The sequence below is a fragment of the Globicephala melas genome, chromosome 19 (genome assembly GCF_963455315.2).
Source record: "Globicephala melas chromosome 19, mGloMel1.2, whole genome shotgun sequence".
Lineage (NCBI taxonomy): Eukaryota > Metazoa > Chordata > Mammalia > Artiodactyla > Delphinidae > Globicephala > Globicephala melas.
Window position 1 is genome coordinate 59617367 of NC_083332.1, and position 70392 is coordinate 59687758.

General features: G+C 52.7%; 1 protein-coding gene across 4 annotated transcripts; it reads left to right on the forward strand.

Moving 5' to 3' along the window:
* Window positions 1-17586: 17586 nt before the first annotated feature.
* On the forward strand, window positions 17587-39629 carry IRF8 (interferon regulatory factor 8). Of its 4 annotated transcripts, none has more exons than XM_030863134.2 (9): window positions 17587-17666; window positions 21221-21395; window positions 27165-27348; window positions 29795-29883; window positions 31240-31345; window positions 32435-32485; window positions 36947-37333; window positions 37926-38041; window positions 38583-39629. In XM_030863134.2, exons 2-9 carry the CDS (start codon window positions 21222-21224, stop codon window positions 38757-38759), a joined length of 1284 nt encoding a protein of 427 aa, XP_030718994.1. In that variant the 5' UTR covers window positions 17587-17666; window position 21221; the 3' UTR covers window positions 38760-39629. The 4 variants fall into 4 exon arrangements, with proteins under 4 accessions (XP_030718994.1, XP_069900393.1, XP_060145305.1 ...); XM_070044292.1 differs by having other exon boundaries at window positions 32438-32485; XM_060289322.1 differs by having other exon boundaries at window positions 17653-17751.
* Window positions 39630-70392: the final 30763 nt, after the last annotated feature.

Sequence of the window (70392 nt, forward strand, 5' to 3'; positions counted from 1 at the left end):
GGTCAATTCCACCCAAGTTGTCCAATTTCTCATAGAGTTGTTTATAATATTACTTTGTTCTTTGTTTAATATCTCTGAGATGTGTATGATAGTCCTTATTTTGGTAGTTTTTGTCTTTTTTTTTTTCTTGGTCAGTCTGGCTAGAGGTTTATCAATTTTCTTGATCTTTTCAAAGAAAGAGCTTTTGGTTTTATTGATTTTACCTACTGTTTTTCTGTTTTTAATTTAATTCACACTTGTTCCTGTCTTTATTTTTTCTTTCATTTTGCTTGCTTTGGGTTTAATTTGCCCTTTTTTTTGTTTTCCTAATTCCTTAAGGTAAAGTCATAGATTACTTATTTGAAAACTATCTTCTTTTCTAACCTAAGCATCTGATGTCTCTAAACTTCCCTCTAAGCAGTGCTTTACTGGCACCCCACAAATTTTGATATTTTGTATTTTCATTTTCATTCCATTCAGAATATTTTATAATTTCCCTTGTGACTTACTTTTTGACCCAGGAATTATTTAGACATGAGTTTAATTCCCAAATATTTTTTTTGTGGGGGGGGGTTCTAAGTATCTTTTTTGTCATTAATTTGTAGTTTAATTCTGCTGTGGTCAGAGAACCTACTTTGTATGATTTCAATTATTTTAAATTTGCTAAGGTTTGTTATGTGGCTGAGGATACGGTCCGTCTTGAAGACTGTCCTGTTGTTGGCTGGCTGTTCTGTAAGTGTTAATTGGGTCAAGTTGGTTGCTGTGTTGTTCAGGTCTTCTGTATTCTTGGTGATTTTCTGTCTACTTATTTGATCAGTTTCTGAGAGTGTTTATGTCATTATGTATAATTTTTATTTTTATTTTTTGCCATGCTCCATGGCTTGCGGGATCTTAGTTTCCTGACCAGGGATCGAACCCTGGCCCCGGCAGTGACAGCCCCAAGTCCTAACCACTGGACCACCAGGGAATTCCCCAAAGTATAATTTTAGACTTTGGTCTTCTCTCCTTTCATTTCTATTGTTATTTATTCACGTATTTTGAGTCTCTGTTTTTAGGTGCATCCACATTTAGGATTGTTACGTCTTCTGGATGAATTCTTTTATCATCATATATTCTGAAGATATATATATCCCTTAACATGGAATGATCTATACAATGTTTTGCTGAGTAAAAAAAGGGAAACTATAATGATTGTATTTGTGTAAATTTAATCTAGCTATCTCTCCATCATCTGTCCATTCATTATCTACCTATCTATCCATCAGTCATTTATCTATCCTTCTAATCTATCCATCCATCCATCAGTCATTTATCTATCCTTCTAATCTGTCTATCCACGCATCAGTCATTTATCCTTCTAATCTATCTAGCCATCCATCAGTCATTTATCTATCCTTCTAATCTATCTATCTATCCACCCATCAATCATTTATCTATCCAGCTAATCTAATCTGTCCAGCTAATCTACCTACCTCCAACCATTAGAATAGCAAGGGGTTTGCAAAGGTGTTATCCAAATGTTGATGGTATTTATATTGAGTGATTTAATTTCAGGGAATTAAATTTTTTTTCCTTATGCTTTTCTACAGCGTGGAAATTTCCTACAAGTATCTTTTATCTTTATAAAGCGTAAAACCAGTTTGAGTGGGGAGCTGCCCTAAATTAAATCCATAGTGAACATCAGGGAAACAAAGGAATCAGTAAAGTGTCCACAAGCAGTTACAGCCTCACATGGAAAGTGATCTTTATATTTTCTCTCAACTCCTCAAAAATGTTTTACACATATTTTAAAATATATTTTTACATTCAAAATCTATATATTAACATCCAGTTTTTTTCTACGCATGTTCAAGGAAATAGCAATTTGATTTTTTCCCCCATCCTACATTCCTTGGTTAGCTGTTGATTCAACATTTCAGAATTGGAAGGTTTTCATTGTCATAAGCTTAATATTTATCATTCAAAGAGTGCATCTCATTCATCTTTTCCTGTTGCCGAAAGTGTTAAAATTTTTTTATTGTGGTAAAATATACATAACATAAAACGTACCATTTAAAGTACTTTTAAGTGTACAGTTCAGTGGCATTAAGGACATTCACGCTGTTGTGCAACCATCACCCACCATCCGTCTCCAGAACTTTTCCATCTTCTCCAGCTGAAACTCTGCCCCCATTAAACCCTGACTCACCCTTCCACCTCCCCCAGCCCCTGGAAAGCACTATTTTGTTTTCTGTCCTTACGAATTTGCCTATCGTTTATGCCTCATATAAGTGAAATCAGACCGTGTGTGTCCTTCTGTGTCTGGTTTCTTTCATTTAGCATAATGTACTTATGGTTCAGCCACGATGTAGTGTGTCAGAATTTCCTTCCTTTTTAAGGCTGAAAAATATTTAGTTATATGCGCAGACCACATTTGTTTATCCCTTTGTCCGTCGATGAACAATTTGGCTTGTTTCTGCCTTTTGGTTATTATGAATTGTGCTGCTATGAACGTGTGTGTACACGTCAGATAATCAATTTTTAAAAGGCAGCACACGGGGGAGGTGGGGGGAGGAGTGGGTCTAGGGAATTCAAGCGCCTTGCTTCTAATCTTAAGCAGAGGATGGACTCAGGCTAACGCACCTAAAGTTAGCCATTCGAGATGCTGGCAGGTAAAAACCCTTGATAAAAATTAAAATACACAGAGGCTCAAAGGCAGAGCCATAACTTTTAAAACAAAGGATTTCAGTTCATCTCCAGTGTAAGAAAAATGATAATCTGCTCGTCAAGCTCTTGGGACTTGAGTGGGGTGTTTGTCTTTCCCGACCCACAGTCACCCCAGTTTGGTCTTGTGACTCAGAAGGAAGCACATTCCCCCCAGGTCACGCTCCGCCTATCCCGGGATGAGCAGGAAGGACCCTAGTTCCTTGCTGGGGCCACAGTCCATGTTAGCGAGGTCAGCATCTTTGGAGCAAGATTTTTTGAGAAGTAACAGTGAGTGTCACATGTCAATAGCAAAAACAAGTCTAGAATGGATTTCAAAACATGATCCTGGAGATCCCCCTACCAACACCATCCCGCCTCCCCTGACCTCCACCCCAGGAACAATCCCAGGAGGCCTTCTGGGAGGTGGTGTGTTTGGCAGATCTTTGCATCCTTGATGATAGGCATGGCAATTACAATAACAGCCTTTCCAAGGGAGGAATTTGGAGCTCAGCATCCTTGACACAATAAACACTGAATTGTAAATGGATCAACATTTGCTAAGGAGGAGTGCAAGTTGAACATAAATTGAAACGGGACACTAGAAGTGTGAAACACGACAAGTGTCTTGGGATCAGTAGATAGAGTGGAAACGGATGAACAGTGGGTGATTATGAGGGACTGGGCCACATCCTTAAATCACCACTTCCTGAAGTAACCCTCAGTTTCTCCTGGTGTCAAGGGTGACCCCTGGCCCCCGATCCCTCGAGGGACTGGCCTTTAGGGAGATGGAAGGACTGCATCCTGCTGGTTTTCTATATGTTGCTGGGACACAGGCCACCACGTCCCTTTCTTTTTTGTGTGTGTGTGTGTGTGTGTGTTTTGTTTTGTTTTTTGCGGTACACGGGCCTCTCACTGTTGTGGCCTCTCCCGTTGCAGAGCACAGGCTCCGGACGCACAGGCTCAGCGGCCATGGCTCACGGGCCCAGCCGCTCCGCGGCATGTGGGATCTTCCCGGACCGGGGCACGAACCCGTGTCCCCTGCATCGGCAGGCAGACTCTCAACCACTGCGCCACCAGAGAAGCCCCACCACTTCCCTTTCTGTTCCTAGACTGTATCCATAATGCGACGAAGAGGCAGCATATGCCCCTGACGGGCAGGCTTCTCTGCAATTTTGTTTTGGGCGATTGGAAGGATATTGGGTAGAACTTACATCAAGATAACTGGCATGGGCTTCCCTGGTTGGCACAGTGGTTAAGAATCTGCCTACCAGTGCAGGGGACATGGGTTCGAGCCCTGGTCTGGGAAGATCCCACATGCCGCGGAGCAACTAAGCCCATGTACCACAACTGCTGAGCCTGAGCTCCAGAACCCGCGAGCCACAACTCCTGAAGCCCGGGCACCTAGAACCTGTGCTCCGCAACAAGAGAAGCCACCGCAATGAGGAGCCTGTGCACCGCACCGAAGAGTAGTCCCCGCTCACCACAACTAGAGAAAGCCCACGTGCAGCAACGAAGACCCAACGCAGCCAAAAATAAATAAATTAAAAAGAAAAAGATAACTGGTACATTTAACTTCTTTATTTGTAGTTCAAATGCTAAGGCTTATAAAAGGCATTTATAAAAATGGATCATGTTGTATGGATCATACCTTTTCTTTCTTTTTTTTAAATTGAAGTGTAGCTGATTTACAGTGTTGTGTTAATCTCTGCTGTACAGCAAAGTGATTCAGTTATATATATATATTCTCTTTCATATTCTTCCATTATGGTTTATCATAAGATATTGAATATAGTTTCCTGTGCTCTAAAGAAGGACCTTGTTGTTTATCCATCCTATATATAATAGTTTGCATCTACTAATCCCAAACTGCTACTCCATCCCTCCCCCACCCCTCCCCCTTGGCAACCACAACTCTCTTCTCTTTGTTGGTGAGCCTGTTTCATAGATAGATTCATTTGTGTCATATTGTAGATTCCAAATATAAGTGGTATCATATGATATTTGTCTTTCTCTTTCTGTCTTACTTCACTTAGTATGATAAGCTCTAGTTGCATCCACGTTGCTGCAAATGGCATTATTTCGTTCTTTTTTATGGCTGAGTAGTATTCCATTGTATATATGTACCACATCTTCTTTATCCATTCATCTGTCGATGGACATTTAACAACATTTCTTTTCTTTCTTTTTTTTTTAATTAAAAAAAATTTTTTTGGTTACACCATGTGGCTTGTGGGATCTTAGTTCTCTGACCAGGGGTCGAACCCACAACCTTGGCAGTGAAAGTGCAGAGTCCTAACCACTGGGCTACCAGGAAATTCCCTAACCTTTTTTTTTTCTTATAACATGTCCTTGGATATCATGGAGAAGGAGACCAAGAACCCCTAAATTTCCCTAATGACTGCTTCATCACTCATTTCAAAGATCCAGTTCCCTGGGCTTATCAGAGTCCGTTCCTAGAGTATAATCTGAATGGTGGTGAAAGCTCTCCCTCCACCCTAAAGTACTTCCCTAAATAGATCGGCTTATGGTTTTGTCCACATCTGTAGCCACTTGTTTGGTTTAAGACATTAGTGGCCCCTGCTGAAAATGCAGACTTTTGTTGTTGTTTGAGAGAGTAGCCCACCTAGCTGTGGGAGAATGGGCTTTGGGCTCTGATAACCCCGGTTCTCCTCCCTGGTTCACTCCCTCACCCTCTGAGATTGAACAATTTATTCTGCAAAGTCTCAGTTTTTTCCTCTGAATCACGGCGTAGCACCCACCTCACAGGGGAGCTGGGAGGATTACAGGAGATAATACCTAGATCAGCACCGTCCAGTGGAAATACAATGTGATTCCTAGGCCTAATTTAAAATTTTCTCGAAGTCACATTTAAAAACTAAAAAGAAAAAAAAAAAAACCCCAAACTAAAAAGAAACAGGTGAAATCAATGTTAATAATATAGTTCATTTATCCCAATAGATTCCTAATATTATCAATTCAACATGCAATCAATATAAAAAGTATTAAAGAAATAGTTTACATTCTTTTTTTCATGTACTGAATCTCCAAAATCTAGTGTGTTGTATTTTTTATTTATTTATTTTTTTTGCGGTACGCGGGCCTCTCACCGCTGTGGCCTCTCCCGTTGCGGAGCACAGGCTCCGGACGCGCAGGTTCAGTGGCCATGGCTCATGGGCCCAGCCGCTCCGCGGCACGTGGGATCCTCCCGGACCGGGGCACGAACCCGTGTCCCCTGCATCGGCAGGCGGACTCTCAACCACTGCGCCACCAGGGAAGCCCTAGCGTGTTTTACATCTCAGTTCATACCAGCCACATTTCAAACGCGCAGTGTCCATATGTAGCTAGTGGCTGCCCTATTGGGCAAAATGGGAGTGGACAGGGCCTGGCGGTAACTGGTGCTGTGTGGACTCTTTGCTGCTCCCTTGCCGTGTGAATTTACCAGTTCCAGCTGGCCAAGCAGCTAGCACACTTGATGGAATGTTACTTGTGTCAGTCTCCTACTGCTGGATAACAAGTTGCCAGAAAGTTAGTGACTTTCAACAACACCCATTTGTCATCTTGGTTCTGTAGGTCAGAAGTCCACATGGACCCAACTGGGTTCTCTGCTCAGGGTGTCACGGGCTGCAGTCAGGGTGTCAGCGAGGCTGCGTTCTCATCTGGAGGCTCGACTAGGGAAAGCTGTGCTTCTAAGCTCGCGCAGGCTGTTGGCTGACTTTGGGTCCTTGCGGCTGTAGGACTGAGGGCCCCCGTTTCCTTGCTGGATGTCAGCCGGGACCAGTCTTTGCTCCCAGATACCACCCACATCCCTTCTTATGCTTTCCGTGTGGCCCCCTCCTGCTTTGACCCTTTGACTTCCCCTTCTGCTACCAGCTGGAGAAAACGCTCTGCTTTTTAAGGGCTCGTGTGATTAGATTAGACTCACCCAGATAATCTCCCTTTCGATTCACTCAAGGTCAACCGATTTCCTTAATTACACCTGTAAAATTCCTTCTGCCATGTAACATAACGTAATCAGGGTGTGAGATCTCATCACCTTCATAGCTCCAGGGATTAGGGTGGGAAACATTGGGGGCCATTCTTGGGTTCTGTCCACCCCATTACTGCAAGTGAGCCTCACTCCGTATGTGGCAGGCTCTCCTGCCCACCTGGTCTGGATGTCACAGGAAGGGTTATGGGGGGCCTTGAGGCTGTGGCTCTCTGGAGGTGAGGAGGGGAAAGTGCTGAAGGGGATGAGGCTTCTGGAGTTTGATTTTGTGCTGACTCTGGTGATTGTTTCTGGACATTCTCTCTTTTTCTCTGAACTAACGATCTTCCCAAGTGTTTGACCAAGGTCAACGGGCGACCAGTCCTCCTGCTAAGTATGCAGACCAGGGGACACTGTGATTTGATGGTAACACTTTTAGTCCTTTTGGGTTTCTGAATGCAGTGGTGATTTTAGGGCCACTTGAATATTTATCTTGAATATTATCTTGACTATTTTGGAAGCAAAACAGTATTTGTTGAGAGACAGGTCATCACAATGCTTTCCCCCCCCCCCCCCCCCCCGATTATGAGGATTGGATCCCATTGCGTGGCGAGGAGTGCGGACCCACAGCAGGCTGTATAGATTCACTGTAGGCACAGTTAGGACTTGAGCGGATCCTGGGTTGGAGGCCACCTGGGCCCCTTGAAGAGCCAGCTTTGTACCCATTCCCTGAAATAAAGGTGGCGCAGTGCTCTAGTGTCTTTTACCAGGAAGTTAAATAGAAGATGTTTAACAGAAATGTTTTGTATTTCTTTAGCCCTATTAGAAGTCATTGTTCAGGGTTTCACATTCCACCTTAGTCACTTGGCACTGAAGTTTGGAATTACATTTTAGTCTGAGTGTCCTGGGGAGGAAGCCTCAGGACCCCACTGTTTCCATGGCGGAATGCGTACATGGCTGCCAGTGACAGGTGGCCCCTCGCCGGGCCAGTGGCTCTTCTTAAGGAATTCTGATACATGGAACTTGTCTAGTTATCCGGGTTCCTGGGGTGTCTTCAGTTACCAGAGAGAGAGACGCAGAGGTCAGTACAACTGTTTTTTTTTTTTTCCCCAATCCTGTGCATTTCATTATATACGCATTTCAGAAACGTTCTTGATCGCTAGGGAATCTGTATCAGTTTCCTGTGGACGCTTAATGAATCACCAAAAAGTGGGGGGCTTAAAACAACAGAAATGTATTCGCTCACAGCTCTGGAGGCCGCAAGTCTGAAGTCAGGGTGTCGCAGGCTCTGGAGGGGAATTGATTCTGTGCTTTCTCTCTGGTGGCTGCCTCACCCCTGGGTGGTCCTTGGCTTGGGGCTGCTGTCACTCCCATCTCTGCTTCCCTCTGCAGTGGTGAGTCCTCTCTTCTTAGAAGGACACTCTAAATCCAGGGTTGTCTCGCCTTGAGATCCTTAGCTTAATTACATCTACAAAGACCCCTTTTCCAAATAAGATCACGTTCCCAGGTCCTGGGGCTTAGCCCGGGGCCATATCTCTTTGGCGGGATCACCATTCAACTCACTAGGGAGCCCACAGCACACTGGAAAGGGTAAGAACCCTTGTGACCTTCCTAGAGGATTACTGAGCTTTCCTGTCCAAATCTCACTTTCTCATGGTTTTTGCTGCTGTAACTTGCTTGTATTCTTGGCTTGCAAATTGAAAATAACGCCTCCCCCCACCCCCGCCCCCAAAAGAGCTTCTGAACAGGATTAAGTTATGGTGAGGACTGACCTTTTTTTTTTTTTTTTACTCTCAAACATTATCTAATCGGGAAAGCACTGAGTGGACATGAGTCAAAAATCTCTCCCACATACATCCTACAGCGTGAAACGTACTAAAGGCTTTTTTGGCAGGAGGAAACTCCCGCAGTGCTTGGGACAGCGCATCTCGGCTCCAGGCTCGTCTACTTCATGTAGCTGTCTCAAGTTCAACACCCACACTCCCTGCCACTTCTCCCGAGACACTGGAAGCCTCTGCTGGGTCGGAGCTGGCTGGAAGTCTTGTAGTTTCCAAATACCTTTCACCCACCTGACTTCAGCCTCCGGGACGCCCGACTTCTCTGCTCTCAGGTCCCAACTTAAATGTCACCTCCTCGAGGCTGTCTGCCCACCCTCTCTGTCCCGAGGTCCCTCGCGTTTTCTCTTCTCTTTTTTCTTCGTCATCCTCTCCTGATGATATCTACGTGGTGGGCAGACAGGCAACTTCAATGCCTAGGGATGACATAATTTTTAAATTTCCTCCAGTCAAAACCAGAAGAGAGAAGTGGAAAACCTTGGGTGAAAACCATGTCATTCAACAACTTAGGCAAAGTAAAATTTTGGTGATTTTAGTTTGAACATTATAATTTTTCTGAAATAGCACAGTAGCTAGAAATCGACCATACTGAGTTTGAAACGCTTCCATTCCCAGGCCCACTACTTTATGTTGGTTTTTCTTCATTTCTTTTTATTTTTTTTAATTTAATATTATTTTTTTTAATCTTTTTTTTTAATAAATTCGTTTTATTTATTTAGTTATTTATTTGGCTGCGTTGGGTCTTCGTTTCTGTGCGAGGGCTTTCTCTGGTTGCGGCGAGCAGGGGCCCCTCTTCATCGCGGTGCGCGGGCCTCTCACTGTCGCGGCCTCTCCTGTTGCGGAGCACAGGCGCCAGACGCGCAGGCTCAGTAGTTGTGGCTCATGGGCCCAGTTGCTCCGCGGCATGTGGGATCTCCCCAGACCAGGGCTCGAACCCGTGTCCCCTGCATTGGCAGGCAGACTCGCGACCACTGGGCCGCCAGGGAAGCCCATTTCTTTTTATTGAGTTAGAATGCACACACCGTAAAAATGCACCGTTTTCAAGTGTGCCCTGCAGTGGATTTTAGCACTTTCACAAGGTTGACCCAGGTGGCATTTGGGATGCTTGGCTACTGCAGAGGCAAAGCGTTTTAAATTTTTTCTGCTGTGGAATTTGTGTAGTGTTTATTAAGGGGCACAGAATTAAAATCACATTTAAAAAAATTGAGGATATGAAAGATTATTGTTTGCTGCACAGAGTCTGTTGTGTTTGGGAGACCTGCCATGGCGGGAGGAAGGGCGACCAGGAAGGGGAGCTGCCACCCTGGAGACCCCCAGGGCTATGGCCAGGGAGACCCACTGCCCATGAAACGTTTTCTCAGTGACACTGTGTGTCCTTCTGTACTGTCGACAGCCCGCCACGAAGGTGTCGCAGAGGCTCCCTGTGATCGAGCCTGGGGACCTTCCCAAGGGACGCCTCGTCTGTGTCCCAGCCCCGCTCAGGAGCCCGCCCAGCACGCCCCCTCCCCCCAGCTCGTCCCTTACTCTCCTAGCTCGAAGGTGGACACCGCCCGTGGGGACACGCCTGTCCCCTGGCATGCTCAGTGTGTTCGTGGTGACACTGCTCTTCTACGCAGGAGGCACCTTCGGTTCCAAGAAGGACATGAGGCTTTCCACGCCCCGCCCGCCCACATGGCCCACGGGTCCCTGGCACGAGTCTTTCTCCTGCTTTGGTCTTTTCTTCCTCCACCTGTGAAAAGCCTTTCTCAACCGTTAAGACCCATTGCAAATGCTGCTTCCCCCACGAAGCCTTTCTTGCATGTTCCGGCGGGTTGGGGGTGGAGGGTTGGTGGTGGTGAGTTCCATGCAGGGGGTAAGCCCCCGCTTCCTTCACACCGGAGAACCTGCGTCTCCTCCTCCTCGGCTCCCGTTGCCTCGCTGCATCTTAGTTTCTGTGTTTGTTTGGCGGGGTGGAATGCTGCTGGCCAGCCGCCCGCCCTGCCTGATGGTCTGGAAGCACCAGGGAGGAGCTTCGTGGACAATGTTGCCGAAATTCGGCCTCTGTGCACCGGTGCTGGAGCAAATCTACGAGACAGAGTTTGGGTGAAGTAGAAATTTGCCAGGCAAAGGGGGGCCCCGCAGCGGGCCAGCACTCTCAAGACTGTGTCCCGCCCTGGAGCGGGTAGTGAGGAGTCAAGGAGGAGGGCGTGGTCAGCTCGCGGACCTTCTTCTGATTGGCTGGTGGTGAGGTCATCGGGAGTCAGCCTCCTCAACCTGCTGGTTGCAACCGGTCTGGGGTCCACGTGCTCGTGGGCGGCACACAGTTAACTTCTTCCACTTGGTGGAGGTTTCAGTACCTGCCAAACAGCTCCCAGGACATGGCGCAGAGTATCATCTCTAGTCCTCGAGGAGGAGCTAAAGGTCCTTGACTTTGTTTAATGGCTAAAGTATTGTTATTTTCTCTTGCTTGACTGTTTTCCGTTCTTTCTACGCTTTCTCACTTCTCTGATTAAATGTATCCTTTGACTGAAGTTTTCTACAGACCAAAGGCAGGTGGAGGACATGGTGGGGTCTATTCTGGGACGGCCTCCGAGGGTCCTGCTCGGTTACAGTGCTCTCCAAGCGCACTGCGTCTGTGTGTCCTTCTCTGTCCCTCTGGATTCCCGCCTCGCTGGCCCCACGCAGAGCCTTCTAACCACAAGTATATTTTGCTTTGAATTATCGTGATTTGTGCATCTGTCCCATCTTCCCCACTCAGTGGCCCCAGGCTTCCTCAGAGAGGACATACGGTTCCTCTTCTCCATCCCTCCTGATTACTCAGCATACCCTGCATGCGTACGTTTTCTAAACAGTGAGGTTAAAAAGTTAGTCTTGGGTGAAGGACCGAGGAAGAATTTTCTCCACATCCTCGATGTGCTCTGTGTTTTGGTGTGAGCGCATGGATTCCTGCTGCCTCCTTCTTTTCTTTTCTTTTTTTAAAAAACTTTTATTTATTTATGGCTGCATTGGGTCTTTGTTGCTGCGTGTGGGCTTTCTCTAGTTGTGTCAGCGGGGGCTACTCTTCATTGCGGGGGCGCGGGCTTCTCATTGCAGTGGCTTCTCTTGCCGTGGAGCACAGGCTCTAGGCGCGCAGGCTTCAGTAGTTGTGGCACGTGGGCTCAGTAGTTGTGGCTCACGAGTTCTAGAGCACAGGCTCAGTAGATGTGGTGCAAGGGCTTAGTCGCTCTGCGGCATGTGGGATCTCCGCGGACCAGGGATTGAACCCGTGTCCCCTGCATTGGCAGGTGGATTCTTAACCACTGCGCCATCAGGGAAGTCCTTCATCATCTTTTCATGTGCTTCTTGGCTATTTGGTTAGTGCAGTGGCTGTTCAGTCTTCCTATTTTCTTTTTTAATTCAAGTATCACAATATTTATTGATGGACACGAGTATATAAAATCAGGGCAAGGGCATAACTTCGTAAGTTCAGCAGACTTGATTGCAAACTCTTATAAGAGGGACCAATTCAAATTTACCATTTGTTTTGCACCCACAAAAATGACTTCAAGGACATTAATGATCTCTCAAAACTGATCGGCTCTAGGGGCTTCCCTGGTGGTGCAGTGGTTAAGAATCCGCCTGCCAATGCTGGGGACACGGGTTCGAGTCCTGGTCCGGGAGGATCCCACATGCCGCGGAGCAACTAAGCCCGTGTGCCACAACTACTGAGCCTGAGCTCTAGAGCCTGCAAGCCACAACTACTGAGCCCATGTACCACAACTACTGAAGCCTGTGCGCCTAGAGCCCGTGCTCCGCAGCAAGAGAAGCCACCTCAGTGAGAAGCCCGTGCACCGCAACGAAGAGCAGCACCCGCTCACCACAACTAGAGGAAGCCCGCACACAGCAACGAAGACCCAACACAGCCAAAAATAAATAAATAAAATAAATTAAAAACACAAAAAACTGGTCAGCTTCGTGCAGTTCGATTACGTTTCTTTTAAACAGCCTAAAGCAGTTGCCCAGGCTCAAGGCTATGAAAACTTGGCACATAAAAACCCACTGGAGACAGAAGTGTACGGGCAATACACTATTACAGCAACAACCCCCAGTTACAGCTGAGAATTCTCCCATAACAGCCAAGCGGATAATTAAACATCGCCACGACTCGAATATGAGCAAAGTGCATTCCTGTAGTAGCCACAGTTCCTGTTGCGCTAACTTAAAATATCTGCAAAGACCCATGCAATAAACTACCTCTGCCTGAGAATTGAGGATGGAATCCTTTTTCTTATTGAGTCATAGGATTTCTTTTTATGTCTGGGTGTAAGTCTTTTCCTTGGAAACGTGTGTTGGCATTATCTCCTCCCGGTTTTCGCTTGCCTCTGCACTCTGCATGCTGTCTTTGAATGAACGCAAGCTCTGAATTTAATGAAGTCCAGTCTGTCTAGCTTTTCTGGTTAGTAATTTCTCTGTCCTGTTTAAGGAACAGTTGCCTACCTCACTGCCATCCCCAACCCTGTTACCTTCTTGACTGTGAGCTTACTTCTTCGCAGATGTCCTGTTTCATCTGCTCTGAATTTCTGACTTACCGGCTGCCCTGACCCCATTGCAGTGATATTCTTCAAAGCCTCTCTTACCTGTGCAGATCGGTGATCTGCTGACAGATAGACCTCTCATTACTCCCTGTCTCTCGGGCCTCTGTCTCTGGTTCTCTGAGTTGTGCCTGGTCACAGCTGCAGCGTCAGTGCCACGTCGTGCAGTTAATGACCGCCTCAGTAGTCTCGTCTCGCCGCGCCGGCGCCGTCTTAAGCGGAAACTTCAATTTAGAGTCAACACGACATGTCGAAGGGGCTCGATTCCATTAGGGTCGTCCTTTATTAGCCTCCTGTGGAAGTACGCAATCTGCAGGAATTTCCACAATTTGCGTTTCCTACGAGTTGTACTTGGAGGACACTGGGTCAGACTGGGGGAGAGGGGAAAACCAGAGGCCTCTTGAGATCCACGTGGCTGACAGAGGCGGGAGCCAGCAGGCACTGCGGAGCACGGTGGCCAATCCAGAGAGCAGATGAAATTGGGAACGTTAAAGCCCAAAAGAGGAAAAAGAGCTTCCACTCCTGCATGTTTGGTATCTGACGAAGTGAGCCTGCGTGCTGGGGCTGGGAGGACAAGGAGTTCCCAGGGGGAGAGAGACCCCTCCCTGGAAGACTCGGCACCCCACCTGATCCGGATTTACTCCCACCGTCCTCCAAAAGCTGGCCTGCAGCGGCTCCTTTGTCCTTAATTATGAGCCCCCAGCCTAGCGAAGCGCAAGAAAACTCAGCCCACCCTAGTTAATGGCAGGTAAATGCACCTGATGAATACAGCCACGGTCTCCTTTGCAACGAGTGTCGCAGGTTTTGCATGTCAAAAGCCCCCTCAGAATTAGGAACACGTGCAGAGGAGTTAACACAGCAGGCTCGAGACTGGGGTCCCCAGAAGGGCCGCCTTCCAGGGTCGGCCCTCAGCCAGTGTCTGGGAAGGTGGATTTGGGGAGGGTCCCCCCCTCCCAGGACTGATGAGCGGCTCCCTGTGCCTAGGCCGTGTGTACAGACGGGGGTGTTGGTGCCGGACTCCTGCTGTCCTCCTGCGAGTCTGGGGTTTGGGTGCGCGTCAGGCAGAGGGTGCTCGTGTGAATGGCCCCCCGAATAAAGACCCCGCGCGCTGAAGCTCTAACGCATCCCTGATGGACGACGCTGCACACGTGCTGTCACAGCTCGTGGCTGGGGGAATTTAGCGCGTCCTGTGCGACCCCACTAGAGAGGATGCTGGAGCCTGGTTCCCCCGGACTTCACCCCCCAACCCCTACCCAGCCTCTGAGCTGATCGTGCTCTGCATGCTCTCACTGTAATAGATCAGCTGTGATGACAGCGCTGTGCTGCGTCCCCGAGTCCTCCTAGCGACCCACTGAACTTGGACGTGTTCTTGGAGACCCCACCTCAGACCCCCAACTCATATATTGGAGCACAGAGATGAACAGCTGTGCTTCCAGCCCCTCTTCTGTTGCTCCGCCTGAGATCTTGCAGTGAAGTTACCCTTGTTATGTAAGGCACCCCTAATTCAGTGCTGTGCTAAGTAGGGGTACTGAACCAGAATAAGATTTTACCCTTCATCTAAAGAAGCGTTCAGTGAAATAGTTCACAAAGGCTACATTAAGTCCCAAATTATGTTGGAAAGATTTCAGTGTGGCTGGAGTCTGGTGTTTTGAAAATGAGGGTCAGTGAAGGCGGGAGTAGGAAAGATGACTTGAGGTGGATGTTAAGGGTGTGGCAGGCAGGACAGTGGCCCCTAAAGACACCCACAGCCTAACCTGCGGGCCCCGGGAATATGTTACCTTACAGGGGCAAAGGGGAACACGGTTGCTGATGGAGTTAAGGTTGCCGATGGAGTTAAGGTTGCCGATGGAGTTAAGGCCAGCCGACCTTAAGGTGGGGAGCGTGTCCTGGCTTGTCCGGGTGGGATGTGTACAGTATATGTGCCTAAGGTGATCTCAGGGTGCTTGAATGTGGAGGAGGGCACACGGGCACACGGGTTCTTGGTACCACCACCAAGCGCCTCCGTTGTCCTGTAGATTTCCAGGGCAGGAGTCGGAGCCCTGCTGTCGGTGACTTTGGTTTTCTCAGGAGAGCTGACACCTGTCCTCTCAGCAGACACGCTGCAGAGCTCTCCTGAACCCCCCTTGCTGTGCTTGGGCTTGGAAAGTGTGAAGGGAGAGGTGGGGACTCAAAAATGGAAACACTGTCTCCTAGGAAAGCTTTTCACCAGTTCCCTTCCCTAGTCGCCAACCTGCCCCAACCCACAGAGCTCACTCAGTCCCCACTAATCCTAAGAGGCAGGAACGATTAGGTTGACCCGTAGGGAACTGTCCTTTCTGTAGATGGAAAAACAGTTGAATATTGGCGATTTCATACCGTTTAACATATTATCATCATCAACGCCATTAGATGGATGAGGAAACTGAGGCTTAGGAAGGTTAAGTCATTTGCTCAAGGTCACACATTTAGTGAGCCAGGGCACGTAGACTTGAACAGGGGCCTGACTCCAGAACGTGCTGTTCTAAGTGTGGTGATGGGCTGCTGTCTCCAGAAGGGGCTCCTGCTGGACGATGGGGAGAGAGAAGGCTGGGAGAGCACGGTTTTCAGACGCCAGGACGAGCACCTGGACCTGCCGTGGCAGCCACGGGGAAACCAGTGTACGACGGAGAGGCTCAGGCTGGGGGGGCGAAGAGTAGGATAAACAGGGACGTGAGGTGGAGGCAGGAAGGGGAGTGAGTCGGCTGCTGCGGAAATCACGATGAACTCTCCCACGAGTGGGAGATGCTGGAGGTAACTGAAGAGGAAGGCGTGATCAGGGATAATTTGTTGTTTGCGTTTCCTGTCCTTGGCACCGCCTCTAGCGCACAGTAGTGGCTCGATAAGTGCTCATTGCATAAGGGCAGAGCTAAGCGGATAAGGTCAGCAGTTGTTCCTAGCAGCGAGGAATTACCCCGTTGAAAATACAGGGTTTCAGGAGCAGCTCTAATGCAAGCCAGGGTGCTGTGAACAGTTCCTGTCATGTATATAGTGACACCTACTGCCAATAATATATGCTGGGACCCTTCCACCAACTTCTCTATACTTGTTGCTCTTATCTTTTTACTTAAGTGGCGCGTTGAGCGGAAATTTGATCACACATCATTGTGCAGTGGACAGCGTTTATAGGTTAGTAAATCTGGGTAGGCTTAAGGGGCACATAGGTGGAAAGAGATGCGGATAAACGTACATACAGGCTGTTGTAAGAACTTCTGAGGTCCCAGGCGTGAGTTTAGGATGCTTATCCCCCATCATAACAAACATATCAAAATACTCCCACATTGTCTAAATACTCTTAAAGAATTTAAGCTTTAAAAAAATAGTTTTCACTAGAAATTATTTGGCAATGGGGTACTCATTTAATTTATGATTGCCTTGACTGCCTGGGAATCGTGGTATTAGGAAATTCTTACCAAGTGATTTCTAACTCACACATGGTTTTCAAATATAATGACATGTTTATCAATAAATTACAGTTACGAAGTTGACATGTTATATTTCAGGGATCTTTCTTTGAATATTTATTCACTTCAGATTTGCAGTGTATTTTTTTGCATTTGGGGCCTAATAAAATTTCTTTCTCAGTCCCACACCTTTTCATAGGTCCTTGAAAAGCCTAATGAAAAAAATGGCCCGATGAACACTGCTGCTTGTGTATGATTCACCAACTAGGCATAAAAGTCAATGAAGAATCTCGCTTTTCTCTATTCTAAGGCTACCCCAGAACAGAACATGGGAAAACAAGTCTTCTTTTCATTTCCAGGACTTTGTTTCTCATTTCTGTTCCCCCACTCCACTCCCATGTTTGCAGTAAGTGCCCGCTGACATGCAGGAGAGGCTGGACGCTGACACAGATACACAGGGGACCCTTCTCAACACAACCCATGTTTTCTGGGGAAAAGAATTTATGATGAAAATTTCCCTAGTTGGACATTCTAGCCTTAACAGCTAGACGCTGCCGCTTTTATTTCCCATGTTCAGAGGGCAGTGGTTTCAGACACGTCTTCAGCTGGCCCACAGCAGCTCCAGGAACTTCGGCCACACTAGCAGAGATGGTGGTGGCGCGGGAGCCACACTGCGGGGACCGCTGGCCGTGTGCAGCACCGACCTCGGGGCCCCTACCATCCCAGCCTTGACCTGCGCTGTCAGACCTCCACCTCGGCCCCGACCTCGGCCAGCTGACACCCACCATCCACCGCACAGCCCTGACCTCCGCCATCTGACCCCCTGCCTCAGCCCCAACTGGCCTGACTTACGCCATCTGGTACCCACCATCCGCCCTAACCTTGACCTGGGCCGACGGACGGCCCCCGCGGCCCTCGGGAATTCCTGCGGACACTCCCGGGACCCCCGGAACGAACCCCGGAAGACTCGCGGACCGTTCGGCCGCCGACGCCTCCGAGCAAAGTGATTTCTCGGAAAGCCGAACGCTTCGAAGAAGGCGGGCCAGGCGCGCCGCTCCCATTGGGCGGCCCCTCCCGCCCTTCCGCGCCTATTGGCCGGCACGGCCGTCGCTCTGCGCGCCGGGCCCGCCCCCGGCCTTAAATTAGCGCGGGCGCCCGGGGCCGCGGCGCATCTCCGGAGCTCGGCGGCGGGCGTGGGAACGCGGGCGGCGGCAGACGGTTGGCGGCGGCGCAGGTGGGCGGCGGGCTGGAGCACCAGGGCCGCGGACAGCGGGCTGGGGGTCCTGGGCCGGGGGCGCAGACGGCGGGCGGCGGCGCAGGTGGGCCTGGGGCGCGGGCGGCGGCGGGCGGCGCAGGTGGGCCCGGGGCCTGGGGCGCGGACGGCGGGAGGCGGCGCAGGTAGGCGGTGGGCTGGGAGCTCGGGCCGGGGGCGCGGACGTCGGCTGGCGCGGAGGCAGCGGCCGTGCAGTCTTGGTCTGTTTTCTCTCTCCTCGTTTTCTCCTGAATCCGAACCGAGCATCCAGGTGCGGCTGCTCCCAGAGATTGGCTGATGCTTTAAATAATCTCGTTTTTCTTAAAATCTGGTTTGCACGGAAAATTTTAGAATGGCTCGTACAAAGCGGGGAAATATTGACCCCCTTGTTATAAGACCTGCTCCTTTCCCGCTCAAATCCTGCTCTTGGAACCGGGCTGGAGTCATAACTGTGAAACTGCCTCTTGTCCAGCCGCGCTGGTGGGGTTAGATTGTGAAGCGGGGCGGGCTGGATTTTTAAATTCTCATCGATGACAAGTAAGATTTCTGAGTGCGGGTGGAGGTCCTTTGCTTCCGTAATAGCCCGGTCGTTCCTGGCAAGAAAGTCTCCTTAGGGCTCACAGCTAAAAGAGCATTTTGGTGTAACATGAGCCCCAGGGCAAAGGGCAGACTTTTCTAAGGTGAGGTGTGCTCCTTACCCAGAGCGGTGAAGTGCTTTGTGAATGGAAACTAGAGACTGGATTTTCCAGAGTTTAAACTACCCCCCAGCGTACGAGGGATGTGACCCACCTTTTCTGAAAGCCAAGTTAGGAGCCAGCCCTTGAATGACAGTCCTTTTAGATTATGCAGTTTCCTCTCGAGAGAATTGGGAGAGGTTTAGGTATTTCAGCAAGATGGGGACCAGAAGGAGAAATGGCTTTTGTGCTTTGGGTCTTATGGGTGTCCGGGGCAAATGACCAGGCGCCCTGAGAGACGTGGGGAAGGTGAGTCCTGCACCTGCACCACCTCTCAGGCCCTTCCTGGAATCCGGGTTGGGTGGGACCAGGGCAGCCTCTTATCACCTCCTGCCTGGGAAGCCTGATCGCCGGCCGATTTATAGCTAATGCAGATTAGCTCCAGATAGGACTTGGCCATAAAGAGAATTATTACCTAAAAATCAAGGAAGAGGAAGTTTTAAACATGTGACTGGGCTTATAAACGTTTCCTGGCTCTGTATTTGGTGGGATTTTGTTAGTGTTCAGTAAATCGTTATGGATCACACTGTAAGAGAATCTTAGGCTTTTAACGCCACTTAGAATCTTGGAGGGGGGGTTCGGTGACAATTCAGGTGAGCTGTCCATGTGCTGAGATCCTCTCACTTAACCGTGGCTTTTCTCTGCAGGGTGAGTAAAACGAGATCCTGCTGGGGGCCTTGGGGGTTGGGATGTCTCTCTGGGCCTCAGAATTTTGTCTTTTGAATGAAGCGGGGGCTGGATTAGATGATTTCTAGAGTATTTTCATGTTCTCTGACTCACTCTTCCTCTCAATGCCATTCTCTTACCTTTTTTTTTTCTTTTTATAAATCACCACGAGATTCGTCCTTAACGGTTTGGGGGTTATGAATCCGTTAGAAATCCTGATGAGAAGGTGTTGACCTGCTTTCTAGAAAAATGCCTGTACAAACGAAACTTTGCTTTTTATTTCAGGAGGCTCCTGGAGCACGGACTCCAGTTTATGGACTTTGTACTAAGGGGGTGAGCAAAGTGCTAACGAGTGGGGACATTTCATTTAATCGACAGATGCACAGACACCAGCCTTCTTTTGTGTTCTGACCCGTTTCGCCCTCCTCCACACAGCTCCTTCCTCAAGTGAGGGGAGATGCTCCATCTTTCCTCCAGGAAAGCCCAGTGGGAATCTCTGCCCTGCCAAGTTATTTTCTGGGGTGCGTGGCGGTGTTGTTTCATCTCTCTCACCAGGTGTCCCTCCCACATCTGTCCCTTCCAGTTTATAAACACGAGGGACTGTTTTCTAATTCTGGGACTTCTGAGATCCATGCACTTTGCCGATGAGGAGAGCCTCAGAGAGATGGTCAGGTGACTTTCCCAAGGGCTAGTTAGAGAAAAGCCTTCGCTGGGGTCTACAGTTTCCAAATCGAAGTCTAGTTCCCATTTCACGCGCTTCACTCCTTTTGAATCCACAAACGGGCAGCTGGAGTTAATTGGATGAAAAAGTTACAGGTGGCGCTCATGGGCCCTCACCTCCTCTCCTGCTACCTGGGACCTGGACCCCTTCACCGACCGCACAGCCATCTGTGGGGTGGCTGGAGTGTCCAAAACACACACACGCTTCTTGCTTTACGGACCAGGATGGCTCTGGATGTGACCATGTTCTTAGGGATGTTATGTCTTGTCACTGGTGATTGTTTCAAATTTGTTGGCCCGAAGCGGTCACATTTTAATCGGAAGAACTGAAATGCTGATTTTTTTGGGGTGGGCGTCTGTCCAACCGCCTAGGGGATTTCCACCCTGTTCTTGTAAACGTGGGCTGTGAGTCGATACGGCACGGTCGCGCTCTCTTTCTCTGTGCTGTTGGGAAAGCTGTCTGCTCTGGCTAGAATGTTCTTCCCAAGGGTGTCTTTGGGCGCCCGGGGTGTTGAGGCCCCCAGATTCTCGTGCATTCTGGGAGAGGCTAGCTTTGCTCTGTTCTGTCACTGCAGTTTTTTTCCTCACTCTTGTCCTCTATCTCCCAGTTTGTCATAAGAGTTCCTGAGGAGGAAAGTTGGGACAGTAGTAACGTGTTGTTTAAAGAGAATCTTCTCAGGTCCAGGCACTGTGTGAGGTGCTCTGTATGTGTCGTCTGAGTCCTCACCATGACAACGCCCGGTATCTGCACTTATCCTGGTGTGTCAGCCAGCGTAGCTGACACTCCGAGGTTAAATGACGATCCAGGCTCACCCAGCTGAGAGATGGTGAGACTTGAATGGGACCCCAGCTTGGTCCCATTCCCAAACCAGCTGTGAAGGGGCAATCTAGAAGGGATAGCCTTGAGGATTTCTTGTTTCTCGGAGAGCACAAATGTCATGTTTGCTCACGCATGCTGGTCCAGTGGGGCATTAAGTCATGGAATTGGCTCTCAGAGCGATGGACTGCTTATTGAGGGCACCTGAAAAGGTGAAAGTGATTTCCCCCATCTCCTGCTAAAAATGGAACGATGAGTGATGCTCTCAGATGCGGCTGTGTTTGCGTGAAACAGAACAGGGGGTGAAAGCTGGAAAGAGCACAGCCAGAGCCTTAGTCGGGGCCACATCTGTGAGGCACAGCTGCAGATTTCCCAGCGAGCTTTCAGTTTCCATTCGGGGTTGGAGGCCCTGGAAGCCGGCATTGTCTTCTCACAGCAGGTGGCCCGGAGTTCCTGGATCCGTGGGTTTCCCCCAAGCTGGCACCTGTGTCATGATCCTCTGATTTTCCTGTTAGCAGTGCTTGGCTGTTGAGTACCTGGGGTGCTGTGAGTGATTAGACGGCTATGTAATTTCACAGGCTGTGTTTTCTCTTTCCAAGGATGTGTGACCGCAACGGCGGCCGGCGGCTGCGGCAGTGGCTGATTGAGCAGATCGACAGTACCATGTACCCAGGGCTGATCTGGGAGAACGACGAGAAGAGCATGTTCCGGATCCCTTGGAAACACGCTGGCAAACAGGATTACAACCAGGAAGTGGACGCCTCCATCTTCAAGGTAGTGGCTTGGCCTCCCTGCCACATCGTGAGCTCCTGGTGCAGCTGTTGAGTGATTGATGTCTTGCTTATTTGCTTGAAAGTTAATCCAGTTTTTTTTTTTTAAAACAAATGAGTGCCGAATGTGTCTCAAAAAATATAGTAGGTGATTGTACACCTGTCATACGATTTCACCACTTTCCCGGTACGTTGTATGTTGTTGGCATTTTCCGATGAGGAAGACGGAGCACCTTCTTCCCTTGCGCTACCATTTCTTTTGCATGAGGACTGGCAAACACAGAGAGAAAAGACTTCTTTTACACTGAGACCTTTTCCCCCGGGCTGCCCCCTAAATTCCATTTAGAATTCTAGGAAAGGTTTAATTCTTCATTCTTTCGGAGGTGCTACTTCTGCTTGGCATTGTAGGGTCAGCTCAGATGAGAGAGACACCATCTGTCATCACTTCTGGGACCAGGTCATGTGGGTGTCCTGAACCTGCAGCTGGTGTCTAAAACTGGTCCACTTCCCTCGAGAATCATCAGTACCCCAAGCATGGAGCGAGCTGCCGTGTAGTTCCACCACGTGCACTGAGACAGCAGCACTGACTGAGAGTTTGCTCTGTGCTAGGCCCAGCCGCACGTGTTTGATTTGTTTTCCTCTCACACAATCCTATGCAGTAGGTGCCGTTCCTGTCCTTGTTCTGTAGAGGCTCCAAGAGGAGATGTGACTTGTCCAAGATCTCCCAGCTCTTGGATGATGGAGCCAGTGTTTGAACCCAGGCATCCCAGCTGTGAGCCCAGGCTCCCAACCCCTAGCCGTACCCATCACCTAGATCCAGGCAGAGGAGCCAGGGCAGCCCAGCTCTGCAGCCCAGCCGGGTCATCAGAATCCCCCATCGGTCAGCAGGGTCACAGAAGTGCGGGCTCCGCCCCTTGGGAGACTTGGAGCCCTAGGTCCAGGGTGAGGCCAGGCCTCCATGTTTGCAAACAGACATAGCAGAGGTGATCCGACTCCGAATCTGGGTTGCAAACTGCTGCTACATGTGCTTGTTGTGTGGGCATTTGGGGGCCAGAGTCCAGGAGGGGAGAGTGGGTGAGTGTGGGAAGGAGCCAGGAGGCTGAGCAGGGTGTGGGGGGCGCAGAGCCAGACCCAGGCGTGCATGAGTGAGGGGAGCAAAGGCCTGCAGGACCCCAGCACAGCACTGGACCCTTAGCTGGGACGACTGTCCCCAACACAGCCAAAATGACAGAGATTATACCTTGGCCCCAGAGCAGAGCACTGACAGGTCAGAGCTGGCTTGTGAGGCATTTCAGTCCTTCACGTCTCTGCCTGGTGTTGCAGGGGGGCTGCACGTCTTAGCACTTCTGTTACTGTGTAGCGCGGGTCATAGCTCTTTGACAATCTGATGCCAGTTGCCTGCCCCTCCAAGAAAAGTGGGCGCGTGCGGACGTTCTGCGCTTACCTTCAAGGGGGCTCTCGTGGCCTGGACATCCATCCGGCAGGCTTCTTCCCTTCAGGGAGCCCTGGTCGGGAGCCTGGGCACTGCTCATGCCTCCTTTCTCCTCCTTGGTGGCCTCGTGGATTCCTCTCTCGGAGAAGATTTTTGCCTTTGGCATCTCAGGGAATTTCTCTTGGGAACAGCTCCGTCTAAATTTTAATATTGCCCAAGGTCCAGCCAGTCGATTGGGAATTCTCGATCATAGATGGCTGTGAGCCAGGGCTCCGCCACCCGGGGCCAGATTGTTCCTTGTGTGGGTCCATCTCGTGCACCTAAGAGGGTGTTAGCGGCATCCTGGCCTTGACCTTCTAGATGCCAGTAGCACCCTCTGCCCCACTGTGACGACAAAAAATGCCTCTGACATTGCCAGATGCCCCCGTCCCCATTGAGAAGCCTGCTAGGAGTGGACTGTGGCCAGGATGAACAGATTGAAGCAGAGGCGTGGGGGTGCGAAGGGCACAGTTGGAAGCTGACCGTCAGTAAAACTGCTTCAGGAGGGGACTGGGGGCGAGACCAGTGGCTGCACAGCCCTGCTTGTGGCTTGCCGGCAGAGATGCAGGCCTCTCCTTTCACCCTGCTCCCGCTTTGCTCTGGGGGGTAATGAAATAGAGCCCCAGATTTATACATCTTATGCAATGTTCTTCATGGCCGTTTCAACAGCGTTGAGAAAAATGTGCAAGATTCCCAATGTTTCCGTTGATTACGCAGTCCCTCGGTGTGGCAATCTGAAATGAGTCTACAATCTCGGCAGGAATGGGGGCGGGAGGGAGACCAGGCGCCCACCCAGAGCTGGGCGGCCACCCGAAGGGTGACATCCTGGGCTGGTGGACATGCACGTGGTGGAAGACCTGTCTGGCCTGTCCCCAAGTGGTGCTTACTTCCATCCACCAAGGGGCACGTCTCTGCCCTGTCCACCAACAGAGTTCTGCTGTTGGAAGAAGCCAGCAGTCAGGCCTTGAGCCATCTTGGGGATTTTCTGTTTAAGTAGAGAACATTTCGTTGCAAACATTCAAAGAAAACCTTTCGAAAATGTATGAGTTAAGAGGAAAAAACTGAGCCTGCTTTCCTGACTTAGGGATTGTAAGAAGCCACTTATACCAGAGAATCCTTCATTGTCTGCAGGTGCCATCGTGAGGGCAGCTTCGAGGTGTGGGCCAGAGACAGGAGGTTGAAAAAGACATTAGCTCACTTTGTATTATCCCTGACTGTATGATGAGGCCCTGATATCAGCTCATACTTACTCTTAAAGAAGTATTTTGCCTCCTTTTCATAAAGTTGAGGGGGAAGATCTAGTTAACTGAGGGTTACGACTCGTTAATTGTTCTGCCATTGACCAGGCTTTTGACAGGCCTGAATAAATTAGAACGTACTTCGTAGCAGATATTTCCAATTCAGCAGGCCTTCGAGGGAGAAAATCGCATTTGACTTTTAAAGCACAAAATGAGACAGTAATGTTTGTTTTCTGTTGTTTTTAAATTTTATTGAAGTGCAGTTGATTTACAGTGTTGTGTTAATTTCTGCTGCACAGCAAAGTGACTCAGTTATACATATATATATTCTTTTTTATATTCTTTTCCATTCTCGTTTATCACAGGAAATTGAATATAGTTCCCAGTGCTCTACAGTAGGGCCTTGTTTCTTATCCATTCTGTATTTAATAGTTTGCATCTGCTAATCCCAAACTCCCAATCATCCCTCCCCCTCGGCAACCACAAGTCTGTTCTCTATGAGACAATAATGTTAAATGGGGAAGAGCCGGTGGTCCCGGGTTTAACGCTGGCTGCTGACGAGTGCAGAGCAGCGCACGGACAGGGGAGACGTGGGCTCTGGTGTATTCTGAGCCGCTGCGTGGCTGTTGACGGGCCTCAGATCCCTCTGTTCTGTCTAGCATTTGCTCTTGAAGAGTCCTGAGAGGTCACCCAGGTAAGCTGGTATTTTCGAGCTGGCCAGAGAGCCCTGCGAGGGCTCAGGGCAGGCTGGCGGTGGGGCACCCGATGCAGCCCGGTGCACGTCCTGACTGTGGGGCCCTGCTTTGCTCTCTGGATCTGGCTTTCCTGATGGGGTGAGCGTGAGCTTTGAATGGACGAGTGCCCACGGCAGTGCCCCGTGGGCTGTGCAGCTCTGGATACACCCCAGCCGGCCTAATGTGGCCCCCAGATCCACGGTCTTCCAGTCCCATTGGTAACGCGGATTACCAGCTCAGTGGTTCTCAAATGAGGATGCGCGTGAGTCATGATAGTACTTCCTTAGGGGACAGTTGGTGGTGTCTGGAGATGTTCTAGGTGTCACAGCGGGGAGAGGGGATGCTACTGACACTAGTGGGTAGACGCCAGGGATGCTGCTGGACCTCCCACCGTGCCCAGGATGGCCCCCGCCCCGAAGAGTGATCCAGCCCCAAATGTCATTAGTGCCGGGTGGAGAAACCGCATTTAACGTAAATGCACATTTGAAATTACTGTTCAGTGTGTACACAGTTTACACTTAAATTTCTATGAAAAACATAAATCAGTGCTTGGTCTGTGACGCAGTTAATAAACGAAGAGAAAAGGACGGAAAAGGCTTGAAAGCCATTTACTTTTAAACATGTTTCTAAAGGGGAGTCCGGCGTCTGTGAGGAGGAAGTGACTGCGCGTGCTCACTCGTATGAGTAAGGGAGCTTCTCCGGTTCCTTTACCGCGGGTAAGACTGCAGACTCTGAGCTTAGGGCGGCAGCTGAGCAGAGAGCACAGGCACTGAACTTGTCTTACATAGGGGGAAAAGCCAGGGCGATTTTATAAATTTTATTTATTTATTTATTTGGCTGCGTTGGGTCTTTGTTGCTGCAGGCGGGCTTTCTCTAGTTGCGGCGAGTGGGGGCTACTCTTCATTGCGGTGCGTGGGCTTCTCATTGCAGTGGCTTCTCGTTGTGGAGCACGGGCTCTAGGCACACAGGCTTCAGTAGTTGTGGCTCGCGGCTCTAGAGCGCAGGCGCAGTAGTTGTGGCTCACGGGCTTAGTTGCTCCGCGACATGTGGGATCTTCCCGGACCAGGGCTTAAACCTGTGTCCCCTGTATTGGCAGGTGGATTCTTAACCACTGTACCATCAGGGAAGCTCTACCAGGACTATTTTAAATGGGAATCTGACTCAGGGTGTTATGGAGTTCCTGGCCACCTAAGTCAGAATCACTGGGATGTAGGCTAAAGATACGGGTTCCCAGACCTAACCCACAGGTACCCAAGGAGACTCTTGAGGGGCAGGGCCCAGGAATCGCATCTTAACGAGCTTCCCAGGGGATCGGTATATGCATTAAGCTTGGGAACACCTGCCTGCTGCTTGCTGAAGTAGAAATTCCTTGGGTTGGAAGTCAGAACAGCTGGTTTTTAATCCCAGACTGGGTCACCTTGGGGAAAGTCAGCTCTTAGAATTTCATTTTCCCCAGTGAGGGTTGAGAATTCCCTCCAGATCTCCTGTTATTTTAGGCTGGAAGACATGTCTGATTTTGCCTGACACCAAACGTTAGTTTCACCTGACAGTAGTGACCCTCTGATTGGTGTGTCGGTATTCCAAATTTGAAATCTAAAAACTGTGCCCATCCACGTGTTTTTAATTTTTTTTTTTTTTTTTTAAATACTACCCCATTTTACATTTTGACTTAAAGTTTCCAGCTTTGAATTTCTGGTCCTAGTTCAGATTCTAAGGTTTGGAGAGGTCAGAAAACAGAGCTGTAAAAAAAAACCCACAGAGAGGGAAAACATTTGTTTGCATTTTAAACAGTACCCTGGGGAGCGGTAGGGGAGAAGGGGGTGGGGAAGGTTAGAATGAACGCCAAAATGCAAAACAAAATTTCTGTTAAAAGTAGCAGGGCAGTGGATGACCACATTCAGACTTCTTTGCAAATGTTCCCTTTTCGTGCTGCGTTGTAGCTAGAGGTTGATTTGAAAAAGCAACAAATTGTTCTTTGTTTTGAACATTCGAGTGAAACCATGTGCAACTTCCTCTTTGCGCTGCTTGACCTCAGGCTCCTCCTGGCCCTCTGGTCCCGGGGAGGATTTGCAGGGGACAGATCCAAGATCCATGTGTGTGTGTCCTTGGGCCTGGGTTCGAGTTCCGGAACCCCCTCCCCCTGCCCCCACCCCCGACCTGGGTCTTTTCACTTCTGTCAGAGGAAGTGGTCTGATTGGGGTCCCTGAACCCTGAAATCCTTGACTGAGGACCTTCAGGAGGGCGAGCAGAGCAGGGCCTGCCCGTGGCCCTGGGTGTGCATGGTCCCGGGGCCAGCTGGGTACTTCATGTGTTTTCTTTCCTTCCTTCAGGCCTGGGCCGTTTTTAAAGGGAAGTTTAAGGAAGGGGACAAGGCCGAGCCGGCCACATGGAAGACGAGGTTACGCTGTGCTTTGAACAAGAGCCCGGATTTTGAGGAAGTGACAGACCGGTCCCAGCTGGACATTTCTGAACCGTATAAAGTTTACCGAATCGTCCCCGAGGAGGAGCAAAAATGTAAGTATCCTTTCTTTATGGGCACTTGGCCCAACGGAGGCCGCCTGGGTCTGGGGTTCGAGTCGCCGCCCACGGGGTCCAGCTAAACAAATAGTTCTCTCCTTTATGTCAGCAGAGGTTGAGGTCTCCTTCCGCTGACCTCACCCACCATCTGCCGACTGTGGCAGCTTCCAGTTGAGAGGCAGCGGACGGGAGGAAGGGGCGGGAGACGGGGTGGCAGCTGGCATTGCTGCTCGCTGACTGTTGGACCAGGAGTGAGTGCTGGGGCCTCCCTGGGGCTCAGCAACGGGCTTGGACGGGAGCAAGGCTCCCCGAACAGTGCCGATGAGGGATTCCTTTTGTTTTCTAGCAGCTCGCGGAGCAGGCTAGGAGAAAATAAGGTGGACAAAGGAGGGGTGGCTGATAGGGGTTGAGGGCAGAGTTCTTGAATGAACTTGCAGGTGGAGCACTGTTGGCTTCATTGCTGGAGACGGGATATGCTTCTAGATATTAGATCCTGACCGTTGTTTGGGAACCCCCAGCTGTGATAATTCCTGAAGTCTCCTCCCGCTGTAAAATCCCAGGAAAGCAATTGTGAGGAGATTAAAGCAGAATAGCAAAAACCTGCCTCACATCCCCCCGTCCTGCTGTCCACGCTCTGCTCTGGTCAGACATCACTAATCGATCAGGATGTGTTGAGCTCAGATCGGGCCTCAGGCGTTTTCAAAGTGCTGTGCTCTGCAGCTGCTACAGATTAGAGCTGGCCCAGGAGATGAAACCTAATTACCACCCCTAGTTAAAACGTTCTTTCAACACGTTGACTTTCTTAGCCATCTGATGTAGCCGTTAGAATCTTAGCACAGCATCCTTTCCTCGTAGCTGCTTAGTTAGTTGTCCAGTAATGCTGGGAAGAAAACAGAACCCTTGAAAACTGCCTAGGGCTGGGCAGGAATTCTGAGTTTCTGAGAGGGCTCTTCCCACCGCAGGGAGGTTGAAAATGTTGATACATAATTTTTAAAGTTAAAATCGTGACTCTCAGAAATAAATGGTGAGCCTGGGGTGGAGAGTTGTTGAACTCACTAACGAGGGCACCAGTGTGCTGTCACCCAAGACTGCTTCACAGAACATGCCACGCAGGTGCGCACGGTCAGCGAAAGGCAGAAGGCTGAGCCGAACCTGTGAGTGTCCTGCCCGGGCAGCACAACCATAGCTGGGGGCGCTCTTCTCTAGTGATCATTTGTAGCTTAGTTGTCTGTGAATTAACACCTAACTCTACTGAGTCTGAACCCTCATGGATAATCAGTAGGAAGTCAAACAAACTGACCTTCCCCGTGGAGAATCAGATGGCCCTTAGGGGGACACCTCTTAGCTAATACTCTCGGATGCTCTATTGCCATCTTACTTCCAGTTTGGGATAAATTTTTCATCATCGCCAAGTATAATAAATTGTGACTTGAAGGAATAGAGAAGTTTCTCTTAATCCTCCCACCCACAAGGTCAGCCAAGCTTGAACAGGCAGGCGACCCTGGCTTGTTTATAGCTCAGAGCGCAGCCAGCGTCACCTGCAGGCGTGGATGTTACAGAAGCAGCGGTTCTCAGGGGGCAGAGAAGCTTTGCATTTGCATAATGCCTAGGTGGGCGCACTCTCCTCGGTACCTCAGGGCTTTGCTGGCTACTCTGGGGGTGCCCCACCTGCCCCCTGCTTCCCCCATCAGCAGCTTCTGAGTGATTTTTTCAAATCAAAATCAAATCAATATTCAGTCCGGATGAAACAGTGGGTCAGTTCTATAGATGATTGGGACTGATGAATTCCAGCAAACGAGTGTTTGTTGGTCATAATACATCTCACGTGGATAAATGTAATGTGGTGAGTTTCTGGCTGGGGAAGAGGCCTGAGAGGGGGGAAGGAACTAGCCGGGTCCGGAGTGCTTGTCGTGGGAACGCCCGTGTGCCTTTAGACGGTTCCCGCCGCAGGCGGGTTCCAGCCTGGGCACCCGCGGGCCTTTACGGTGCGCCGCGTGCGTGCACAGATGCACACACGTCTCTTGGGAAAGGCCAAAATGAGGTTTGCTGCCCGTTAACTTTTAAAAAAAAAAAGACTCCAACCTGCAAACACATTTTGCCGGGAAGTCTTTGCCTGTCTTCAGATGCCCTAGCTGGTAACTCTAACCTCTGTCAGGTGCAGAGTAGATCAGACGTGAGTTCATCTTAGATCTCAGCAGACAGAAGGAAGAGACCAATGCTGCCTTGGTCCTCTGAGTGGACGCAGCAGCAGCCCGCTTCCCGCTGACCAGATGACTGAAGCAGCAGGGGAGAAGGATTTCTCGGCCTTTCCCAAACCACTGAAGACGTGTATTGGCTTCCGTTTCCCTCAGCCTAGCCTTAAGAAAAAGCCTCTGACTGTGGCCTTGATGACGGTTGTGATGCCCCAGTGCCGGCTGTCACGCGTTTGTCCGTTTTTCCGTAGGCAAGTTAGGCGTGGTGGCCCCCGGTTGCATTAGCGAAGCCACAGAGATGGAGTGCGGTCGCTCCGAAATCGACGAGCTGATCAAGGAGGTGAGCGGGGGCAGCGTTTCCGGAGGTCCGGCCCCGACAGAAGCTGCGCGTGTTCGGTGGAGAGCGGCGGGGAGCGGCACCATCCCGAATGCTCCGCCGAGGCATGCGGGGCCTCGGGCTCTCGCTCGCTCAGGGGTGGGGCGTGAGGACCCGCCGTCCTCGCGAGGCCAGCCTCGGCCCGCCGGTCAGCCCCCTGCAGCTTACAGCCTGTCCTTCATCCCGAGGGCTGGGGCCGAGCTGCCGGCTCTGCATCAGTGAAGTTCCCTCTAAACTTGTCATGTTTTACACGTGTTGAGTGGCACCATACATGCCCCTGCCTCTTCAGGCAGGCCGTCGTGAAAAAGTAAACGTTCTTTGCTGCTGGGGTTGTCGCCATGATACGCATCGTCGTACAGCTCTCGCGCTGGGGGCTGCCTGTTTACTAACACGCACCTCTCAGTCCTTGATGGGTTGGAAAGCCGTATAACCAGGCTTACTAGAACCGTACACAAGCGCATAGTTCATAGGCTGTAAGTGAAGGCTTAATGGGGTCTCCTTAGGCAAAACACGTGGGTTTCTGAATACTAGTTTTAGCTGCCTTTCGCTGCGTAGCTGTGTTTTTTTGCACGTTGCAAGGCCGACATTGCCTAGCTAAAATTATTCCGCACGGCCTTGCAAAAGGGGGTGTGGGTGCTCTCCAGATTCTTCTCAGCGCTCACATGGCAATAATAGAATCGGGAGTGCTTTGAGGGAGAGAACGCAGATAACACAATGCAGCCTCCTCCGGGCTGCCCGGCTCTCCTGCAGATGGCAGCTGGTGAGTCTCTGGGTGGGCTCTGGCAGACACCCAGTGAATTCCTGGCTTCACTCCTTTCCAGTGATGTCCCGTTTTCCATACAAGGCTTTCCAGCCAGCTCAGCTAAGAGAGGGCGATACTTGCGTTGGCACGTGAGGATCACAGCGAGAGCAGGTTTCAGAACGTTTTCTAATTGGATTTGCCAGCCTCCTTTAAGGAATGGGGCAGAGGTGGAGAGTCTAGACGTGGCGTGTGGAGTGAGATGGGCTGGAGCGCGGGAGACTGTGTCTGAGGTCACCGCGTGCTTCCCCAGGGCGTGAGGGCAGCTGCGTGACCTGGCCATTCGGTTTTGCAATAGGCACTTCCATGGAAAAGGCCAGTGGACACAGGAGGGGCCCCGCAGAGGCCAGGGCTTCGGTCTCGTGGTTTGACCGCTCGGCCTGGTGGATTTATTGTCTTGGATCTTTCAAGATGCAAAGTGAAACTTTGCTTCATCTCGTGCGATAGAGATGATAGCGTGGTTTCAGTTAAGTCTGGAAACCCAGTGACAGCACCGCTCTCCTCTCTCGCCCCTGCCCCAGCCTCCCGTGGACGATTACATGGGGATGGTCAAAAGGAGCCCCTCCCCGCCCGAGGCCTGCAGGAGTCAGCTCCTCCCGGACTGGTGGATGCAGCAGCCCAGCGCAGGTGAGGGCGCCTCGCCCCCCAGAGGTGTTCGCATGGCTGCCGGCCTTCAGGCCTTCACTCCTTTCTGCTTGGGGTGGGTGGGCGGGGAGGCTACCGTGATCCCTATTTTCCTGAAGGTGACTGAGCCCAGAGAGCTGGCGTGGCTTCCGGGCCCGAGGGCACAGCCCGGCCACGCCTTCGCGCCCCACTTGCCACTGTCCCCTGGAGGCACAGTGTCCTTCCCGTAGGCGGTGGTGCGCCCCGCTGTGCCCCTGGGAAGGGTGGACGGAGGGGCGGGAGACCAGAGGGAAGATGCAGCGGGGCTCGTAGGTCCGTTAGGACAGTCTTGTGATGTGAGGACCCCTGAGAGCCAAGGATAGCCGAGGGCGTCTGAGATGGGGAGAGCTTGGAGCCCTGGATTCGAATCCCATGCCAGGAAGTTGCATATCTTATTCGAGCCTCAGTTTCCTTGACTATAAAATGGAGACACCGGGACCTGCCCCCCCCCCCCGGGGTCGTGAGGACTAAGTGAGGCCTTCGCCCTTTTCTTAGCTTCTCATGCCCCCCGCCCCCGCTCCTTGAAACGACCCTCCCTCCGTGGGCACGAGCATCTTTGCCTCCTCCCTCGCCTCTTTGCCCCGCTGTCCCCTGTGGGAGACCGGGAGGTGACAGCTGGCCTAGCGGCCTCAGAGTTGGCCAGGCTGCTGGGGGACAGTGTCGACCCAGGTCCCTGTGCTGCGGCAGCGCGACCGGGAACACTCGCTGGGCTCCGGGCTCCCCTCCGGGGCAAGGCCTGGGTGAGGGGCCGCAGTCCAGGGGTATTTCAGGAGCAGACCCTGGGGCGGGAAGGAAGTGTGGCCCCGTGGTGTCACGCCGACACACGATCAGAGATCCCACAGCACGGGGGAAGGCTCCTCCCCCTGCCCACCCGTCGGGTTGAGGTCTGGCTTTATGAAACGAGGGTCGCTGTGCCGGGAGGGAGCACCCTGAATGCGGCGGAAGCCTGCGGCGGGGCCTCAGGAGCACGCATGTGCGGCTCCTAAGGAGACTGGGTCCCCGCACACGGCTGGGGGTCTGGCTGGGTCTCACGCTGCTTTTGTCTCTCTCCAGCAGGCCTGCCGCTGGTGCCAGGGTACAGCACCTACGACGCGCACCACGCAGGTACGGAGGGGCTCGGGGCGGGCCGGGGGCGGGCCAGGCGAGCTCTTTGAACAAAGCTCTACGGACCCGTGGGGGCCCACGAGGGTTGCGGACGAGCGCGATCCAGTGTCGGCAGTTGGGAGTCCGATTCCTTCTCCCTGTTTGGCTTGGGAGCAAGTGGTGGTCTTCTTGGGTCGGACCAACAGATCCAGAGAGTTCTTTCTGGGTGTAATTGTGCAGGAGGAAGAGCGTGGGCACAGACACGCTCGAGGCCCAGCTCTGTGTGACCCCAGGTGGAGTAACGGAACCGTTCGGAACTTCCGGCGCCTCACCTATAAAGTAGGAACAACGGTGGCAGCCCCCTCACCAGAGTGCTCTGAGGTTTTAGCGAGTGTTATTACAGCTTTCTGGTAGGGACACAATTGGTCAGCGTTCCTGGGGTCAGTTTCCTTTACTGACATACCCTCTCCCACGCCCAGGCTTGTAGCGATAGGGATACTAAGGACAATGATGGCGACGACAGGGTGACGGTGTTGATGATGACGGAGGTGGTGGTGGTGGTGAAGCTGGTGCTAGTTGGGTGCCAGGATCCGTGCTGAGACTTTCACGGCCTCATCTCAGTACGGCAGCACCTCTAGGTAGGTGCTGTTACTGTTCCCACTGCACAGGCTCAGAAACCCTGTGTCACGCAGCTCGTGGGCCGCCGAGCTGGGCCGTTCCGTCTGTGCCCCTGTCCCTCGCGGGCAGAGGTGGCCTGGGCCACGTGGTTGTCTAGTGTTGCTGGGGATTCTGGAATTTACATTCAGGCTCATTGGTGGCATCTTCAGGGCAGAGGAAGGCGGTGTCTTCCCCAGTAGCTGCCCTGTTCTGTGAGAAGCGAGCGGCTTGACTCATCAAGGTGGACCACAGGACATTAGGGCTGCGGGCTTCGGGCCTCCTGGTGTAGCGGAGGAAACGGGGCTAAGGGAGCAGTGTCTCGACCAAGGCCCTCAGGGGACGGGTGTATTTGGGGGGAGGGTGGAGCCAGGTCTCACCCAGGCTAGAAGATTATAAAGAAAACAATCCTCCTGTTCTCAGAGCTCTTACGCATTGCACGGCAGCCCTGCGAGCTGGGGGCTGTTAGAACTCCGTCTTCACAGAAGAGGAAACAAACAGGCTTAGAGGTTAAATTGCTGGCCCGAGGTCCCACAGCTGGGAAGAGGGGTGCAGGGCTCACACCCAGGCATCTGGTGCGAGCCTGTTGTTGAGACGGCTTTATGCCTGGGTCACAGGGCCGTGGCCCAGGGAGTCTGCTGACTGATGCTTTCTGGGGGCAGAGGAGTAGCCGGGCACAGGGCTGCGGCATCTGGGTGAGCGAAGACAGTTTAGGGAGGAAGTTCCCCGGGTTGTTCCAGAGCTGCTCAGCGCCCCACGTGTGAGGAGACTCACAGCCACTCCCTCATGCCGAGAAAGTCCTAAAACGTTCTTGTAGAAGTTGTGGACTTCGGTCCCTCTGTTTCGTTCACACACCCACCGCTAGGTGAATAAGCTGGCAAGGGCAGAGGCAGTGAGTGAAGCGGACAGGTGAAAGGCGCCAGGGAGCGGTAAGGAGTGTGGCAAAGTGGAACCCCATGCCCACCGCGCTGCCCTGTGGACTCGCAGACCCAGCCAGCCTTGCTTTCCCCGTTTACTGTAGAGAAACCAGAGGTCTGGATTTTTATGTGAAACATCCCATGTAAAAACGCTGGCTACAGACACGTGTTGACAGCACCCCACTGTGCTGGCGGACCCACACGCGCCTCGGGCCGCCAGCGTGTGCTCTCGACTGTGTCGTTGAAGTGACCAGGGTCAAGGGCATCGTCTGGAACTGTCAGGGTGGCAGGAGTGGCAGGCAAGGAGCTGGCCTGCTGGGGAGGGCTGGGTCCAGGCCCCCAAATTAGCAGTCGCGTGGTCGGGGCGAGCGCCTTCACTTGTCTATGCCCCGGTTTGCTTACCTGGAAAATGGTGTCGTTATGAACAGTCTCCATCTCAAGGGGTCGCTTTGAGGACTCAGTACGCTAATGGGTCCCCACCACTGGGCTCAGCACGGTACGGCTGTGAGACCAGGGATGGGACGTAACTTCAAGGGTCTTATCTGCGCAGCTCGTCTTTTGTCCCGTTGTCCCAGTTTATTTAACCATCGCTTACGCGGTGCTTACACGTGCTGGACACAAATGCGAGCCCACGCTGTCCTCACAGCTGCCCGGCGGGGTGGGGCCGTCGTCTCCACTCTGCTGACGGGGAGACTGAGGCTCGGAGTGGTGGAGCCGCTGCGCGGGCCACCCAGCTGGGGCCACACGCCAGGCGCCCAGGCTCCAGAGTCCGTGCCCCTGACATCTGTGCTGAGCCGCCAGCGTGGTCAGACTGTCCCCCAGCAGGGCTGTCCTCGGTGGGCGAGTGGCTAAACCGGGCGCAGGACGGGGTTGCCGTGCGGCTCTTAGATCCGCAGGAAGGCTGGCCTGCGCTCCCCGGTGGCCGGGCTGAGGCGCTTCTCCTCCGGGGCCTCCACCGCTCGGCTGGAGCGGCCGCGTGTCCCCGCTCAGGCCTTGCCAGCCCGCGCCGCCCCTCCGCAGGGGCCATTTGCACAGCCCTCCTGGGCCTGTCTGGAGCACCTGTGCAGCAGCCGTTCACACGGCCCAGAGGCGCTGGCATGAGATAAGGCCTGGGCGATGACAGGGCAAAGGGGCAGAGCGGTGACAGAGTCAATCTGGAGCGTTTCATCCATTTGGGACAAAGGTCAGAATTGCTCTGGAGCGTGGGGAGCGGAGCGCGGAGCATTAGGTGGTGCAGACACGGCACGTGGGGAGGGTGGTGAGCGGGGGACGAGACGCGGGCTGGGATGCGGGTGCTGCTGAGCCCCCCCGGGCCTCAGTTTCCCCAAATGTCAAGTAAACGCGTTGGACTGGACCACCTGAAGCCCTGACCCACAACCCCGCGTGATTTGGGAACGCCGCTGAACTCCGACGTGAGAGAAAACGGAGCCTGGGGTATGGAGCAGGGAGTTGTGCCGTTTGAGCGGAGCCCAGCGGGCGGGTCCGAGGAATCAGGAGTGCACGGCAGCGTTGACCCAGGCCAGGCGGGCTGCTCGCGGGGCCGCCCCTGACAGTGGGGCAGGTGGTGTGCTGCACAGCTCTCTGGGGCACCCGGAGTTGGGCCAGTCACAGCCTGTGTGGCTCCAGGGGCAGCCCTCGGCGGGTCCGGGGCACTCGGAAGGTGCCCTGAACTCACCAGGCTCATTGGTAGTGTGTGTACTTCTTGTAGCTTGAGGTAGTAAGATGCAGCTCCCTCTGGGGGTGTCCCTGGACTGCCTGTTGTCTTCACTCTCACCTTAGTTTACAGGTTCCCAAACAAACAGTGGTCACGTGAGCCCCGCCTTCGCAGTTGGTTTTCACATCTGGGTACCGCCTGGACTATGATTAATGTCTGATTTTTCTCTAAGTTTCACTTTTAAAAAATGAAGTTTAATTTAAATGGGGACCATCTGTCATGGCCTGTACAGGTGGAACCAGTGCCACTTGCTGTTAAGTAGGAACTCGGCGGCCAAAGCAAAGCCAGTGGCAACCAGACACACTGTTCAGAAATCCTGGCCGTTATATTGCCCCCACCCAAGGCTCAGAGGCTCAGGTTCTCTGCCTCGTTTGAAAGGGAGGTTGTCAGACTTACGTGTTAAGGGTCCATCGGCACCAAACTAGGGCTTTCTTTGATCAGAGATTGAGAGAATATTGAAAATGGAATAACCTCTTCATTTATGTAATGCTGTCTGTCTCCCCCCGCCCCCCAGTCATCTTACGTGTGGCACATTTTGGGAAACGTTGCCTTAATTTGAGAACTTTTCAGACTTCTTCCTGAGAACAGGTTTGGAGGAAAGGTTTTGGAGAGATGCTTAATTGGAAATTCAGGGAACCCCAAGGCGACTGTGAATTTGTCAGGAAAAAGGTGACATCTTTGTTTTCACTAACCTGGAAATCAGATCTAGCATTTCCTTCCCTTATGAACGGAGGCAGTACTGTGTGTGTGTGTTTGCGTGTGTACGTATATATGTACGTTCATGTACGTGCACGTGTATATATGTATTATACATCTAGTATAAATCGTATGCTGTGTACATGATAGTGGTAGAGCAGGGCCTGTGAGATGGAGTTATTTTCCGAAGAAGAATTTAAGTTGTCACAACATCGTTTACCCTCAGCCGTGACTTGTACATTAGAGACCATCCCCAGAGGGAGGGAGGACCCTCCAGCAGTTTTTGAATCACTGGCTTCCTTAGCGATTCTGTGTATTTATTCATGCTTAGAAAAACATCATTTCTAGAAGGGGTGCGTGAACTTCCCCAGAATGCCGAAGACTCCCAGGGTTAAGCCACCCCCCCCCCCTTGGGAGAAAGGCAGGCTGCGGCCACGCTGGCACAGAAGGGACCGGGGCCCCTGCTCCCGCGGCCCCTGACCTGTTCCCGTCTCCCCACAGCCTTCTCCCAGATGGTCATCAGCTTCTACTACGGGGGCAAGCTGATGGGCCAGACCACCACCACGTGCCCCGAGGGCTGCCGCCTGTCCCTGGGCCAGCCCGGCCTGCCCGGCGGCAAGCTGTGTGGGCCCGAGGGCCTGGAGCTGGTGCGCTTCCCGCCGGCCGACGCCATCCCCAGTGAGCGGCAGCGGCAGGTGACGCGGAAGCTGTTCGGGCACCTGGAGCGCGGCGTCCTCCTGCACAGCAGCCGGCAGGGCGTGCTGGTCAAGCGGCAGTGCCAGGGCCGCGTGTTCTACAGCGGCAACGCCGCGGCGGGCAGGGGCGGCCCCAACAAGCTGGAGCGCGACGAGGTGGTCAAGGTCTTCGACACCAGCCAGTTCTTCCGAGGTCAGTCCCGACCCGCCTCCCTCCCACCTGTGCGTCCAGGGGGGGCCCGCGGAGGAGAGGCCCCTCCCTGCCTGACTCCCGGCGTCTAGAGGGGGTGCCCGCAGAGGGGGCGCCTGTGCGGTTCTTTCCCTGTGCAGCTGTCGGAGGATTAAGGAACTTAGCGCCTTGCCACGTCGTTGGGGGCTGTCCCCGGGCCCTGGGAGCTGGTTACTGACACAGAGTCTCAGGCCCCAGCTCGGGCCTGCGCGGTCAGAATCTGCAGCTTGGCAAGGTCCCCGGGCAGCCGTGTCCACCTCCTGAGACAGTGACCTTGTGCACGCCCGCACGGGAGTGCTGCCCGAGGCTGCCGTCATCCTGGGAGGCGTGTGGCTAGGATCCCACGCCCGCGAGTTCCTCCTGGAAGGTCGGGACGTGTGAAATCAGTCACTCTGGTCCCCTGAGGCTGCTGGCCAGAGAACTCCCGGGGGCTTTCTGTAGAAGGGGCCCCGCGAAGGGGGACGAGCTCAGGTGCGGAAGCCCTGAGTCCACCTGGCCCAGGGGGTCGCGAGGCCAGGATTCGCCAACACCTTGCCCTGCGCTGGTGTCCCTGCAGAGCTGCAGCAGTTCTACAACAGCCAGAGCCGGCTTCCAGACAGCAGGGTGGTGCTGTGCTTCGGAGAGGAGTTTCCAGATATGACCCCGTTGCGCTCCAAGCTCATTCTCGTGCAGGTGAGAACCGGCGGCTTCAGGGCTCGCGTCCAGACCTTGCAGCCTGCACGTCTGGCTGGGGACCAGGCAGCAGGGCCCGGGGTGGGGGTGGGGGGGGCTCCACCCGCGTGCAGGCTTGGACGAGCGCTTCGGGTGGGGGAAGGAGACGCTTTCTTTTCACCCCTGAACTATCTTCTCATGTTCCAGGACTCTCAGAGTCCACGTTGTTTCCCCTCCTTTTGTTTAGGTCGTTGTTTAAAACTCAAAACCTCCTTTTCAGGAGGAGTCGCCCCTGTTCAGTTGTCTTAAGGTCTAAGTTGACAGATTAGCACTTTGCCAGCCCTTGTTTAACTCTAGTCAAAGCAATGAACTCTAACTGGTGGAATTCTGGACCCTGGCTCGCCAGACTGGAGCACTGCGGGGAGAGTATACAGAGGACTGCTTGCTCCTTCATCCACTGGCGGCCTGGAGGTTCTGATGGATGGCTCCAGCCCGGGGTAATCAGAGAGGCCCACCTCACTCCCCACCTCCATCCCTGACCTTGTGGTGCATGTCCCTCCAGGTCGAGCAGCTCTACGTCCGACAGCTGGTGGAAGAGGCTGGGAAGAGCTGCAGCGCCGGCTCCGTGATGCAGGCTCCCGAGGAGCCCCTGCCAGACCAGGTCTTCCGCATGTTTCCAGATATTTGCGCCTCACACCAGAGACCTTTTTTCAGAGAAAACCAACAGATCACAGTTTAAGTCTCTCTCTTGGGCACCCCGCCCCGCCCACATCTAGAATTTCATTATTACAATTACTGTCGTAATTATTTAAGGATGTGGATCCCTCTGACCTGGGGTGGAAGGCTTTACCCCTGCTCTTCATTTAGTAAGGGCGTCCTCTGAGGACTTGACAGGGAAACAGAGCTGTGCCCCACTTCTGCCGTTCAGGTGTAAGCATCGAAACTCGCACCAGATGCTCTGGAGGCTGTAACGATAACTTGTGATTAAAACATTTATTTCCTGCATTTTTCCCTAATTACCATTAGTTGCTATGATTCTTTCAGTATTTGGGGATACTTGATATTTCCAAAGACCTGGCATTCAATTTTATTAGCAAATAGCTGTTTCCAGAACAGAAATCTGGAGTAGAAGATCAGTTTAACTTCGGTTAGAGCTATAGAGTTAGTTATCATTTCATATGCTTGATTCAGTGAAGTGTCTTCTTTTAAGCATGTTAATAAGATTTAAAGACACCTGGATACCAGCCTTCCTTTAATAAGTGAAAGCACAACGCTTGGGTTTTTAGAAGAACGCATCGTCTTCCTAGAATTCGGTGCCAGGAGAGCATTTCCATTGCCAGGTGAACTGGTGTGTTTTCATCTTCAGACAATGAAAACTTTCCTTTGGGGCCTTTGTTGCCAGGAAGCTTAGAGCTAAGTTTATTTTTTCATTTCTGTAATTAAATCATCTGACATACCTCTCTCTTCTTCATTCTAAATGGTTTTGACCTGTTTTTAAAATATTTGTACTTTTAATGGCCCTTTTTGAGTTAATTGTCCTATTGTAAACTGCCTTGAATCTTTTTTTTTATAAAGTGGGCAGGATGTACACCACGAGTTCAAAAAATAATTGTGGATGTGGCACCAGCTTTTTGATCGTGGCTTCGATTCAGTCAATCCATTCGTGGGCCTGCGATGTGGAACGTGGGAGGGCAGCCGGAGTCGACTGGGGAACACGGGGTGAGATATGTCAGCTTCTCACCACTACGCGGGTCCCCTAGCCCCAGTACTCCTTGCAGTCAAAGAAAGATGACCCCACTCAGCGTGGAGAAAAGGGAGCCCTCCTACGCTGCCAACTGGGGGGAATGTAAGTTGGTGCAGCCACTATGGAGAACAGTATGGAGGTTCCGTAAAAAGCTAAAAATAGACTTACCATATGATCCTGCACTCCTGGGCATATATCCAGTCAAAACAATAATTCGAACAGATACCTGCACCCCTATGTTCATAGCAGCACTACTCACAGTAGCCAACACATGGAAGTGACCTCAATGTCCATCAACAGAGGAATAGATAAAGAAGGTGTGGTACCTATATACAATGGAGTACTACTCAGCCATAAAAAAAGAATGAAATGATGCCATTTGAAGCAACATGGCTGGACCTAGAGATTATCACACTAAATGAAGTTAGAGAAAGACAAATAAATACAGTATGATATCACGTGTATGTGGCATCTAAGATACAACACAAACGAACCTACCTGAAAAAGAAACAGATTCACAGAACAGAACTTGCGGTTGCCAAGGGGGTGGCTGGGGGAGGGATGGATTGGGAGTTTGGGATTAGCGGGTGGAAACTATTATATACAGGATGGATACACAAAAGATCCTACTGTACAGCACAGGGAACTATATTCAAAATCCTGTGATAAACCGTAATGGAGAAAAACATGAAAAAATATATAACTGAATTGCTGTGCTGTACAGCGGAAATTAGAACAACACTGTAAATCAACTATACTTCAATGAAATTTTTAAAAATTGCGGTAAAATACACATAAAGTTTCTAAAAAATGACCCCACTGCACACCAAATTCTACCCTTCAACATAGTGGGATTCCAACAGAGAAGTCCCAGTTTTAGCCCTGGAAGAACTTACCCTATTTACTAGCAAATAACATGCATCTGCTCCCCAAAAAATATATCCACATATTTACCCTCAATCATGATACTAACCAAAAGCCAGATAGGAGCCTGAAAACAATGGCTTGCTTGGCTTTCTGGTTCACAATATCGCACTAACCTTCCAACGTGCAGGATAATGTATCTCTACAACCACTTAAAATCACTTTCGTAATTACAAAGCACTTGATACCGATGGCGTTTTTCACAGAACTAGAACAAAGAATTTTAAAATTTGTATGGAAACACAAAAGACCCCAAACAGCCAAAGCAATCTTAAGAAAGAAAAACTGAGCTGGAGGAATCTGGCTTCCTGACTTCAGACTATACTACAAAGCAACAGTAATCAAGTCAGTATGGTACTGGCACAAAAACAAATACAGATCAATGGAATAGGAATACGGGAGTCCATAGATAAACCCACGCACCTATGATCAACTAATCTATGACAAAGGCAGCAAGAATATAATATGGAGAAAATGCAGTCTCTTCAATAAGTGGTTAAAATCAATCAATCGCTAAGAAAAAAAGGGGATGCTGGGGAAACTGGACAACTGCATGTAAGAGAATGAAATTAGAACACTGTAACACCAAACACAAAAATAAACTCTAAAGACCTAAAATGTAAGACTGGATAGTCTAAAACTCTTAGAGGAAAACACAGACATAAAACTCTGTTTTAAATCACAGAATATCTTTTTTGATCCACCTCCTAGAGTAATGAAAATAAAAACAAAAAATAAACAAATGGGACCTAATTAAACTTAAAAGCTTTTGCACAGCAAAAGAAACCATAAACAAAGTGAAAAGACAACCCAGAGAATGGGAGAAAATATTTGCAAACAAAGTGACCGACAAGGGATTAATCTCCAAAATATACAAACAGCTCATGCAGCTCAGTATCAGAAAAACAACAAAATCCCAATAAAAAAATGGGCAGCAGATCTAAACAGACATTTCCCCAAAGAAGACATACAGACGGCCAAAAGGCACATGAAAAGATGCTCAACATCGCTAATTATTAGAGAAACGCAAATCAAAACTACAATGAGTTACCACCTCACACCAGTCAGAATGGTCATCGTTAAAAAGTCCACAAACAATAAATGCTGGAGAGGGCGTGGAGAAAAGGGAACCCTCCTACACTGTTGGTGGGAATGTAAATTGGTGCAGCCACTATGGAGAACAGAATGGAGGTTCATTAAAAAACTCAAAATAGAATTACCATATGACCCAGCAATCCCACTACTGGGCATATACCCAGACAAAACTATAATTCGAAAAGATACATGCACCCCCGATGTTCACTGCAGCACTATTTACAATAGCCAAGACGTGGAAGCAACCTGAGTGTCCAGCGACAGAGGAACGGATAAAGAAGGTGTGGTACATACATACAATGGAACGCAGCCATAAAAAAGAACGAAATAATGCCATTTGCAGCAACGTGGCTGGACCTAGAGATTACCACACTAAGTGAAGTTAGAGAAAGACAGCTATTTACCATATGTTATCACTTATATGGGAACTCTAGTAACAAATGATACAGATGAACTTATTTACAAAACAGAAGCAGACTCATGGGTATCACAGTCAAGTTTTTGGTTATCAAAGGGGAAGCATGGGGGGAAGTGATACATTAGGCGTTTGGGATTAACATACACACACCACTATATATAAAATAGATAACCAACAAGGACCTACTGTACAGCACAGGGAACTCTGCTCAATATTCTGTGATAACCTATATGAGAAAAGGATCTGGAAAAGAATGGACATATGCATATGTACAACTGATTCACTGTGCTGTACATCTGAAACTAACACAACATTTTAAATGAACTATACTCCAATAATAATTATTTAAAAAAAATAAATAAGCACTTGGACATTTTTTCTAAAAAACAAACGTATTTTGCTAGATGGGTGTACCCAGGGGCAGGCCAGGATTGGACAGGCACGGCGTGGTTGAGGACCTGCAGGCTCCCCACTGCTAGGTGTCACAGAGCCTGTGGGTCTGGCCGAGTCGATCCCACGGTCAGTGTAGACACGGGGCAGGTTTGGGGTGGGGGCATTGGTGACGGTCCATTTGCTTCCCATCCACTCCCTCCAGGGTGGGGAGGAGAATTTTCTATTCGTTCTTCTTTCTCCCAGCCTGGGTCACCACCATCCCGGACTCAGAATCTCACGATGAAAAGGCAAGGAGGGGCCTCACCTGTCAACCCTTGTTTTGAGAAGTGAGAGAAGCTGGGGTTTGAGGACATGATTGCCCGAGCTCAGCCAACCCGGTGGCCTTGTGAGAGTCCCCAGTAAAAAGTCTGAAAAGTCAAAGAATGCCGTTTTATTCCTGTTGCCATTTGTACGAAGGTGATGGAGGTGTGGTGTGAGCGAGATTCCATCATAGGTTCTTCAGACGTGCTGGAATTCACATGAGAATACAGGAAAACTCCAGAAGGAGTGGCTTCTCCTCTTGGGCCGACAAAGCCGGCATTACATTTTTAAGGATAATAGACCTGTTTTCTGAAGTTCTGTCAGATAAAAATAGGCTTTAGTCTCTGCTCAGATGACTGTCAGAGCAGACATCTTTAATATGCCGAATTAATATTTACTTTTGCATCCATTTAAAAAGTTTATTGATCTTTATTAAAATAAAGTGCTTTTTAAAAAGCTGCTGTGTTGTTTTTTTTTAAGTCATTGTCAAATCTTTTATCATTTTCATCAGATTCTAGATTCTTCAAAGGGGGGATTGCAAAACGATATTGCACTGTGATTTAAGAAAAAAAAAATTGACTTATTTATTTGTCTGTGCCGGGTCTTAGCTGCAGCACGCGGGATCTAGTTCCCTGACCAGGGATCAAACCCAGGCGCCCTGCATTGGGGAGCGTGGAGTCTTACCCACTGGACCACCAGGAAGTCCCTGCACTGGGATTTTTCAGGACTTCTTGCTTGTTTTTTTTACTAATCCTCAGAACAGTAGGAGAAAGGTCTGGAGACTTACAGACCGTACAGAACTTCTTGGAGAAAGTGTGGTGTGGGCACACCATGTTTTTACGAACTCTGAGGGTTTTCTCATGCTTGACTTTCCGTGAGCTGACTGGAGAGTATGCAGGGGTGTGGAGAAGGGAGGAGGCTGGCCCTGAGCACCGTCCCGGGAGCTGCTGGAAATGACCTGTTGGAGAGCCACCCATGATGGGGGAGTGCTTTCTTCCACTCACTCATACGCCCACTGTGCTGGTCCTGGGGATACAGCGGGGACACGGGGGGCCTAGTCCAGCCGTCATGCAGATGTCCTCATGGGACGTGCCCACTGAACCACCCAGGACAGACTGACGGATGGCAGGGCAGAGACAAGCTACCCGACACGCTGTCTGCAAGGCCACGGGCCTTCTCCCTCTGGCTCGGGCGAGCCCGGCGGGATGGGACAGTTCTTACTCTCAGCTTACGGATGAGGAGTCCTAGGCACAGGGCCATGCGTGGCTGCCGCTGGGCCCTTTGTGTCCTGGGGGCCCAGCTCTTGCTGCATTGCTTCAGCTGGCCGGCCGGCCGGCCGACAGCCGGGGAGAGGCAGTGGGCAGGCAAATGGCTGGCTCTCTCGGAAGCGGGTCGCGTCGTTCCTGCACGCCACAGCCCGGGCTGTGTTTACGAGCAAGTCCTCTTCTGTCCTGTGGATTCAGGGCCACACGTGGATACTCGATAAAGTCTGCTTCTCCCCAGAGTTCGAGACCCTGAGGCAGAGAGTTGACAAATCCTTCCCACTCGAGTTCTTGCAGGAACCTCGGAGAGACAGGCGGGGAGCCGCAAGGGCTTTCCTTTGCGGAGGAGGGAATTCAAGGACGAGATGCTTCAGTATAAACCGGGGCGTCTAGAAAACATTGCTGAGGTCCTAGATGTGAACTAAGTTTTGAGATGTTGACCCCTCTGGACAGTTGGCTTCTGGGACCTTGAAAGGCAGCTCGTGGGAATGGGCTGATGAGACGTTCGGGGAAACAAGGAGCCTTCACTCTTTGTGCTTTAAAATCATCAACAAAATTAAGATATTTTAACACTCACCTTGTGGGTGACTGCCACTTGGCATACTAACTTGCAAAATCCCTCTGTGATGCAAAAAAAATTTTTAAGTAATTTTTATTGGAGTATAGTTGCTTTACAATGTTGTGTTAGTTTCTGACGTACAGCAAAGGGAATCAGCTATACATATACATATATCCCCTTTTTCGGATTTCCTTCCCATTTAGGTCGCCACAGAGCACTGAGTAGAGCTCCCTGTGCTCTGCGGTAGGTTCTCATTAGCTAGCTATTTTATACGTAGTATCGATAGTGTGTATACATCAATCCCAGTCTCCCAGGTCATCCCACCCACACCCCACCCCGGGATGCAAGATGCTAGTTTTCCTCTGTAATGTTCAGATGGATTAATGAGATGATGGACCCCGGGATAAGCGTCCACAGGATCTGCTGGGCCCAGGGAAACCTCCTGAAGCCTGGAGAATCCTCCTGAAAGGGACAGACTGGGCAGGCATCCCTGTGTGCTACCGGGACGGTTTCTCTCCACAAAGAAGCAATTGTGGGAACCAGGAAGAAATTGTTTGTGTGAGTGATTCAGACCCTCCGTGATAGAAAGTTTTGCAACTCAACTACTCAGAAATACTTAGAAGTTCTTGCTAAAGAATGATCTATAACTAATGACTGTAATTTTAACAGCTCAGTGGGTTGAGAGTCAGGGAGGTGGTGTCTCAGTGGAAAGTCTGGCTGCGTTTACCACAAGTGGGAGAGCAGCAGCAAATGTCTCAGCCCACTCACAGCCGGTATCTTCCTCTCGGACACGTGCACTGTTCACTGGCATTTTAAAAGTTCACTCTCAAGGCAAGAAAGTCGTTTCATGCAGTGTTTCTTTAATTTACGTGCTCCGATATCACGCCTCGCAGTGTGTCTAGGAGGTGGGGCCTCATCCAAGTCAGAAACCTCAGGCATGGAGAGGAAAGTGTGCGTTTTCCTTCCTGTTCTGGTTGGGCTGCCGCCTTCAGACTCGATGGAGTCGGCCTCGCGTGGCGACGGCTCCACGCGTCTCTTTCTGTGTAACAAGCGACCCACAGACTTGTTGGTATCAAGGACATTTTGTTTTGCTCACGGATTTCGTGGGTCAGGATTAAGACAGGGTACGATGGTGTCCATAGCGTCTGGGGTCTTAGCTGGGAAGACTCGAACAGCTGAGGGTGGCTTGAGTGCCTGGGGTGGCATCAGCTGCAGGCTTTGCATCTACGTCTTGTGTGGGCATGGAGAGGGCTGGAGGGCTGGGTACAGCCACGACTGTCCCCTGGAACGTGCTCTCTCCGGGCAGGTCGGGCTTCCTCCCAGCATGGCAGCCCCCAGGCCGTCCAGTGGACACCGGGGAAGCTGAATGGCTTTTTATGACCCAGCCTCAGACACCATCTGGCATCACTTCTGCCACCTCTATTGGTCAGAGCAGTCACAAGGCTGTCCAAATTCAGGGGGATGGGCAGAGCCCCACCTCCTGATGACAGGAGTGTCAAGGAACATGCAGTCATATTTGGAGCCCAAAGCATCTTCTCCTTTGCTGCTCATCCCACTTTTTTTTTTTTCTAAATCATCTGCCCTTGCCCTGGAAGCCCTGGCTCCTTTCTGCCCTGATTCCTTGAATCCCAGGCAGGTAGACTTTCCTCACTCCGACTTGGGAGCACGACAGGGTCGCGTACCTTCTTCTGAACGTAGCCCTTCTCTCGTGTGATCGGGTTCACACACCTCTCAACGGACCTACCTCACGGTTCTCAACCCACGGCGCTAGGGCATTTGAGCTACTGTGCAACTACATGTGGCTGCAGAGCTATGTTACGTCAGGAGGGGCATTTCTCAGACTGAGCCCTATGGTTCCTGGCTGTTTAAGGGACACCCACGTACATCAAGCGTCCAGTACATGTAGTTGTTCCCTCCTGCACCTTTGTATAAAACTGTAAGGACCAGACGGTGTTAGAAAGCATAGAGAATCTTGAAAATAAAAATCTCTCAGAGAAACACAAGAGGGAGAGACTCCGGCTGTTTTCTTGAAGAGCTTTTGGGGGGAAAAAAATCACAGTGCACTTAGCAGACCGAGATGTTATCTCCCCATTGAGCATCTCCCTCCCTGCAGCATCCGCAGGGCCCTCCCTTCTGACCCCCTCCCGGCTCCTATGTCTGAAACATGCATTGAGCAATCAGGCCAGTTAGAGATCCTGAGCCCAGAAATAAAGAGACTGTTGCTTTGGTGTCCCTGCACGTTTGCTCCGGGTCCCGACGGAGGCAGAGGGCGATGTGTGGAGGAAGCAGATGGCCTGGCCTACTGTACATTGCAGAACATTTCAACTGCAAGGCTGGCGCTGGCTCTTGCATCACTGGGTCAGACAGGGCCACGGCACAGAGGCGGGGCGCCCTGGGGGCTGACCGCTGGGCGGCAGGCTCAGTTGTCCAAAGGCAGGCGTCGACGGGGGCGGGGGTGGAGCAGAAGCTGGCAGGGGAGAAGAGAAAGGGGGGAAAAGTGCCTGAATTCTTACCCAGGTCCAGTACGGGCCGATGCAAGGGGCACATCTATGGTCCGTGAAGTCAGCTAGACCTGGGTTCAAAGCCTGAGTCCGCTGCTGATGAGCTGTGAGACACTGGGGGGAGGGCTTTCCTTCCCTCAGTTTCAGTGTCCTCGGCTATAAACTACCCATCATTCCTACCTCATGTGGACGCTGTGAGGATTCACTGCCCTGACCTCGTGGGGTTGCTGTGAGGATTCACTGAGGTCTTTTATGGCAGGTGACATGGGCAGCAATTGGGGACCCTGCTTAGTGGGTGTGGAATCGAACAGAAGGAGCTGAGAGATTTTCCAGAGGGCCTGTCCACGGAGGTGGTGCAACTCTGAGTGGGGACCCACGTGGGCACCCAGCATTCTAAGCTCGTCATGCTGGATGTCTTCCGTGGTCCCCAGTGTCCGCCCTGCTCGGTCTCTGGAAGGCTGACCGCCACAGACCACTAACGGCTTCCCTACCCTCTGGCCTCCGGCCGAGCTCAGCCAGTGGGAGCCCCAGCAGGAGATCAGAGGAAGGAAGGTGGCATTAGTGTGGGTGGAGAAGGGGCCACGTTTGTCTTGCTTGTTACTAAGTCTCCAGCATATAGTATGTGCTCAAAACAAGAGTTCCCGATGAAGGAGCAAACGCTCAGGGCGCCACAGGAACGGGGCTGCAGGTGCCTCCCAGATCTAAGGCACTGCGTGCCCCACGTGCGGAGCGGGACACGGCCCTGTGGGCTCAGAGGATGGGAGCAGAGGGCGACTCTGGGGGACTGGTGGAGCCCTGACGGAGGAGCAAGATGGGGGGGCCCGTGGGGAGGCACCTCGGGCTGGGGCCTGGAGCCTGGACTCAGAGTGGATGAGAGATGGGGGCCCAACGGAGGGTGTCTGGAGGCAAACCAGGGCCTTTGTGTGGCAAGAGGGAGAACAAGAGACTCCAGACGGCCGCACCTGCCTGGCCCAGCCCAGCCGCGAGGCTTTACTCAGGACGAGCCTGCTTTCCGGAAGTGTCGGGACAAGGTGTGGGACGCGGCCGTTCCGAAACTCAAGGTAATTCTCTCAACTGTGCCTTTCGTTTCCTGATCGTGAAGTGAGCTGGGATCACTTCCCTCCTTCTCAGACGTGAAGAACTGCTGGCACCGGAAGTGATCAGTGACGGCCCCCTGGAGCCGCCGCCCACAGCCGGGGGTGCTGTGCCCCACCGCTGCCACGCCTGATGGTGTGACCTCTCTGACCCTAAGTTTCCTCGTCTGGCAAATGGGTGCGAAGCCACAGTGAGTTGTTTGGTGGAAGGGCCTTGGACGCTGCAGAATAAGTGGGGAGCTGCGCCCTCACTGCCTGGGCTCGGCTGGGCCCGCCCGGTGCCCGTCAGTGCCCTCCTCTCCCCTGCTGGGGGCAGGGTGTCAGAAGAACAGCGTTGTCCTGACTTTCAGGGTAACCGCTGCCCTCCTCTTCTTTACACTTCTACCCCCAGTAGCCCCTCAACACGCTCCTATTTGGGGATGTTCCACAAGACAACTGTACGTTTGAAACCTCCACGTCTGGCTTCACTCACCCACCTTCAGGCGGGGAGTGTCACCCACTGCTGTGCGTTTGTTCCAAGGCGGTGTCGCGTCCGCGTGTGACAGTCATGACTGTTCCCTCCTTCCGTGGATGGGGCGCTGGCTTTGTTTCCAGTTTGGGGCCCCTGCACCGAGGTGTGGTACCCGCGCCCCGCTCAGGTTTCCGAGTCGCGGGCGCGCGTGGCTGGCTTGGCCGCCCTCCCGCTGAAGCGCGAGCGTTCCCGATGCTCCGTGTCCCCACCAACACGTGGCGCTTTCAGTCGTTCGTGTTGCGGCCATTCGGGTGGTGCTGTGATGCCTCTGTCTGCTGTCGCCGGCATCTCTCTGGTGGCTAACGGGATTGGGCTCCTTGTCGTCGGTTTAGCAGACAGTGAAGGGCTGTTAGTTTGAGCTGTTGCCCACTTTGTCATCGGGCTGTCTTTCCTCCTGGTCTCTGGGTGGGAGCCCACGCCCGTTCTGCGGAGCTGCCATTGGCTCTGAGTGGTTGGGGCCCCCGCTCAGCCCAGGTGTGCTCTCTGGGTAAGTACAAGCCGGGGGCGAACCCAGCGGAAGCTCTGAAGCCGCGAGACGACGCAGGTGCCGCCGAGGGCGCAGAGGGGACTCGCCAGGGCACGAGCTCGCTCTGGCGTTTATGCTGGCTCCTCCTCCAGGTCTTCGAGGCTCCTGGCACCTCTGACGCCAGCCCTGGGCTCCTCTCCACGTCTGCCCGTTGCTGCCCCCCCGGACCGGGCGTCCAGTCAGCTTCAAGCGCAGGCTCCCACCGTCCCCCCAGCTGGCCGCGATCTCAGCCCAGCTTTGTCTGTTGCCCACATCACAGGCCCCTGTGTCTGGCGTGGCAGTGAGCGTCCACAGAAACACGTGATACATGAACTGGGCCTTGAGGAAGAAGAAAGCAGAGGAGCTCATCAGGAGAAGAGGGGGAAGGGCATGCTAGAACAGCGCGAGCGGGCACGGGGGTACGCGTGCCGGGGTGACGCGGGCCGGTGCTGGTGTCCTGAGCGAGTGCTGGCGAGGCCTGTGGCCGGAGCCGCGGTGGGGGTGGCCCTGATGCCACGCTGGTGCGTTAGATTGCTCCCCGGACAACGGGCACCATCAGAGGTCGAGGACGCGGGAAGCACCGAGTGAGTGTGGCCCCGGCCCTGAGGCTTTCTGGCTCCGAGGTGGTGCGACTCACCGGCCTTCAGGAGCCTCAGCTTCCGCACTTCTCCCAGGGTTGCCGTGGAGATGAGACGACGGACACACCCAAGGTTCTCAGAGCAGGGCGCTCAGGGACGCTGCCTATCGCTACGTCGGGGCCGGGCGTGCTGGGACACGTGGGTGTGTGTCCAGGAGGCCCCTCGGCAGCGTAGGGCTGCCGGATCAGAGGAAGGACAGACGGGGCCGGAACCCACGCGAGGACCCAGGAGGTGTCCGGCGGTCCACTGAAGGCTCAGGGAGCCCAGGCTTGGCGCTAGGACACGGGGCCAGCGGGGGCACATCGCTGTTTGGCCCCCCTCCCCAGCTCACATCTAGGAAAAGGAAACTATGACAGCGGCGTGGACTAGTGAAGGATGGAGCTGCCCAGCGCCAGGAGGGCCCCTTACCCACTGTGGAGCACAGGCGAGACTGGCGGAGGGCTTTGCCCCGGGATGCGATAAACACAGAGGGGTCAGGAGGGCGAGAGGGGAGAGGGCACAGCCGAGGCACATTATCGTGGGGTGTGGGGACCGGTGAGGGTGGTGAGAGGCGGCTGGGTCACCACGGTGACAGGTGTGGGCTTTTCTGCCTGGACTCTGCCCAAAGTCAGGAGCTCACACAGCACTGCGATGCCCAGCAGTGGCACCTCCGTAACCTCCATGCCCCCCGGACTGCCCGGCGATTATGAATGAAGCTGCTACGACACCTGTGCACGGGTATTTGTGTGGACGTCCATTCTCACCTCCTCTGGGTGAACACCTAGGAGCACAGCTACCGGATCATACGGTTAAGCCTATGTCTGGCTTTGTGAAACAACCGCCCAGCTGTTTTCCAAAGTGGCTGTGCATTCTGCATTCCTGCCAGCAACGAGCGGGAGGTCCTGTGGCGGAGTCTGCTTTGTGAACCTTTGATCCCAGTTGATTCGATGAGGCAACACCCGGGCGACAGTTATGGACGTGGTCGACGGCTCAGGCTTTGGCAGGAGGGGGGTTCAATTACCCAGCTCTATAGCTCACCTCCACGTGAGTGTGGACAGGCCAAGGACCACCCCCACCCCCAGCCTTACTGTCCTCGTCTGTGGACAGGAGATGCAGATGGGCCTTAACTCCGGGGATGCTGGTGGACTACATGGGGCACCTTGGTAACTGGGGTGTGGGGAGGAGGGCCTGCGTGAACGTCAGCCACTGTTGTAACTGACAGCAAGTTTCACAGAAGACTCAGCTCTTACCCCAGCTCTTAGAAAGTTCAAGAGGGAAGGAGCTCGTAGTAGGAAAAATAATGCTCCCAACATGTCCACATCCTAGCGACCTTCACGGCAGAAGGGATCTTGCAGATGTGAAAAGGTTAAAGACCCTGAGGTGGGGAGATGGTCCTGGATTCCCTGGGTAGAGCCTATGTCATCACAAGGGTCCTTAAAAGGGGGACGCAGGACGATCAAAGTCAGGGACTGAAAGATGCTACCTGTTGGCTTGGAAAATGCAGCCAAGGAAAGCAGTACCTCCTGAAGGTGGAAAAGGCAACAAACGTCCCCCTGCGGCCTCCAGAAGGACACAGGCCTGTGACCCCGTGATTGTAGCCCAGTGAGACCCGTGTCAGACTTCTGCCCTCCAGACCTGTGAGAGAATGGACGTGTGTTGTTTCAAGCCACTCACTTTCGGGTCATTTGTTACAGCAGCAAGAGGACAGTGATACAGAGGCTTAGTGATAGAGCAGGGGAGGAAAACAAGGCCCGGAGAAAGGGCGTCACGCGGCCAAGTTTCCACGGCGGGGACGCACCGCTGCAGGCGCCCTCCTGCCTCTGCTTCTCAGACCTGCCTTCTCTTCTGTCCTGAGCCCACGGCTCTGACAGTGTCATACGGGAGTTACACTGCCCAGAACACTGGGGACAGGGGGTGAAAACCCCAAGGTTGAAAATAGCTCTGTACCCGGTGTGGTTCGGTTTCTGCTTCTCAGCCTGCTGTGAGGTTGTCAACTCACAAAGCCACTTCCTCCTGACTCGCTTCTGCCAGCTGTCTTCACTGGCATTTCCCCGCACTCCCATTCCTTTTCAGCTCAAGTTCTCCGAAAGCCAAGCTCTCAGCCATTCTGGGGTCAGGGTGCGGACCAACCTCAAAGCGTACTTCCTTGGAAAAATTCCTGACATGGGTCCAGGCCGGCCTGCAACCAGGGGTTTCTGGTTTAGAGGACTGGTGTTTTTTTTTTTTTTTTTCCCTTTTTTGTGACAATTATGATCTTCCTCGTTTTGAGGTTAAAGTCGGTGCTTCCTTTCTCTGGTGTGAAATTCAACCATGATGCTGTTATAGCCAAGAAGATATTTCCATTCAAAACCACCGTTAGCACAGCCCTACGAAATTTTCCTTTGCTTCCACTGGGTTCCTGGGCTTGACCTAAAGGTGATTTGTACTTGGAAAATCTGAACAGCATCACCTGACACGTCGTCTTAGGATGTGTGGGAGGAAAGGAATTATTTTCTAAATGAGGCTTACAATCTGTTTCATTTCAGACAGGAATGCTTCCAAAATGCCAAAGATGTTAGAAAAAAAGAAAAAAAAAAAAAAAAGCCTGTGCTCGCCATAAAGACTCAACCTAACAGTGGCCAACGAGGTGTCCAATTTACTCCCTGGCACAAGGGATGTTTGTTGAATGAACAACCAAATGAACGAATGTGTGAGTTGGGGAGCAATGAATTCTGAAGCAACTGAGATATTCCAGAGTTTACCCTCACGCTCTGCCTCGCTTTGAACCGTGTATCAGGTGGAACCAATGACCCCGAGTCTTGCTTAACGGGGACTAAGGAGTGTTTCCCTGTGGCTCAAACTCCCTGAGTCAGAGGGCCTGGTGGGACCAAGCTTCCCAAGTCTGGAGGAAACAGAGAGCCAGGCTTTGGCTCACTAAGTACACCAGCGATCACACAGGCTCTGACGGGGATTAGTGTGTAGGAACCCTGTGTGTATCAGATCGACAACAAGGCACCTTCCTAATTGTGAAAGGAGCTCACAGCTGTCGAGAGCCTATCCTCTTCGACAACAAGGCATCTTCCTAATTGTGAAAGGAACTCACACCTGTCCAGAGCCTATCATGTCATCAACAACCTTACCAGACCACTTTTCCCATTATCCACATGAAAACACAGACTCCGCGATATACAAGTAAGCAAAGTGCCCAGGTCTGGGTGACCAGAATTTGCCTCAAGGTTGGCCAGTGACAGGACACGGCTGTTTGAGGGCTGACATCCATCTCCCCACTCTGGGCTCTTACACCTTGAGCCCAGGTTTTTGTTCACGCATCTGCTCTACCTGATTCAGGGAGGGGGGTCCGCATCCTCAGACCCAGCTATGATTCTTGATCCCTCTCTGAGACAATGGGGTCACCCATTGCCCTGGACAGTCAGGGTTCAGGAAGGAGCCTGGGGCCGAATAATGTGATGGGCTGTGAGGAAAACACCTGCTGGGGCTTCTGGGGCGTCTTCTCACTCCTGTGAGAGAGCAGGGGCCTCCTTCCTTGGCATGTGGCCGTGTCTGGGGAGGTGGTGGAATTGCCAGCACCATCCCGCTGCCAGCCTATGGGTGACGCTGACACCTGGAGGGGACGTGGCAGAGGAGTGCCAGCCCCAGGCTGCCTCAGTTTGGTATATTTTGTTTTCAAGGGCAGATATTCCCTTGCACCTGGAGTTTTCTGCTCCTTGCCAAGCGTCCTAAGGGGCGTCTCTGGCTCCTCTCCCCCGTCTCCTCTCAGCCTCCCTCCTTTACCAGCCAGAAAAGCACGAGGACTCTTCGGCGCCCTGCTCCCGACCCCGCCCCGTCATTTACAGAAATCACCTCCCTGGCCTCCGTTTGCTCAGCAGTAAAATGGGATTCTTCTGCGTTGCCGCGCACTTCAGTAGCGCGGCCAAAGGGTAAGCGAAGGATCACGCACAAAGCAAGGCACCCTCAAAACTGTCACCACGGCAGAAAACGTGCGGAGTGTCACTCCACTTACCTGCAGCGCCATCTCTGCCGCTGACACACGTGCTCGCGCGCCGGGGACTCGCACCTCTGTGGATGGGCGTCCTTTCCCGGTTCTCCCTCAGGGCTCTGCGTGGTTCCCATGATGGCTGATTCCAGTCAGTGCTACGGCAACGCCTCGCCTTCCCCAGTCCTCTTAGGGAGCGGGCGGCCGGGGCAGGCCGGCGGGGGGGCCTCAGAGCTCCTCCGAGGACGGCGTTGCAGCCCTGCGTGGTCCAGGCCCCACGCTCTCTCTGAGGACAGAGCCACTTTGCGTGAGCAATTGCACGCCGCAATCACGGAGACGCGTTCGTTGAGAACAGCAGACAGCAACTGCCGTTGTTTCGCCAAAACGGAGCCTGTCGGGAGGACGCCAGGTGTGCGGAATAAAGGGCCCGAGGCCAGGTAGCCTAGTCAGGCAGCGTCTGATTGGTGAGCCTGGGTCACATGGGGGCTGCAGCTCTGCTGCAGGGGAGGCTGGGAAGTGAGGACTAGCATCTGATTGGTGAGCCTGGGTCGCATGTTTGCTGCTCCCCCCCAAGGATGCTGGGAAGTGAGGACTAGCATCTGATTGGTGAGCCTGGGTCACATGGCTGTACCCCAGCTGCAAGAGAGGCTGGGACGCAAGGACTAGCGTTTTCTCCTCGCCTCTGCAGGATGGATGGTTCCCGAGGCAGCAGGTCTCTGAAGCTGGGGTGGCCCAAGTCAGGGACGAGTGAATATCCTCTTCAACCTGGCAAGCGGGTGGCCCAACCGTATCCCATCCACGTCGACTGGCTGCAAGAGAGGGAAGCTTACGGTTTACCGCCAAGATGTCTCTGTTCAGCTGTGTGGATGGGACTAGCGTCTGAGACTGGAGGGGTCGGAAAGGGCTTCTGGGCATTTTCCTTTTGGTACCTTGTGTTTGAACACTGGAATCTGTGGCCAATCGCGTGAAAGATTAGATGCCTCAAAATAACCGGAATAATTGGTCAAAACAGCATCGAGTACCAGCGAGGGTGGAGTGGGGACTCACGTCTGGGTCCGTGTGAGTCCCTAACCTGCAAGTGGAGGCACTGGGCTGCATCTCCCCTTACATTGGTTGTGTTAGCCGTCAAGTGATGGAGCTTCCAGAACTACAGTTTGTTCATGAACTCATTCACCCACCCACCCACCCGTCCACCTTCTATCCATCCACCGATATTCTGTCCATCCATCCATCCATTCACTGAGCCAAGCATGAGGCCAGGTTTGGGACACAGCGTTAAAGGAGCTGCCTCTGCCCTAAAGGAGCCCACAGTCTTGGTGACCCCCCCCCCCCCGCCCCATAATTCCAGGCAGCTCCTGTCTGGAGCTTCTGGGAACTTAGGACTTGGATACCTCTCTCTTCAGTCTCTGTGTGGCTGCCCTGGCTGGGCACATACAGATGATGGTTCAAGGTTGGACCATCACATTTGCATTTTTTACCCTTTTCGTCTCAGCTTTGCAGAGGAGACTTTTCTGGAAGTCTTAAAAAAAAACTGAAGAAAAAAACACACAGGAAGCCGTGTCTTGTGTTCTTTGTAGCGAGTCTTGTGCTAATTTTGAACCAAGCTTTATTTTTCTTTATTTTTAAATCCTGAGTCTAGCGTGTGAAGAGAGAAGCTTCTGCCAGTGAAATGGCACCCTCAGCCCTGAACTTGCAGTGGGGCAGCAAGGATGAAATGCATGCAGAGAGCCTGGCTCAGGCCTGGCGGTGACACAGCTCGACACCTATGGCTGTTGCTATCCAGACGGTCGTCTGTCAAGGCAGTGTGCGCCCGCTGCTGGCGTCAGGATCGAGGTGGCCAGGTAGGAATTTGTGATTTCATCTGCCACCTCCTAGGGTTGTGCCATCTCTTCGGGTCTCCTCACATGACACAGCCACCCGTGGCTGACGACATCCACACCCACAGCTTTAGCACCAATGTGACAGGTTCCCGAACCGTCTAACGAATCCCCCCTTGACTTCTGTGCCGAGACGGCCCACCGGCACCTCCAGCTCAAACTGTCTTAACCTGAGTTCCTTATTTCAACCACTGCCCTCAGCCCCAGAGCCGGCTTCTGCTCTTCGCTCCTCAGTTAAGGACGGCTGCGGAGTCTAGAAACCTGAGTGTCACCCTTGCCACCTGGCTCCCTCTGGGCCCCCACCATCTCTTGCCTGGACTGGTACCCGAGGGGAGTCACTATTTTTTTGCAAACATCTGGCCACGAGCCACACAGATCTGATCACAGGTCCCCAGCCTGAGCCCCATGACGGCTCAGTGCTGTGCTGTCCAGCGTGGCAGCCACCGGCCCACGTGGCTACCTACACTTACATTACTTATAACCAAGTCATGACAGCCTCCCACCTGGTCTCCAGGCTGTTGCTCTTCTCTAGATCCACACAGGCGCTAAGGAGAATGACCTAGAACCTGGCTGGCTCTTAGGGGGCCAGTGGCCAACTCCCACGCTCTGCTTAACCGTCAGTGGCGGTGCATTGCACGGCCCACGCTCCCGGCTGCCCCTCAGCCACCTGCCGGCCTCCTCCTGTCTCCCTCCCACGTGTGCCACTCTCAGTCCCCTCCCTGCCCTTCATCCTCTCCTCTTCCTCACTCCTCCTGCAGGGTCCCAGGGTGACATGCACTTTCCTTGCATGGGGAAGAGGTCGAGGCCTAGGCCTGGGCTCACCCAGCCTTGGGGGGATCCTGGCTCAGCGACAGAGGTACCACGGGGCGTGTGAAGCTGACAGTCTACTGCTGCCTTCTTGCATGGGTCCTTTACTGGGCTGGGTGCCGAATTTTGTATTCTTTTAAAATTTTTTTTTTAAATTCCATTAATAATTTTTGTTTTCTTTATCTCAAAGAGGACTTAAGTCGTCTAAGGCCCACAAGCTTAGATCCACTCTGGGCAGGCCACTCGGCCCTAATAACCTCAGTTCCCTCATTTTAAAACTAGAAATAAGAAGACCTCCTCACTGGATTGCTATAATGATCACATAAGGAAAGGGGGCAGCGCTCAGCACGATACCTGGAGCACGATGGGGTGGAACAGTTAAATGTTGGATCGTATCGCCTGATAGAACAAAGCGGTGCTCAGCAGTTATAGTCACTGTTAGAATTAACAGTATCTATTTCTGGGCATGCTGACTCGGTCCTCTACAACCTGGTGGGTGGGTGTTACTGTCACCCATTTTTCAGATGTGGAAACTGAGGCTTAGGAGAGAGGAGTGATTCTGTGTGTCGGGCAGTGGTCCACTGGTGGAGCCAGGTCTCCGTGGCTCAGAAGCTGGGCCGTTGCTGGGCCAATGCTGATTCCTGGGGAGGCCGCTGGGAGTGGGATCCCCGCCCGGTGCAGAGACCCCAGCAGGGGCAGCCTGGGCTCGGAGCGCGTGACCGGCTCCCGCTGGGTCTCCCACTCTTCTCCTTTCTATTTCGGCTCTTCTCATTCTGAATTTCGTTTCAGCTCAGGCCCCTACCTTGATGCGCACACAAGAGAAACGAGCGAAGTTTCGAGGACCCTGAACACCAAGGTAGTTCCACAGCGACAAGGTGCCCGGCTCCCAGGATTAGTCATGCACCTTTCTGATAAGAAAAGCGAAAACGTGAAGTTGCAAACTGCAGGCGCCCTGCAACTTCCTGAATCCACTGCTCCACGTCCTGCCCGAAGGAACAAGCGACTCCCCGAGAGGAGTCCTGGGTGGAAGTTGTACGTTTCGCTGCCCGTGGAAGGAGAACTGGCGGGGGAGCTTGGTTTCAGGATCTCGCCTCCTGGCCGGTGGGGGGGTCAGGAAAGGTGTCCTGGGGGGAGGTCTGGTTGCCTGCGGCCCTGGCATCCCTGCCGGGCGTCGCTGAGGCGGCCTGACCCCTGGCGACACCTGTGCCAGGCCACCCGCGGCTGTGTCTTCCTGGGCAGCTGCCTGCTCGGCCGTGTGGCAGGGCCGTGCTGTTGCGACACGAGCTGCTGAGGTTTCTGTGGCCCCTTTGGTCAGAGGCAGCCCAGGTGCTGTGGGCAAGACACATGCCAGAGACCGAATTAGACCCCCTTGGAAAAACACAGCACCCCGCCTAATTTTTCACAGGGCTGGTCTCCGGACCCACATCCCATAACGGATACACACGCCTGAATTCAGGGGATCAGTGGCCAAGACTCTGGACTCTTTGATGTCCTGCGTTGGGGTCCCGCCCCCTCTCATTGTGTGCTGGGTAATTTCAGCAAGCTATTCCCCTCATGGGCCTCAGTTTTCCCATCTGCATGATGGATCAATTGATAAGACTTAGCTCACAGGGAGGCGCTGAGGATGGAGCAAATTAATGCCGTAAAGTCCTTCTCATAGACACACGTAAGGCTCAGAACGAATGCAAAGTCAGTGCCCATTGAAGGAGGGAGGGGGCGGGGGTCGCGAAAGTCCTGGTCACTCGAGACAGAGGAAGCTGGTACAGCCACTTAGAAAACTTTTTTCGGGGGGGGGGGACACAATTTTAAGTGTGCAGAAAAGCTTTAAGTATAGTGCAAAGAACACTCTCCTACTTTTTCACCCAGATTCACCTCTTTTTGGTAATAGCTCTGAGGCCTAACTCACTAGTGTACAATTCACTCACTGAAAGTGTGCCATTCCATCCATGCCCTTTGGTATCACAGGTTGTGCAACCGTCACCGCAGTCCATTTTAGAACAAGTTCATTGCTCCCTCCTCCAGGCAACCCCACGCCCCTCGGCGGCCACCTCTCACCTATGGTTAATATACACACATATATATATATATATATATATATATATTTTAACTGTTAATACTTCTATGCATCCTTTGATCTGTGGCTTCCAACGTTTTTGAGTCGTAGAGACCCTTTGAAGTGTTAAGTACTCTGCACAGGCCTCTCATTCACTTATTCACTCAACACGTGGTTAGGGAGCACCTACTGTGTGCCAAGCCTGCTGGCTGCAACTGAGAACAAAACAGACACCATCAAACGCTGAGAGGAAGCCACGCAAGTCACAGCGTGGAAGGTTCTGGAAAAGAACGAGGAAAGGGGCACCGGAGAAGGAGAACGCAGCAGGGACCTGGCCTCACCCGGGAGGGAGGGAGGGTGGACCTGGGAGCGTCCCGACGCAGGGAGCAGCAGGTGAGAAGCCTTCCCAGGGAAGGAGCTCGCTCGCGACAGCAGATCTGGAAAAGGCCAGTTTCAGCTGCAGGGTCACCTGAGGCTGCCGGAGCGTGGGGGGGCAAGAGCAGACCACCCAGGGCTCATAGAGGGCTTCACGTTAAATCCCCACACACTGGGAACCTCCATAATTCTCTGACACGGCTGAGTTCTCTTACATGGTTTGGCCAACGGATTTGTCCTTAATTAATCACAGCAGCATCTGGTCCATCTGTCCAGTAGTCATGCACGCATGTGCGAGAAGGAGTGGGATAGGAACCGCTTGTAAGTACCCCCGGCTTCAGGACCCAAGTCCTCCCAGCTGGACACCATTGTTTTAGAACCCCCTTTGTCTTAGCATTGTATAAACACTGTTCCATAGGTCACTGCACGCTGAAGAAAACAAAACCAAACCCCAAGAGTTATTCTAGCCCAACAAGTTTCAAGAGCACCCCATTTCTTTCTGGGCATTTCACGATGTACTGAAGCGTATTAAAGGCTCTGAGAAGTCCTGCAGCAAAGAAGCCAGTGATGCCCAAAGTCAGTAGTCCAGGGAACCCTTTTACTCCGTTACTCTGGTGAAACTAGTGTTATGTGGAAAATGCTTTGGGAAACAGGGCTTAATTCTGCAGATGAGCCAGCTGAGGTGTGGAGCTGGGAACTGTCTAAGGGCCCCATCCGGAGCCCGCGCAGAGGGGAGGCCGGTGTGAAAAGCAGGAATCGTCGAGTATTTGAAGAAGGGTTCACTCTCGTTACTCTTGAGGGAGCCAAAGGCCCCCCTGACACCCGGGCACTGGCCTGGCGCCCAGCTGGGCCATGCTGTCCTCCTGATGTGGGTATCAGCCGCCTCACAGCACGCCGACCTCACACGAGGTCATGATAAAGTGACGGAGGTCACACACGCAACAGCAAACCTTGTCTCCGCTCGGCCAAAATGAGGGGTTGCTTCTTTACCCGTCACGGCTCCCCCCACCCTCCCTATCAGAGGACGGCCCCCGTTTCCGACAGCACCCACACCAGGGTGAACCCCCTTCCTCAGACCCTCCCCGAACCACCCGCCTGCCCAAAGCCCACTCCCCCAGCAGGCTCTTTCTGACACCCCCTCGCTCAACAGGTCCCCATAGGGAGGGTCCACTGATGATGCAATGAGGGAAAAACCCAATTGTTCCATCGCTGGCCTCCTGGTGGTCCTGGCTGGGGGGCTTCGACACTCGAAAACACATAGTCCTCTGAGCTGAACACATCTCCACTGCATTATACATGAAGCATCCTTTTGAAAATATGTGGAATTTATTTTGCAAAGATATTCATCGTGATAAGCCTTGACTCAGGGGCACTGTGTTTTCGAAGCAAGCCATAGACCAAGAAATACTATACAGTGACTGACAGAAGGAGACAGTTTACTCCTCCCTCCTGAAGTCCAAACTTAAACCCAGGTCTCCCTAAACCGCAGTGAGCTGCTTCCACTGCGGCCCACATCTGCCATCGGGCGCTGGAGGAACGGGGCCGGGTGGCCACGCCCCGCAACGCTGCATGGAGCTGGGCGAGGACTTACGCGCTCTTGGGGGAAAGACGGTGGTGTCGGATGGTTATGATTTCAAATCTGGGCTCCATCTCTCCGTAACTGAGTGGTCTTGGGTGAGTTTCTTCACGTTCCTGAACCTCAGCTTTCCCATCTGTAAAGTGGGGGAGCTGATATTAGCACCAACAGCTGCCATTCGTCGAAGAACTTAGTAGACAGCATATAAGAGGCGTGTAGCCCAGTGCCCCGTCAACAGTGACGCCATGGTTGATGTCACTGTCCTTAACTACATAGTAAAGATCTGCTGGCTAGGCCTGCAGTCAGCATTCTTTCTGGATTAGATTAAGTCCTCGGCTGGCCGTCCACGGGAACCACCTGGGAGCTGTAACAAACACAGACGCCCCCGCTCCCGCCTCCCACCCCCGAGGTTAGGAATAAGTCGGGTGCCGAGAAAAACTGGACACGGCCTCCCTCCCCCTTAAATCCACACAGCTCTGCTGAGCAAGTAAGAATGGACGGTTCTGCTGGTCTGCTCACGGCGGCCAGGGCCCAGTTTCGCACCCCCAGGGCTATCTTTAGGAGGGGCGTCCCGTTGGCTGTGCCCAGGACTGCCAGAAGCCTGGGAATGGTGGGTGTTACGGGGACGCGGTCGGCACCAAACCCCGAATCCCTCTCGCGTGTGATGAAAATGGCCAGCGTTTGTTGAGCGCTTCCAGCATGCTGAGGGCTGCAGGTGCAGACATTCCTCTAATCCCCACAACCCCGCACAGTACGTGAATGAGTTTCCTATGGCCGCTGTAACCAATCAGCACCCGCCTGGAGGCTTAGAACAACACAAACGTATTATCTTACAGTTTTGGAGGTCAGACGCCTGACGTGGTGTCTCTGGGCCAACGTAAGGTGTCCGTGGAGCCGTGTTCCTTCTGAAGGTGCCAGGGGAGAGCCCCCCTTCTTGCCTTTCCCAGACTCTACAGGCGCCTGTGTGCCTTGCCTCACGTACTTTCCGTCGTCCTCAAGGCCAGCCCTGGCAGGTGGAGTCCTTTCTCCATCATTTTCTTTGACTCCCTTTTCTACCTCTCTCTCCACTTTTAAGGACCCTTAGGATTACACTGGACCCACCTGGATAACCCAGGCTCATTTCTGTCTTTAAATCAGCTGATGAGCGAGCTAAACTTGTCTTCCACAGTAATTCCCCTTTGCCGTGTAAGCTGACACACCCACAGGTACTGGGAACGAGGGTGGGACATCTCTGGGGGGACCGCTGCCCACCAGTTTAAGTTCAGCTCATCCCCGTTACGGAGATGAAGACACGGAGGTTCAGAATGGCCACGTGGCCACACAGCAAGTGAGGGCTCCAGCGCGATCCCTGGGCCCTTCGTGTGGAGGCCAGGGGCCCACCGTCCTCTCTCTTCAGCCTCTGCAGGCCTGACTCGGGCTGCCGAGTTCCGCACCCTCGTGTCCAAGTCACGGAGGTTCATCCCACTCCTGCGGCCAGAGCAGCTGCAGAAGCCACACGTGAAGCCGGGCAGGGCCCCTCGCTGCCCACCCCATGCCCAGCCTCCTCGATTCACTGACGGGCTTCAACCAAATACCTCGTCACACCCTTGCAAGCCAGTTTCTGTTCATCGAATCGGGCCCATTACGTGTTGAGACGAGACCAGCTGGGAGTGTGGAGGGGGGTAAAAATAAGAAACTGTTCAGACTCTGGAACTCACCAGGAACGGTTTCCAAAGCTTGTAGTTTTCGTTTGGGAGATCATGAATCAGAAGCCCTCGCCTCTTTGATGACTGGTTCTCCTTCTGGGGGCCATTTGGGGCGGGTTTGGGAGTGAAAGCCACAGAGTCAATACTCATCCGCATCTTGGGTGAGGCGTAAGTGCTGGAGGGAGCAGCTGACGTCATAGAACAAAATCTTCAGTGAGGTGGTGTTTGCACCAAAGGTGATGTGTATCTGTGCCACTTGACATGGAAGGAATCAGGAAAACTATACTTGAGGCAGGATCTCAGGGCCTGGAGGCCCCTTAGAGACAGACCTCTGCGTGCTGGTAAGGACACGGGGTCCCCAAGGGCCCTGCTCGCCCAGGCCACCCGGAGAGGGAGCAGGGCTTTGAGACACGAGCCCAGGCCTCTGCGGCCTCCCAAGGGCAGGGCCACCCGTCGGGGGCTGCCAAGGCTCGTGACCCGTTTCAGAAGACTCTCCCTTCCCCCTCCCTCTCCTCTCTCTCCTGGACTTCTCTCCTGCAGCCCTGCCTCCCCTCGGAAGATGCTGGCAGGACTTCAAACACTTGCAAGAAAGCAAACACTTGAAGGTGGAAACTGAGTTCCTGGGCACTGATGCACCCTCTCGGGGGCCTTTGGGACCTTCTGGGAACGTGCACCTGGGGGCCCTTTAGCGGTGCCCCCCCGCTGCCTCCCTGGACCCAGGAATCTGAGAATCCCCGTTTAAAGTTCTCTTTAAAGTTTCCAGAGCCTTCTGAGGGTGGGTGTAGAGATGAGTCCAATTTGGGGTTTTGTCTTTGTATGTTTTTCGTTTTGTTTTTGTTTTTGCAATGAGCATTAAAACAACAACAGCAACAGGGGGAGGACACAATTTATATACTATTTCCATTTGGGAAAAAAGAAGCCACAACTCCCATCACGTGGACGCCTGTGTGTGTCTACAGCTGCTGGACACGGCCCCCGTTCAGGCCCCGCAGGGACCTGGTCCGTGCAGGCTCAGACATGGTCATTCTGGGGGGCTCACTCAGCAAACGCAAGGTCCCTTGCCTGCTGGTGGGTGTCACACCCAGGACATGTTACCCGTGTGGGGCGCTGGGTGGGCTGGGCGGGGCCGGCCTGGTTCTACCCTCTGGTGGCTGCAGGGGCTGCCTCTCGCCCAAAGGGCTTCTCCCCACCGAGCTGGCGACCGGGCTCTGTCCTGTGACTCCATGGCTTTCTCAGCAGGGGCCCTTGGTACTCCCGAGAGTGTGGGCTGGGGAAGGGGCACGTAGAGAGGCTTCTCCCCTCAGGCTTGCCGCGATGGGGGCTGGGGTGGGCAGGAGAGGCCAGGCCAGGGTCCTGATCCACACTGGAATGTGGTGAGGTCAGGGAGGGCTGCTTGGAGGAGGGGATGTCTGCGCTGAGTGTCAAGGGCTTAGCCAAGCACAGAGCTGGGCGGGCAGGATGCTTTAAGCCCAAGAAACAGCGGTTTAGTGGGTTGGCTGGCACCCGGGGAGGGGGCATCCTGGGAGGGGGACAGCGGAGGAAGCAGGAGTGGGGGCGAGGCTTTCTGAGTCCATCAGGGCCTCGTGCCCCTTGCGAGGGCGGCTGGTGATCCACAGGGTGTGGGCACCTGTGGGCAAGGCAGCCTCCGATTTGCCTGCAAGCCTGGGGACCCACGGCAGGAGAGGGCTGGGGGGCTGTTTAACCCCCTGGGCCAGAGGCAGCGAGCCTGGAGCTCGGCTGCAGCTGGGGCCGGCCTCGCCTTGGATTGAACACGGCCTCCATCAGGGTTTGGGAGGAAAAGCCCTGGTGACCACATGAGTCTCAGATGGTGGGACGTCAGGCAGAAGCCAGGTGGGTATTTGGGGACGAGGTTTTTCCGGCCGTCCTGTAAGAACGCACCCCCAGCGCCCCGCACCTGTTCTGGACATGACATCTAGTTACGCTTTGGGCAAGACGGCTACTCAGGGGGGTAGGATTCGCACATCCCTGAGGATCCATGCTGCCCTTTGGGGCTGAATGGAGCGCTCCCCGGGCTGGCTGGGTTCCAGGAGGTGGTGGTGAGAAGACCTGAAACCTCGGAGCGGGGGTTGGTATCATGAGGAAGGGAAACCAGCCTTTTCGTTGCCTCCACCATTGGTTTGGTTTGAACACATTTTCCCCCTTAATTTTTTTTACATTATAAAAATAATACAGCAACCGCATTATATAAAATTTGAAAAAGGAAAAAAAGAACTGTCCTCCCATATCCTGCCCCCCACCCCCGCTCTAACCCAACAGCTTTTGGTCCTCATTTTGGTGCGAGAATGTATTTTTGAACTGTGAGTTTTTAAAAAAGCATATTATATCATGCATACTGTCCCCGTTGCTACCAAATCTTCACAACTGTCTGGGGAGCTTGGGTAGTATGCAGGGGCTGGCGTGCCATTCTCTATGACACTACCCCCGTGCTGGTGGCCATTTAGGTGGGCTGGAAACTTCTGGTCCTCTGGGATGATGCTGCAAATGCCTGTGGGTGTGTGTTTTTGCTTCTTTCTAATTGTTCTCTTAGGATAACGTCCAGGAGTGGCATTACTGGGTGGCCAGTATGATCTAGTCCCTGGTCACTTCTCCAAGTCATCCCCCCTTGCACCCCTCACCCCTCTGTGGTCACATTGGGGCTCTCTGCTGTCCTCGTGGTCCTGCCTCAGGGCCTTTGCACTGCTGCTCCCAGAATGCTCTTTTCCCAGTCGTTCATGTGGCTTTTCCTTTTCTTCATCCAGGGGTCTGCTCGAATGTCACCTCTTCAGAGAGGGCTGTCCTCGCTTTCTCTGACATGGTCTGGCTTTACTTTCTCGGGGGCACTGGTCACCACGTGACATGAATGCGGTTGGTGGCCCCCGCTAGACAGCACGCACCCTGAGGACGACGTCTGTTGCATCATCCCATCTCCAGCTTCCTACAGGGGACTGGCGCACAGGAGGTGCCCGACGGCACCCACTGGACAAACATTCGAGTACACGGAGTTGGTACGAACCTTTCAGGCCTCCTGACATGGATTTCCAAATTGTTTACAGAAGGGGTGGCTGTTTCCCGGCCCTCGGCAAAGGCTCCTATGAAGGTGCCCGGGATCCAGGGGCAACTCCAGTTGGGGATTTTCCGTGGCACATTCATGCCTCCAAAAAGGTGGACGTGAACACATTCTGGGTGTTAGTTTGGTAGGTGCTGGGGTAGGTCCCGGGTGGAAGAATAGGTCTCTGCCTTTAGAAGCAACATTTTCGGCCCTGTTTGACCACTGGCGTCCTGGAGATTTCAGGCTGCAACCATGGTCAGAGCCCCTTCACTCCCCACGGCAGGGGTGACCCCACTCTAGAGGCCAGAACACTGTGGTCCACGTGATGCTGACCTGCCCCTGGGGCGGCCTGAACCAGACTTGCCCCAAACCCAGACTCGGGTGTCTCAGCTCTGGGATGTGACCCAGATGAGGAAGTAGAGAAGCCCGAGTGTCCCAGGAATCCGGCTGGCTGGATCCTGCCGGGCAGTGACCCCACACGGGCCAGGTCCGGGTGCTCCCAGGAGCACACCCGCATTCTGAGGGCTCGCAGGTGACCAGTGCTTTCCAGTCACGGGGTGTCCAGTTTGATTGTCCCCACGACCCTGGGGAGGGAGCATCGGCCCCATGTTTTCAGCTGAGGACACCGGGGCTCAAAGAGGGGGAAGCTCACACGGTAGGTAACGGAGGGGCCTTTGGCTTCCAGGGCTGCCTGAGTCAGGAGTCGGCACTTTTCCATTAGCTGAGATGGACAGAGCCCAACAGTCCTGCCGCTCTTGGGATGGACCCAAGCGGCCCACCTGTACCGCCGGGCTGTGCACTGGTCCACTGCAAGCAGAGATTTTTTTTTTTTTTTGCGGTACGCAGGCCTCTCACTGTTGTGGCCTCTCCCGTTGTGGAGCACAGTCTCCGGACGCGCTCAGCGGCCATGGCTCACGGGCCCAGCCGCTCCACGGCACGTGGGATCCTCCCAGACCGGGGCACGAACCCGTGTCCCCTGCATCGGCAGGCGGACTCTCAACCACTGCGCCACCAGGGAAGCCCTGCAAGCAGAGATTTTTTTTTTTCCCTCCACTTGGTTTTAATGAATGGCAATACCACATCACGTGCTACACCAGCTCAGGATGAGAATTTTCTAATAAGCTTTTTCTGATACTAAAACTGCTTCCTTTCGTATCACCCCAAGGTCCACCCCAAGCTGAGGGAAGAGAAGGGCTGGATGAACCCTCAGTTTCTTGGGGGAAATCCAAGTTGATACGTCCCCTCTTTGCAAGGAGATGGGGGCAGGGAGAGCGAGTTCTAGCTCCCAAGAAAGGACTAACAGGCGATAAACATGCTACTCCATCCTACTGAGGCCCGCCTGCCCCGGGAAGGGAAGTATACGCTTAACGCACCAGTGTTTTGCAGCATGGCGGTCGCTCACGCCATTTCTGCAAGCAGAGAGCTTGTTATTCCCAGGCTTATCCCAGAAAGAGGTCTCGGCAGGGCCTGGGGACCTGCATTTTAATAAACTCAGCAGGTGGCTAAAGACACTTGGAGAAACCAGGGCCCTGGAAGAATCAAGCCTCCCCTCGCTCACCTTCCACAAACTCTGACCACACGGCAAGACAACTGATGGTGATGGGCCGGCACCTGTGTGAGCCGCGGCGCCTCCCGCACGCGCAGTATGAGGAAATCCTACCTTCACTGGTGCTAATTAAAGAAGGGAGGCCACACCCTATGGACTCTTAGGACACTTAGAAATCATGCAGTGCTCCAGGGTTTTTTCCTCTTGGGTTCTGATTTTTTAGAAAATTGGGTTTGTTTTTAGAGCAGGTTCGCAGCAAGACTGAGACGAAGTACAGGGCGTTCCCATGTACCCCTTGCCCCCCTACGGCCTCTCCGGGGTCCTCCAACCATCACCACGCCCCACAAGCGGCACATTCCTTACACTTGATGAACCTACACTGACACACTGTCAGCACCCAAAGTCCATGGTGTACATTCAGGTTGAGTCTTGATCCTGTACATTCTATGGTTTTGGTCAAACATATGATGACATGTATCCACCATCAGAGCATCACACAGAGTAGTTTCACTGCCCTAAAAACCCTCTCTGTTCCACCCACTCATCCCTCCCTCCCCACTACCCTGCGTTTTTTCTTAACAGTCACAGATTTAATTAATTCATTAATTTGTTTATTTACTTTTGGTTGCGTTGGGTCTTCGTTGCTGAGCGCGGGCTTTCTCTAGTTGTGGTGAGCGGGGGCTGCTCTTCGTTGCTGCACACGGGCTTCTCATTGCGGTGGCTTCTCTTTGTTATGGAGCGTGGCCTCTAGGTGCATGGGATTCAGTAGTTGTGGCACACGGGCTCAGTAGTTGTGGCTCGCGGGCTCTAGAGTGCAGGCTCAGTGGTGCGTGGGCTTAGTTGCCCCACGGCACATGGGATCTTCCCGGACCAGGGATGGAACCCCTGTCCCCTGCATTGGCAGGCAGATTCTTAACCACTATGCCACCAGGGAAGCCCGACCCTGCTTTTTTAAACTGGAAAATCCAGTTGCTGGCAGATGTATCAAGGCCCAGGACAGACACAGAAGCCTACAATTTAATAAACTATTTGGGGGAGGGAATAAAGTAATATAATTGGTCATTTAAAATTCATTAAAATGGGGACCTCCCTGGTGGCGCAGTGGTTAAGAATCCACCTGCCAATGCAGGGGACACGGGCTCGAGCCCTTGGCCAGGAAGATCCCACAGGCCGAGAGCAACTAAGCCTGTGCACCACAACTGCTGAGCCCACGTGCCACAACTACTGAAGCCCACACACCTAGAGCCCATGCTCCACAACAAGAGAAGCCACCGCCATGAGAAGCCCGTGAACCGCAACGAAGAGTAGCCCCCGCTCGCCGCAGCTAGAGGAAGTCCGCGCAGCAACGAAGACCCAACGCAGCCAAAAATATAAATAAATAAATAAGTTTATTTAAAAAATTCATTAAAATGACAAATAATGTTTTGTGAAGTAACTGCAAAATGCACAGGAATTTTAAAGATAAGACCAGATGCTTCAAAGAAATCTGGGCCTTTTAAAGTGGCAAGCTGGTAGAAATTTAACAGGCTCTTCAGGAAAGCAAAAAAGGCCTTTGCCAACTTCCATGGTGTACATCTCCCACCTGAGCCTATTTAAGCCGGCTCCGAACAGCACTGGCCCTACAGACCTTGGCGGACAGAACTCAGACTTCTCCGTAGAATATGAAAAGCTTAGGTCTAGAGAGGCTGGAGAAGTGGGAACATTAGTTGTACGTCTGTCAGGGAATTCGTAACAGAGTCACTGCGAGAAGCCAGCTCCCCACCTGCAGGCAATGAGCTCTCTGTCCATACGCTGCGCCCCAAGTTCTAAGCAGTGCGAGAAGCTCGTTGTGAAGAAAATGACACCGTGGGCTCTACAGCCGCACAGAACATACAGGAAACGACAAGCTCTGTATTCAAGGGTTAGACCACTAATTCCCTCATCCACTTTACTCACTCATTCATGAGCTAATGAAGACAACATTTACTGAACAGGGACTCCCTGCGCGTGTTATTCCAGGCACTGCAAGAGTGAGCGAGGCATCCATGCGTGTGTGTGTGTGTGTGTGTGTGTGTGACGTGGCTGGAGCCATCTGGCCTTTCCCAGGCTCTGATCACACGGCCCGGCAGCTGTCTGGTGGCTTCGGGTGCCTCTCGTAACTGCATACCTGGCCCAGGACCTGCACGGCACAGGTGCACAGGGCATGTTCATGGAACGAGCGGGGGCTGTGTGCCCAGAGGGCTCCCCGCCCCGTGGGGGGTTCTGGTCTTCATGATGTCACCAATACGGCCCAGTTCCAAGGTGGTCGACCGAGGGGAAGTCTGGTCATTCACCGAGAAGCTAACCGGGCCGTGGAGGGATTGAGCTGAAGGCAACATTACGGGAAAAGGTTGAGTTTGGAATCTGACCAACATGGGTTCAAAGCCCAGCTCTACCCCCCAACTCACCGAGTGGCCTTGGGGAAGTCCCTTCCCCTCTGAGCCTCAGTTTCCCCATCTGTACAACGGGGATAAAGTGGCTCGCCTCCCAAGGATTTTTTGTGAGGACTAGAAATCATATATTGCTATCATAATAGTTGGTGTCTGGCACAGAGAGGGCACACAGTAAGTATTAAAAACAGAATTAAGGCAATAGACATTAAATCTAGCAGAAATCTCAGCATGTTGAAGGAAAAGGGACTCGGGGGTTGATCCAGCTTTTAACTTTTCAGATGAAGAAACCGGGAACAGAAAGGGGAAGGAGCGACCGGCCCGCAGTCATCTGGTGAGTGGGAATCAACACTGAAACTCAACCTGCGCTGACGCTCAGCCTTGCGGGGGGTGTGCTGGGGAGTCCATGGCTTTGGAGGCGGCAGGAAAGTGGGAGGGGGGAGCCAGAAAGACGGGGCTGGGAATCAGCTGGACTCCCTTCAGGATGGGTTGCTCTGCCTTTTGAGCCAGAGCAACAGTTCTTCAGGGTGATGAGGTAACAGCCTTGAGAGTGCTTCGCAAACTGTGAAGTGCTGTGCGTTCTTACCAGTAACTAGACACATTTACCGATGCTTACTACGTGCCAGGGAGTGTGTTAAGTGCTTTGTGTGTAACAAGTCCTGCTGAAAGCCCCAGGAGGGAGCGACTGTTACCCCCATTTGGTAGACAAGGAAACCGGGACCAGAGAGGTGAAGTCACTTGCCCAAGGTCACACAGCTGAGGACAGGCAGAGCTTGTATCCAACTGACTCCAAGCTGTAATCTTTGACCTCTGCACCGAGCTGCATTTTTGGGGTGTCCTGGCTCCTGGAACTGGGAGAAGGGTCAGCAAACGTTTGTGACTGGAGAAGGTGGCCGGTGACTGTGCTCGCTGAGGCGGCTGGATCATCCTGGCTGCTACCACCGCCCCGTCCACATCTGGGTCTTCAGAAGCCTGAGCGGGACCCTCAAGGTCCGGCGCGCTCCACCAGCAGAATTCGTCCCATGTCGGGAAAAGAGGCTGACACTCTCCTTTTCGGGTGAGAAACAAATCGACGGCCTGGCCACCTCTTGCGTGGCGCC

Coding starts and splice junctions, on each gene's coding strand:
- IRF8 (XM_030863134.2), top strand. CDS start 21,222: ATGTGTGACCGCAACGGCGGCCGGCGGCTGCGGCAGTGGCTGATTGAG. Junction 31,346..32,434: donor GATGCAGCAGCCCAGCGCAG/GTGAGGGCGCCT, acceptor GTCTCTCTCCAG/CAGGCCTGCCGCTGGTGCCA. Junction 38,042..38,582: donor CCAAGCTCATTCTCGTGCAG/GTGAGAACCGGC, acceptor ATGTCCCTCCAG/GTCGAGCAGCTCTACGTCCG.